This window comes from Pholcus phalangioides, unplaced genomic scaffold, assembly GCF_987345545.1.
Source record: "Pholcus phalangioides strain wild (caught in Gottingen) unplaced genomic scaffold, Ppha-v1.0 ptg000009l_1, whole genome shotgun sequence".
NCBI classification, from domain to species: Eukaryota; Metazoa; Arthropoda; class Arachnida; order Araneae; family Pholcidae; genus Pholcus; species Pholcus phalangioides.
This window is the reverse complement of record NW_028301602.1, coordinates 41,818,520-41,882,159: the sequence shown is the minus strand read 5'-3', so window position 1 is coordinate 41,882,159 and position 63,640 is coordinate 41,818,520. Positions and strand designations below refer to the sequence as shown.

The following is a 63,640-nucleotide window of genomic DNA, read 5'->3' as shown; positions in this document are numbered from 1 at the left end:
AAAAGTCACCAATCGCGGGACATGAAGCGCCACTTCAAATTGCAGTGAATTAAAAAAAAAAGAAGAAAAGAAACGACAAATGTGTGAGATGAATATTCTTGTTCTGAGTTGTAATTATCGTAATGGAATTTTTGAGGCGGAAAGATAATTTTAATCATTAATTTGAAGAATAAAAAGTCAAGTTGGCTTCATTGAAAATACGTGAAAAACTGGGAATATTTGCACACAGCCAAAAAAAAAAAGGGAAAACCGGGACTGTCCCGGGAAATAAGGGACCATAAATATATGGTCACTGTGACCGGAAGGAAGGGATTCTTCGCGTTACTTTTTCAAGGTTGCCACATTTTAGAAAGTATTACGTCAGCAAATTTTTATCCATTTTTGTCCCCCCCCCCCCCCGTTAGCAAAACTCTGACGCCCCCGCCAGCAAAATTTCGTCATCAGCTCTGCCCCTCTGAATCCTAACGCATATTGTGGGATCAGAGACGTACACGGGGAGGGGGGGGGGACACGATCCCCCTATGCCCCCCCCCCCCCCGACGATCAAAAATGTATTTTTTTAATGCAAAAAATATTTTTTTTAATTGAAATTTCGGAAGAAAATACCTTTAAATGTTATTATAATCAATTTCTGTTAATTTTCAATGTTATTTGAAGGTTATGAGCTCAAAATTTATCTTTACTAAGCATTGCGACCAACCCTCTAAGCCATGTAATGATAAATCGCATAAAGGCCCTTGGCCCGCGGACCAAATATGGCCCTGGGTGTTATTTGATACGTCCTGCCCTCCTCATACCTAATTTTGTAAAAATTAACTAAACGGCACATTTGCAGATTGCTTAAATGACCCGTGGTACAATTTCAGAGCATTTGAATGACCCGGACACAGTTCCAAAAACACTTAAGTGATCCGTGACACATTTAGAGATCCCTTGAGTGACATGTGGCATAGTTTTAGAGCACTTAAGTGGCCCCCAGTGTGGTTCTACATCACTTAAGTGACCCTCGACACAGTTCCAGATTACTTATGTGTTCTGCGGCATAATTATGGATCACTTGAGTGATGCGTGACACAATTCCAGAGCACTTGGCGCTGCCCGGACACATTTCCAGATCACTTGGATCCGCGAAACATTTAGGGAAAATTAAAGTGGCTCTGTAGGGGACTTATCAATAGTGGGGAGGAATATTACTTCAAGTGCCCACGAACTAGCGAAAAGTTTTTCTCGTTTTCGTCACACCGAGTAAGATGCCGTTAAAAATATTTCATATTTTCATAAAGGGTGGTTGATGACGTAAGCATTATCCAAACCCCCCCTCCACCCCGTCATCAAAAGTCAGAAAATCGGAAACCCCTTCCCCCATCGATGCTGACGTAATACTTGAATGACCCCTAAAGTGAGGTAACGCACCTGTACCTCGAATAAGTTGGTTGTGACCATTCTAAGTTCCATTGTGGAAATTGTTCGCCTTGACGTGTGCTATCACCCCCCTTTTATTCCAAAGGTGAGTTCTTAGGCACCCCGTGTTTAATCAGCACCTCCTAGAGATTTAAGGCCTCCGCACTGTTTGCCATAAACGTCATTGAGACTACCTAGCAAGTTTGCCACATTTTGAAACACAGCATCATATTTCGTTTCTTCTTATTTTGTCGTAGAATCTTCCCGAATGGCTCACAAATACCGTATGGTGATTGGATGTAGGGCATAGAAATCGCCAATTCTGAGCCCGATCATTTCTTTTCCTCACAACGATGATACTAGCACGAGCAGGGAATTTATTCCCCTGAATATTCTGAGGGGAAAATGGACTACTTACTGACGTCACAGGCAGCGCGCGGAGGCCTTCTATCTCTGGTTTAATGCGTCGAACCTTGCTGAACCATCGTGTCTTGTTTTTTCGTTATTCTATCTCTCTCTCGAAGACGTTATTTATTGATAGCAAATGGCGGAATTTCTGTATTGTATACGTATCTCAGAATTGGTTATTTATTTTTCTCTATCGATTTGTATATTCAAGGATATTATATTTGTAAAGAAATTATTCGTATTTATAATAAATAAATAAATATATATATATTATGCAATATCTGAAATTAAAAAAGCTTGAAATTGGATTAACAGCGTCTCGAACCCTTTTTTTGAGAAATTTAGGTACCTCGAGTCGCATTAATTAGTGTTCATACACGAATTGCGGCAGAGTCACACTTATAGTTCGATGTTAACAGAATACAAACATTACAGCGCCGTCTATGATCTATGTATAATTGTTTTTTAAAATTAAATCTTTGATGATGATTTTCTTGCAGATCATTGCATTCACATACAGTTTATCCGATGCAATTTCTCGAAACGAATCACACCCAAATCGCGTAGAAACAATTTTGTTTTTCAGTTCAACTTTGAATTACGGAAAAAAAAACCAAGTCATGTCATGGGATAGCTCAGATGTCATTCGTCTTCAGTTTTATGAAGCAGACAAATGTCGTAAGTTGAGTATTGATTTGCTCCACCCGTCGAATTTCCAAACACAGTAAATTTTCTTCCACGCTTACTGTAAAGAACGTCCATCGAATTGAGGATACCCTCCGTTCTGGCCAAATCCCCTTCGATATCGATGTACAAGAAGAAAGCTCCACATTTCATCGACGAAAAAACGTTCTGAAAAGGTAAAATAATACATAAGCAGTTACGGTAGCGGTAATGGTAATAAAAACGTATATGGTTGCTTATGAATCTCGTAATATCAGGGCCGCCACTGGGGGGGGGGGGGGAGCAGGCGGATCTCGTGCCCCGGGCGTTGGACCCGAGGGGGCGCAAATTTCATTCTGAAACCTCTCCTTCAACATTACAAGAGGGCATCAAAAGGCGCGCTTGCCCCGGGTGACCAAGCATCTAGTTGCGGCAATGCTTAATATATATTACGAACAGTTCTGTCATCTGTTTTTCAAGTTGGAACTGATAGTGGCAGAAACCTGTGAACCCAGAAGTTTCCAGCAGAGGTTTAGCTGTGTGTCTTCTGACGCCAGAAAGGACAGTTTAACGTCATCAGCAAATTGCTTTAACGGAGGGAGGGGGGGGGGTAAATGAAGAGTGCGATTATTTGATCATTTTTTGATTATTTTTGTCGCACCGCGGTCATTTTCTGCACACGGGGGCTAATTAGACCGGGCCCGACAATTTACCGAACGGCAGGCTTATTTTTTAATACTCATCGAGAGGTTGGTGCGCTAACCCCTCGACGGGAGACTCTTTGGGGTAGCAATCTTTCATCGTGGTCATGTCACCGTTTCTGTTGTACCCCTGTGTCAGGAAAGTTTTCTGACGACGACGAACCGGGTATCGAACTCGCAACACGTCTAAACATCCTTTGGTACTTTAAGCGAGTATCTTATCGACCTGGGTTACCGCGCCCATGCGTGAGTGAGACAAATAGAAATCCCGTCGTGGAACCAACCCCAAATCTAGGACCACGCCGCTGGACATCTTTTTTTACAGAGAGGCCAAGGGCGTAGCGGGGGGGAGGGGCGCGACTTGAGAGTCTGGTCCCCCCCCCCCCTTCCCCGAAATATGAGAAAATTCTTACTGATGCTGATTCTTAACATCAGCCATTCCTTCTGCAATTTACGATAGAACTGACGATAAGCGACACAACAAGTGTTTTATGCGTTCAGTGACAGCGCCGTCCACTTGCGTTATGACCATGCATTGCATTACGAAAATTGTTTAAATGTGTTCCTGATTAAAATTTTGCTCATGAGTTCTGAATCACCCTGCATTTCAAGGAAATAACAAGGTGTATCCTATTGTTTTGATATACAGTAATATCTCGACTTACGTTACCCCGTATATACATTTTGTCCTAAATTTTTGTTATTATTTCGAATCAGACGCATTCGGAGAAAAGTTTCAAGGTCTTTGATGTCGTGTCCTTAGAGAGAAATGTTTTTCCGAATGCAGACATCAAAAAATATGAATAGATTGCAAAAAATAAAGAAAATCTGGAAAATTTGCATCCCTTCTCCTCCTGAGGAGGGAGGGGCGTTAGCATTGAAAAAGTTTACCTCGACTTACATCGTCAGTCTGGAACAAATCACTGATGTAAGTCGGGGCATCACTGTATACAAATAATTATGGAAAAAAATTCGGAATGCTTACTCTTAAAATTGTACGTTTTTTTCTTTCGGTTACCCAAGAGAGAACTTTAGTCATCAGTACAACATTTGATGAAGCTATTTCAGTGATATTTTCTGTTTCCCATAGATCGCAGGCTGTATAGGAATACCGGACATCATTAGCGGCTTCGAGAAGTGAGCTGAAGTCTCCGTGGTTACCAGAGATGGCAGTATCCATTATCTCGTCGAAAATAACTTCCCAACCGGCTTTCAAATCGACCACCGTGAGAAGAATGGAATCCAGAACTTTCACCATTTCTTGACGATGATGATGATGACTGTGCAAAGCGCTACAGAACCCAGCTAGATCGTTCCCGGGTCCACCACCGACGCTAGCTACATCCAAATCTTTCTCAATGGATAGCGAAGCGAATTCTGGACACATCTCGAACAGTTCCAGGCACACGGATCGAACCAATGCCGAGTGACAACCTGCGTATAGATCTAGATAAGCACAGCAAGTCAGAATGTTATCGAAATCGATTCCTTCAAAGGAGAAGTCCGATCTCCATTCACGATTTCTGACAGAGATCTTCAGAGAGGCGACTTCAACAGCCAAATCATATTCCGTTTTACCTTCCGTTTCTCTCATGTTACTTGATACATCGGCAAACAAATCGAAAAGAGCTGATTCTTCTCTAAGTCTCCTCTCGTCGACCATCATGCATCTCAGTGAAGCTTCTGCCATCATCGAAAAACGTCCAGCTTATTGTGTCAATAATCATAATAATAATAATAAAAAACTATATATTTTAATGCAATGGTGATAAGCTGTTATCTCGAGATAAACTCTGTAAAATGGTTTTCGTTTTACTCTCTGTTATTATTATTGCTCAACCTCAATATCACGGGAGTAGAAAAAAAAGTAGCTTTTTTGTTTCGAACTGATAAATATAATATCAGCCTGACATCTATGGAGATCAGAGATAATGAGTTTTCCGCTCATACGCAATCAAACTCTGTTATAACGATACCTCGCCTATAACGTCGGTCAGTAACTGTCCAGGCTTGTTTCCACAGAGTTAATGTTAATGTTACATAATGTTAATAAACCCTGCTTATAATTTTAATGAGCCTTGCTTATAATGTCGATGAAAAGAACCATCTTGGATATAGCGACAAATTTTTATTTGTTTTTGTTTCTGTTCCGATGATGTTTTCCCAAGTAATTTTTAATAAGGAAAGAGCTCCAAGGTACGTTCATCTCACCCAGAAAAACATAAAACCAAAAATTAGAGATGCAGATCAATTATTAAACCCACAAAAAATTAATAAAAATGACAACAGTTGGCTACTCATCACCTCTCGTGCTTCTTGGCGATGTCTGTAAAAAATTCTTAAACACACTTAGCAGTTCCCTTTTCCTCTCTTTTCCAATTTTTCCCTCTTTATTCTTCTCCTCCAGCTTTTTTCTTCCAGAAACTAGTTATTTTTCTCCCTTTCTTGATCGCGTGTATGTTGTATGAATGCAATTCACTCTAATGGTCTAGGGTTGCGGGATTTTAAATTCATTCTTGGCCTCTGTTGGCGTTCAAAATACGAACCCATCCCTTACAGTGGCGATCAGGAGATATCTCGTCAAACTTGATCTGTTTTATTTCCACTCAGCCCGAAATATCTCAGGTTCTTAACACGCTTTTATTTCTTATGTGACAGTTATAATGTGGATCAGGGAAATTTTAAAGACCGCTTAAAGGGTTAATATTTAATTTTTTTTGAGTGGCTCATAATAATACGAAAGTTTTTACAGCTGGCTGATGCGAAGATATATTTAAGAAAGAGAGGAAATTCAAATGCGGGGAATCGAACTCACGCCCTTTCACATTCCGGGTGAACGCCCTAGACCACTGGGCTCTACAAAGACAACGAATATCTCAATCTTTCCTTGGAGCTCGTGTGCACTGAACGGGACCGTACATGGACGGTCGGACCTAACTCGAGACAAAGCTCACAATTGCTGACACTGCAACCAGATGGCGACTTATCCGAGGATGATGTCACTCAACGCTATCCATATACGAAGGTTTTTAACAGCTGGCTGATGCGAAGATATACAGTATTTAAGAAAGAGAGAAAATTCAACTGCCCTTGCGGGGAATCGAACCCAAGTCCCTTCACTTTCCGGGTGAACGCCCCGATGAATTTCCTCTTTCCTATATACATCGTCGCATCAACCAGTTGTTAAAAGCCTTGGTATGGATAGCGGAGAGTGGCATCATCCTCGGATAACTCATAATAATTCCGCCAGATTTTGTGCATACTTAAATGAGTAGAAAATCAGTGGCAATTTTTTCGGAACTTTTTGGAGACGTTACCTTGGGACCCTTCCCTTGTAAGATTAGAGCTGATCACGTTTAAGGAATGTTCGTCTGTCGTTCTATTTAAACTAAAAATTAAAAAAAAAAGATATTTGTCACATGTTTGACGCTCCGACTTACTCATTGACGTGACCACTGTACGAATCACTTTCGTATTTTGCCTTTTTTTGACTATTTCCCTATAAAAATGTCCCTTTTTTCAGCAAAGCTTATTTTAATTACCACTCTTTACTAGAATCGAGGATGAAGGTAACTTACTCAATTTATAAATTTTTCAATGATGAATATCACCATGAATGTTCATCTCACGCATTTGTCATGGTCAACTTTTTCCCGTGAGAAAGAAAAATTTTTTGACAGACTTACTGAAGCTATATATGTATTTCTCGCCACGGATTATTTTATAAGCAATATTTGTCGATTTCACCATCAGTTGGGAGCATGTTTGGTTAGAATCGGTGCGACGTAACGTATTAATTACCCCAATTTCCCGTATTTTTCTCGATCAAATGTGTTTACCATAATCATAATGGAATAAAAACTTCACGCACACTATTTGATTTCATCTGATTTCATTTTCCTTCAAACTTGATTAAATATTCAGAACATTCAGAATGAATAAAAATTATGGAAGAAATAATTCTAGAATTAATTAAAATTTAGAAGTTATCCCAGAATTAGAAAAAAAAAAAAAAAACTTAGAAATTACCCAGAACTGATAAAAATTCAGAAATTGCAAAAGAAATAAATTTCTGGAATTGTTTCTTTAATAAATTCTGAATTTTCATCATTTTTGAAATTCTTTCTCTCTCATATATTTTGAATTTTAATTCCAAATATATGAGAGTTAGAGATTATTATACTTTTAGAAATATATCTAAAAGTATTTTTCCCGAAGTTTCATTATTGTTGGAAGAACTTCTTTCATTTATTCTAAAAATCTCCATCAATTCCGAAAGTGTTTCTTTCATTTATTCTGAAATTTTCATTAATACTAAAAGTATATATAATAATATATAATATATTTCTTTTATTTTCTCCACATTTTTATCAATTCAAAAAGGATTCATTTTTTTTCGGAAAAAATATTTCTTTCATTTTTTAACCTTCATCAATTCAGGAATTATTTCTTACATTTAAGAATTATTCATTTCTGAACTTTGCTGGAATTATCTCTGTAAATTATTTTTATTGTTCTCAATTCATGGATTCTGAATTTTCAATAGTTCTCAGACAATTTCGTTCATTAGGTCCTAATTTTAAAAGGTTTTAGAACTATTTCTTTCACCAATTTAAGGTTTCGTTTAGTCGGAAATTTTCACATTAACTTTTTTTCTGTTATTTTATAAACCTTTGTGTCTATATTGCTGTATATTTTCTAATAACGTATGAAATTTTTCTGTCTCCGAATTCCCTTCTCCCACAGAATATATAAAGTCGGGGCTAAGAGCCACCAAAAACTATTTAGGCACCTCTGGTCCTGCTATTATTTTCGCACCGTGTCCCGCGTCTGGCCAGGGAGGTCCTGCATTCAAGAAATTTTAACAATCACTTTAAGAGAACTTTAAGATAGAGAGGTGAAAACTGTTGCGGAAAATTTTAGTTGCATTGTTGAAATTTTAGCATCTCAAGGAGCCTACACCCTAACCAATCTTTTTCGGCCCGTTCCGTATAATTCTTGAAATTTTGTACTACTGAAAAAAAGAAATCGTGCGAATTTCCAGTTTAATATAACTACTAAAAAAACATCGTTTCCTCTCTCACAAATAATTTCTTATATTTGTGAGAAAATGATCGACGGCGGTCTAGACTACTACGGTATTCTTGGAATAAGTAGGCAGGCGACGTTGGATGACATTCAGAGGGCCTACCGGAGGTCTGCGCTGAAATATCATCCGTTCAGGTAACCTTTTGTTTCGGTGGGATGTTAAGGGCTGTCTCAAGAAGGGCTGGAGTCGGTACCAGTTGACGTCATGTGTGACGTCATTCCTCTGCAGAACCGAGTGCTCTCGATTTGCTACCTTGTTAATTATGGTAGTTTGCACAATAGGTGTACTCAGTGACGTGGAAGTTTGTAGAACGGATCCGAGCATCCACAGAATTGATTCAGAAATTTAAATGTCGCACGTGAAACTCAAAACGGGCACCCACGGCTCCGAAACGCTTCCGACGCCCCTGGCTATACTGCCCACTTTACTGAATTATTTCCAAAATTATCCTTTCGATTATTCTCATTAATATCTGTTTATTAATTGGCTTGCTTCGTTCACAACCATTTAAACATTTTGAGGTAAATTTTGCGTTTGTTTATGAGGTAACTTCCACTGAGAATATTTTTCTCGAATCCATTTCAGTTGAATCATGTGCGTTAATTGTTTTATTAGGCTGATTGAAAGCCAACTCGAGACAGATAATTTCAATTATCTTCTGAACTTTCTAATAATTTTGAATTATTTCTTTGTTTTCATTTGAAGTAGGTTTAGCTTTCAAAAGTCTTAGACTTCGTTATTACCAAAACAACTGCAACGTAAAAACATGAGAAGCAAATAGGAAAAAAAATTCTAGTATAAAAATGTTTGAAATTATTATTTTGCATGTGAAATATCTAAAGATATTATTTTTTTACTTACCAATTATTTTTTGTATTTAGTTCATTTCCCAGCCTATGGATTATAAAAATAGCACGTGCGCGTACTTGTGACACTATATCCATAAACAAGAACTCCATAAACAAGAGATCACTCGTTTAAAAACGATAAAATAGGCAACTAAAATGTAAAATAACCCTCTTCGATACAGTACGTTTTGTAAAACTGATGTCGTCTGCGAGAAAAAAAAGTAGCAGTTCTGTGACGTCACACAGCAGCTCGTAGACCACGCCCACTGAGTCAAGGCGGCAAGCGCAACATCAGAGAGATAAAACAGTCCTTACTATATATATAGCCCTGGGAAATATCTCTCTCAATACAAACGAGTTTTAACTGTACGGAAATGTAAAACGGTGTATCTGCTCTGGTTTATTCAGGTACGATGGCCCGTTGGACAGGGACTATTTCTATAAGGTTTCGGAGGCCTACGACGTGCTGTCCAATTCGAGGACGAAAAGCCTCTACGACCAGTACGGGGAAAAGTCCATGAAAGCCGGAGTGCCCTTGCCACCGAAACCAGACGAAGAGACTGGCCGCTACGAGACTTACACTTTCCACGGTGACCCTTACAAGGTACAGTCCACGCAGAAGCGTATTTTCAGGAAGGGCTTAGCGGGCTGTAGCCCTGAATTGGTAAATTTGAGGAATGATTGTTTGGTCAATTTGTAGAAGAGAAGGGCAATAAAATTCGTATTGCCCACAGACGACCGAAAACCATAAACCCGCCTCTGCGCAGAGAGTGGGATTAGGGAATATGTCGGTTAATGATCAAAAGAACGACCTGGAGAATTTGAATGATCAAAGGAGTGACCTACAGAGCAAGGGACCGGTTAGAGCAAGTGAGCAAAAAAGTGCGCACGCATACGATTGATCAAAAGCGTGTGCAAGCATGTGTGTAACAAAAGCGTGTGAATGACAAAAAGCGCGTGCAAACAAGTGAGGGACCAAAAGCGTGTGCAAGCATGTAAGTGAGCAAAAGAGTGTACAAGTATATGAGTGACTTAGAGTTTGTATAAATGTGAATGACCAAGAGAGTGACCTAAAGAGCAAAGGACTAGGTTAGTAAGTGAGCAAAAGAGTGTGCAAGCATACGAGTGACCAAAAGCATAAGAAAGCATACGAGTTACCAAAAGCATAAGAAAGCATACGAGTGACCAAAAGCATATGCAAGCACATGAGTGATCAAAACAGTACGCAAGCATGTGAGTAACCAAAAGAGTGACCTAGATAGTTTTCAAGAATGTGAATGACCAAGAGACTGAGACCTAAAGAGCAAAGGACCAAGTCAGTGAGTGAGCAAAAGAGGGGCACCAGATCCACCTGCCCCCCCCCCCCGCTAGTTGCGGCCCTGGTTAGAAGCATGGCATCTAGCTGCGAACCTATTTTTATTTAATCTAATCTCCTCTTCTGTGTTATTGGACCAGGTATTCAGGGAATTTTTCGGCGTGGACAATCCTTTCGCAGATTTCAAGTTACCGAACATCGATCCGGAATATAAGTTCTGCCCGATACCTCCAGAGAAGAGGGTGTTGGGCCCGTCTCGGGTGATCCCATTCCCGGTATCCCTTGAAGAGGCTTTCTTCGGGTGCCACAAAGTGATGGACGTCGAACAAACTTTCTACGACGAAGAGTTCCGGAGATATTACAAAGCGACTAAACAGTATCGCCTGGATGTCCCACCTGGTAAGTGATTCGATCAGTCATCTTCTCGAAATGCTATGTATATATACAAGGCTGGACAAATCGCAAAAAAAAATCTCTAGGCGCCAAAAAAATTTCTACCTAAAGAAAAAGGGTGCCAATACAAACTTTTTAGTCGCTATGGCGATCCGGCGCCAGGGATTTGTCCAACCCTGGTATGTACAGGGTGCACAGCAAACAGGGGGCGAACCGTTGACTCTAGAGGCATACTTCCAATTAGAAAAAGTTCGCAACTAACGTGTAGTACTCAGATATCTCATTCATGTTAAAAGGGGTTGTATAGTTATTAAAATTTAAAAAATTAACCGTGTGCGCAAAAACTCAGAAAGTTGTTGCCCTGTAAATAATAATAAATGATAACAAAAAAAATTCAGTATTCAGAGATATTCAAATACGATAAACGGAGGAAATTTGGGAGAAAAACAGCGTCAAATGGGGGGTAAAACGTCTTTTCCGTTTACCTCTAGGATCAACGATTCGCCAGTAAATTGCCATACCCTTCGTTTCTATGCACCCTATATGGCTATAAATTAATTTGCCGATGTATGAACCCCTAGTGGCCACAAAATTCAATGAATTTCAAGGTATGGGTGTTTCGAAGTATTCGCTCGACAATGAAGACAAAAACAAAGCCCTAGCTCCCGCGGTTACGGTCGCAGCAACAAAATTTTTAAAAATTCAAATGGCAACACGCAATTTTATGCACTGCTAAGTAATCGGCGCAGCTAAAAACTATGAATAGCGTTGAAACTGCACCTGTAGCACCATAAAAGCAAGCGCACCAGAATTGATTCAGTAATTTTTTACATGAAGCTCAAGACGAGCACTCACTAGTCTGAAACACTTCCAATACGTCCCTGTCAATAAGAAACACACTCCAATCCAATCCGAAGGTGCATATGCACCCTCGAATGGTTGATAGCGCAGTAAATCCGGCAGGAAAATGTATTTGCTTTTGGTGAAAAGTGCTTAAAAACACACCCTCTACCGCCTTAGCTATTCGACCTCATATTCTGTGATCAAAAATGCTTGTTTAGGTGTCTTATATCACTTCTTAAAGTTTGCCCCATGAATTTAAAATCTACCTATCAGGGGCGTATCCAAAAATTTCGTTCGGGGGGGGGGGGGGGGACCAAAATGATAGGACAATAGATTTGACAATCTTTTTCCCTTTTTTTGGTCATTTTCTCACATTTCGGAGGGGAGGTAACCAGACCCGCAAGTCCCCTTCCCCTGTGCTTACCTATAATATTCCATCTCCCAAAATATCTCATGGTACCCAAGGTTTTCATTCGATGTTTTGGCACACGGTAATAACGTATTTTTTTTCCTTGCCTGCAATGCTTTGTGGGTTCAGGTTGCGAAGACGGCAGGTTATTCATCTTCAGACAAGAATCCGATCAGGGTCGGAATCTCATACCGGGTGACGTTACGTTCGTCGCGAACATGTATCCTCACGAGACGTATCAGCTGAAAGGAAAGAACTTTGTCGTGAAAAAGTCGATCCCGCTCGCACACTCCCTGATGGGATGCGTCGTCGACGTGCAGACAATAGACAACAAGAACCTGCATGTCCCGCTCACGAGTGTAATCAAGCCGGGAGACAGGTAATCTCATAGGCCTCAACATGCACTCGCAGGATTTCATTTTGACTTATGCTGTAACCTAACTGGAAAAAAATTGTGCGAAATTTTTTTTCAGTATTTTTGAATCACGAGGATCCGTGTTCGAAACCCCACCGTCGCCGCAGTGGTGGTCGGCTGAAGTTGGTTTCCTGTGGTTTCCAACTTCGAGGCGCAAATGCGAACCGATCTCCCCCTTGAAAAGTCTCGCCACAGAGAGCAACAGGCCTACAACGATACAATTATTCAATCATTACACTTCACTCATAGTTAGAAAAAACTGGTGGCAGATGGCTGCACTACACACACACATATATAACAAGCATAGACAGAAACAAACTTCACGCCAGATTTCACTACCCGTACATTCCAACATGTACCAATTCGTTAGAGGTTCCGCAGAGGAATATGGACGAACTACGTCTGGTTTAGTAGTATATAATAGCACATTTTTCGTCTCTTTATAAAAACTTCAAAGTACCAAAGCCGGAAGATACCGCATATTTCTCGCGAATATGAAAATTCTATATAGTTTCACTCTGGAACAGTTTTTTTTCGATTAAGTTTCTCACGGCATTGTCAATGTGTTAACAAACGTTGTTCACCAGTGAGATCTGGTGAGTTGTCCGAGAATTTCTCTCACACACAGCTACATCATAAAATTCAACGCATTTCGCCGTCAAAGGATTCGCCGCTGTGGTGGTCGAGTGGTTATAGTGACGGACTCGCGATGCGAGGATCCGGGTTCGAACCCCACAGTGGTGGTCGGCTGAAGTTGGTTTTCTGTGGTTCCCAACTTCAAGGCGCAAATGCGAGTCGATCTCCCCGTTAAAAAGTCTCGCCACAGAGAGCAACAGTCCTACAACGATAAATCATTCAATCATAACACTTTACTCATAGTTAGAAAAACTGGTGGCAGATAGCAGCACTACACAAAACAAGCATTACAGAGAAACAAAAAAACTTCACGTCAGGTTTCACTACACGCACATTCCCACATATACCGGTTCGTTGGGGGTTCCGCGGGGGGGGGGCGGTCGGTGCATGTGTGGTGTAGCAGTAGTAGGTAGGTAGGGCCTCCAAAAAATGGCTCGGGCATCCATGATGTTCTTAAGTCAGCCACCTCGTTGGGCAATTTGCCTGTTGTGGCGTTGTATTTGTAACTATGCTATATGTATCTTCAATTTGCAAGCCCATTTCCAGGATTAAACTTTAAGCCGAATTTTGCAGGTTGGAATTCATAAACTTTTAAAAATCGAGTGAAGCGAGGGATACTAGTAGTTGTATTGGTAATAACTAGAGCCCGAAAGTTTAGGCACTAGAAATAGTCGAAATAGGCAAGCAAAAAGGCACTAAAAATGCCTAAAATAGGCACTAAAAAAAGGCATTTATAATTTTTTAAAGGGAGGAAAAACTACAAACAAAGGTATTAAGTGTCCAAAAACTAGCTGAAAAATTGGTTGCACTTATTCCGTCTAGTGTTTTAATTATAGTTTATTATTATTCATGTTAAATAGATTTCAAGCCCAAAAAAAAAAACGTTAGAAGACCCTCAGAATTAGGCCAATGCCAGGGCCACCATTATAAGACGTGGTGCTGCTCCCTCGAGTTGCGAATAAATTCTCATTTGTTGTATCATTTGGAATCATCATTTCTATAGTTTATAATCATGACTATCTTGTTCCATTTTTCTCACGTATGTGGGACTCCTTCAAGCGTGTTGCCCTGCGTGCCCGTATCTGTCGCACAACCCTGGGGGCAAGTTTGGTCAGTTTAATCGAACACCAAATATGTATGTTTAATAAATAGCCATGGTGGTTTGCAGTGCATTTATGATGCAAGAAATAAAATCAGAACAACATAGGTCCCAGAGACATGTCTGCTCCTACTCTACCTTGTGAGAGCCATGACGTCAATTCATGATCTTGGGACAATCATCGGTCCGCTATACACATACATCACAGTCTAATGCCTGAGCGAGACTTATGTGAAGCCTGTTTAGAAAGCGAAAATTTCTTATTTTCCTCTGCTTTTGTAACGGCTGCGTTTCTCTGAAACAAAATCATTCACGTCCAACACCATCCGGTTAAAGCAAAGTAAATGCATGGTAAATGGGGTTGGGGGAGGGAAGACTTTCTGATGATAATGCTGAGAGTTGGAAAATTTTACAAATTCTTTTGAAGTTCTGAATGCTCAAAATATCCAAGTTTTACAGATTATTTCCTCTGAAATTCACTAATAAACTTAAATTATGTTGAAATGGGCATTTATGGCACGAAAATTTCAAAAAAGAGATTTTTACCAATAAGTTTAAAAATAGGCATTTATGGAATTTTGCCTGAACTTCGGGGATCTAGTAATAAAGTCCAGGGCTTCTAAAAACTACACCTAATTCAAATGAAAAAAATAAAGAGATAAACAAAAATTACTAGAAATTTCAAAAGATAATTGAAATTATGTCTCTCGAATTGGCTTTCAATCAACCCAATAAAAGTTAACAAAAGCGATTAAATTGAAATGGATTCGCGCGCGCGGAGAGAGAAATATTCTCAGTGGAAGTTACCTCATAAGCAAATGTAAAATTTCTTATTTCAAAATGCTTAAATGGTGGAACAAAGCAAGACAAAATAAATATACAAATAATGGTGATAATAATCGGAAAAGGTAATTTTGGAAATAATTCGTTTAAATGAGCAGTACAGCTATATATTGCAAACTATCGTAATTAACAGGGTAGCAAAGTGAGCACTCTGCTCTGTTTGAACAATGATGTCAGCAGGCATCATGAAACAGCCCTTATTGTATAGCCCTAGATGGGACCCCCCCCCCCCCCCCAGTTGTATAAACAGGAGTTAAATATTTATATACCAATTTTTTTTACTAAATTGAGTAATTTTTTTAAGATTTTTCAAATACATTTTCAGGATAGTGTTGCCAAACGAAGGTATGACAAGTGAAGGCAGCAAAAAGAGAGGAGATCTCGTCATCGAATTTGATGTTCAATTCCCAGAACGTATAAGCCAAGTGCAAAGGAAACTCTTAGAAAAAGCTTTACTAAAAAAACAAAATGAATGAAATCTCGCACGAAAACACTGAAAGCAAAATAAAAAACTTTGTAAATGGTCTATTAGAGTTCCCTTTAATAATTTTCACAACTTCCTGTCTTAATTGGTTTTCACTCCAAGAGCAACATTTTGTAAGCAAAGTGCATTGAACCAATTATTCTGATAATATTCCTATATATTTTTGTTATATTTTAATAATAGCAGAAATTAAAAATAGATTTTGAGAAGACAATCTTTTCCTTGCACACAAACTGTTAAAGGAGCACAGGAAGAGCAGGGGCGTAGCCAGAAATTTCGTTCGGGGGGGGGGGGACGAAAGTGACAGAACAATGGATTTGGCCATCTTTTCCCCTTTTTTCCGTCATTTTCTCACATTTCGGGGGGGGGGGGGACCAGACCCCAAAGTCCCCCCCCCTCGCTACGCCCTTGAGGAAGAGCATCACAACCTGACCACAAGATAATGGGATACTTGAAATTTACTCCGTCAGTTTTTCTAATATCGGCAACCTACAGGCAACCATGACAGCTTACTGCCAAGACAGATCATCTAGGGATGATTTGCGCTCTTTTCCTGAAAGGTTGGGCGGTCTTAGAGAACTCTGCACCCTACAGGACATTACCGATTTTCAAACGCTGCTTGAAATTTGGACATTTGATCCGAACACAATGTGCAACAGACGTTTGATAAAAAAAAGTTAGAAAAGGTGTTTATTCCCCCCCCCCCCCGCTTTTTTTTGGAAGAATTCTGTTATTTTTCAACTACAAGCTTCACACACTTCCTCCGATGCTGAAATTTCTTAGAGAATTATGTTTTCTCTCACTCTTCAAAGTAGTAATTTACAGCAGCAATGTGGATTCTACATCTCTCACACACATTTGGTTTTTTTTCTACCAAGCCAAACTTTCAAGTTTAGGTCAAGGAAAAAGTAGCATGCGGCAAAATCTATAGAATTTGGTGGATGAGAGAGTGGTAAACAGAGACTAATTCATGCAGTTTTGGCATTGCAATGGTGTATCTGTGAAAAATGGGGCACAGTCTGGGTGACCAAAGTTTTTTTTGTGTATCAATCTTGGTCGTTTAATCTACAGCTGTTCTTTCAAATTTCTCACAAGTTTGGCATAATGCTCTCCAATTACTGTCAGGCCCTTCTGGAAGTCTATATAGACAATACCTTCAGAATCTTCAAACTTTACGGCCATCACTTCTTCCAGCAGACAAAACAGCCCTTGCCTTGTATGGTGCTGTTTAACCATGCTTCACCCACGGTCAAAAATCAACATCATAAGTTTTGAGGGTTATCAGCCAATATCAAAAAATTTTCTCTTGAAATTTCTTTTGCATTCAATTTTGATCAATCGGTAGCAATAGCTGTACTTACAGGGGTGCAAGCGCCCCTCATCTATTTCGGAGCAGCAAATTTCATTTTTGGAGCAGAAATTTTGAAAATGGAGCAGAAATTTTGAAAATGGAGAACTAAAAACGAACTATATCTGCAATATAAGGAGTAATTTTTCTGTGAAATGCCAAAAGTTTTGCCAAAAATGGTTGAAACAAATAATTCTAAATAAATTTCCTTCACAAATTAAAATCCATTTAAATTTTTTCTGAATTATCTTATCTGTCACTACTAAAACATGCATTACTGAAATGACGAATAAAAATTATGAGACTCTTTTCAAATTAAGCAACATGCATACTAAAAACCTAGGCAACAAGAATTTCTGCTGCTTGAACACCAAAATCTTATTCATCCCGATATATAAAAATAGTGTGTGCAGAATATAATAAGGGTTTCCGTGAAAAAAAATTAGCTTCTCACAAAATTTAAAGGAATTATTAAATTTAAAAGCAAAATGCAAAAAACGAGAAAAATATAAATACCTTATTTACTTAAACAATTTCTCAACCTAATAGAATTTTAATATATATGTTAATATATTACGAATCACGAGTTGCTTTCAGAAGTTCAGCATCTCAATGACAATTTTTTTCAAATATTTCATGCCCTTGAATGAGATTTTGTCTTATTTCATTAAAGCATTGGATGGACAGATTTTTCGATGCTCGAACAGACTTTTATTTATTTGTTAACAATGAACTCTTTTTCACTGTCTGTGTTACCATGTGCTAAAGATGAAAAAAGCCTTCACCAAAACTGGCAAAATTTTGAACTTTGGGCTGCTTTCAAGGTTATAAAGTTTGAATATGTCTGCCCAACATCTATCTATTCTCTGAACTGATTTCACTTCTTGTAATTATTTGCATTGTAGTGCAACCCATTCATCACACATAATTAATAGTTCTGTTGGTGATACAATGTTGAGCAACATCCCAGCAATACGTGAGGGAGTAATGTACCATCCCAGCAATGCACGAGAGGGAGTGCAAACGTTTCATTCTCTCCAACAACATGTTTTGGAAAGGTAGGACATTAATATATAAAAAAAGGTATCTCACAGAAGTTATGTAAAATGAGCACATGCTCCTAGTACAAACTCCTTCCTTTGACTATTGTTAAAAGCATGCCCCTCCCGCACCAATGCAGTGGCGGATCGTGCGGCCATATTGGGCGTCGCCCTAGGAGGGGTGCCAAATGGAATTGAAAGGGTGAAAAAAAGCTTTGTTTACCAAAAAAAAAAAAAAAAAAAAAAAAACGCCGTCAGTAGCGCCAAAAACAGATTCCGCATGGGTAGAATTTGTTTTCCTCAAGCCGCCCGTGTTCACCAAATCCGGATTTTCGCAATGTGAAATTGTCACGATCGGCAACCGCCGACGATAATAACACGACCGCATAGTGGCTAGATGACAAAACTATGAATATTTTAGCTGGAGTTTTAACAGATCCCATTTTTTTCCAATGATCTTCGAAAAATGTCGGTAATTTAAACGAGTAAACCAATCCTCTTTTCGATGTATGCGGTCTTTGAACGCAGGTTGGCAGCCGCGAAATTACCGTAATTTCCAGTATGTAACCCGCAGGAGAAAAAAACGGTCTCCGAAATCGGAAAATTCGGCATATTCATTCAGGGACTTTGATAGCCCGCCGGTTAACCAATAACAGTATAGGACTTTATACTTCTAGTAGAACTACTTTCCAAGGTCACGACATAACGCGATTGTGGTAGATGGTGGGAAGTGGAAAAAAATTAAAGTCTCTCCCTCCGTATTTCTTTCCGTGCCTCGGAAAGAACGCGTCCCGTGAACAAAATTTTCATGCTTCTTTTTCCTAAGTTCCCGGTATTTGACGCACTACAGTGCATTAGCGGTACCTCAGCGAACCAGAAACAAGAATTGGCGCAAATGCGCAAGGATTCGGCGCACCATGTAGCAAGAGAACTGTTTCGGCGCAGCTCTTGCACCCCTGTAACTCATCTTGCACAGAACTATTTCCTTTCTAATTTCCTATGAAGAATATTATGAATCTGTTCTGTTGACATACATAAAACATCAGCTATGCCATACACACCTTAAATCTTCTATCTTCCAGGAGGATACCATAGATTTCTTCACTGATTTCCAAGATGGTGATCCAATCAAAGGTGCCTAAGAGGTTACCATTTTTGGTGGATGTGAGGGCCACATTTACATGAACTTATTCTAATTTAACCTTCTAGCCACAGAATATCATGTTTCACACATTCTAAAAAATTCAGGGGGGGGGGGGGAGATGCAATAATTGTGTTATCGCACAGAGGATAAAAATAGTGATTTTATACAAACAAATATAGGGAACTTTCAACTCTTTTAGGCAAAAATATTTTTTTCATGGTACTTTCATGTCCTTTTATGCAAGGTATGTATTAACACACCAAAAAATAAATCAGAAAGGTCTTTGTGCTCAAACAGGTTGTAACTAATTTCAGTCATAACAGTTGTAATAATGCATGAGATACACAGATATATGTATGATAGTTATTATAAGAAAGCGATCGTACTGGTATCTTGAAGATTTACCTCACTCATCAAACGACCTGCTTACAATGAGATGTATGACTTTAAATACGAGGTACACAAAAAATTTTCAAACTAATTCAATAAAATAATGAGGGTGGATGACATATCTAATTTCAAAATATTGAAATTCTACTGAATATAGAAAATGTGTAGAAATAGAAGATCAATTCATTTCGCAGCAAACCATCTTTGATATGTAAAGCTTGGAGTTAGATCCCAAAAAAGCTCAAAGATGAAAGGAAAACTTAAATTACCAACAATTTAAATAAAACAATGTATGTAAAATCATGTTCACGCACACTATGAAACACACCAACATCAACTTTATTGGTGACGTAATCATATATACACTAACATATAAAGTTTTCAAAACATCAAAGAAAAAAATAATAGAGGGAGACCAATAAGGGTAACAGCGATCCATCCTACTATATACATGACTATCGAGGAGGAGTCGTTATTTTTTATGCAGTAATAAAATATTCATCACCAACTATATAATAATGTCTTGCGTTTTTTACATGGAAACATAAATAAATTAGCTCCTTTCAATATTGCATCACAAAAAAGCTTCAACGTTTTGAAATACTGGCCTACATTTGAATAGTCTTGAAATAAGCAGTTAAATATAGCACACATTACGAACCTGCAGAAATATTTAGCAAGAGCATCTTAACAAAATTTCTATCTCAACCAAAAATATTAAATACACAGTATCATCAATACTCAACAAAATTAGTGTTTATTTTTGCACTGAATTGAATAATTAAAATGTTTTACAATTATTCAATTTTCCATAGCATTTTTTTTCTTCAAAACGATATTTTCAATCAGAGCCTAAAGAGAAAATGTTGATCTTTATATTTCTTAGTAGTTAACATGAAATTATTTGCTTTCATGTATGTTATCGATGCCATGAAGCATCAAGCTAAAATATCGGTATTTCTCACTAAAGATATGTTTAACAGAAAATTACTGGGCTCAATGCTTAATAAAAGTGTTTTTGACTGTTTTGTAAAATCTGGTTTTTAGAGTTACACTTCTCTGCTCTGAGATAAAGAATCAATCATAACAGCTTAATGCAGTCTCTCATACCACATCATAGGATGAATACTACAACTAAATAACTTGAAAATCTGATTTTTACATAAATACAAAAAATGAAGCACATTCAAGCATGTGATGTAACTTGCAACTCCTCTCATTACTAGATAATGCAAAATCTACACATCCTTTAGTGTTCAAACATGTTTGAATAACAAAAACATCTAAAATTGATTTTACTCAGATGTAGTATTCACCAGAAGATATGAGGTTTATTTATTTTCTCGTGAATGTTTACTATATGAACAAAGTACAAAATTTTCATCCTTTTAAATTCAGATTGGAAAAAAATGAATATTTTGCATCACAGAAACAAACTTACTATATTCTTCAAAGAAGAGAACATTTGGACAAGTCCACCTCACAGATTTCGATACTGAACATTAAAAGTTAATGTCATGAATATTGAAGGGTTTAAATCACGCATATCTCGAGACAATAAGCAAGAAAAATGAAATAATTTTCAACACATTTTAAAGGAAAATATATTTTTTCTTCTTTCAATAGTTCAGGTATTTCGGCCCTACAAATTGTCTTCAGAACATTGTGGTCTTAAACTACAAACAAATAAAACCATTGGGGGGGGGGCATTCGTGGTTTCAGACCCTGATGTTCTGAAGGCTATTTGTAAAGCTGCAAAATATAAACTGATGAAAAAGAAAAAAACTGTTTGCCTTTAAAACATGCTTAAATTTCTTCGAATTATAACCAGGCAAAGTTTTTTTTTTGATGAAAATGAAAAAATTCATCATGAAATTTGCAGGCATTTCTAGAACCGAGAACTAAAATTTTAGAATGATAGCCTGATTCTGTGCTCAATGTTAGAAGCAAAATGTTACAAGTCACTTTAAAATTTTACTATGGCAAATTTGTAAATAACATTTTGCCAACATGCGATACTGTGACTTTTTGACTTATTACAACTCATCTGTTTCCTCAAAAACTTTTGAGAAAGACAAAATTTTACCACCTTCCGAAATTTGCAATAAATGAGACTGGGATGCAAATAACTTAATTTTTTGGGCAAAGTGACTGATAACATTTTGCTATCTGAGCACAGAATTGATAACCAATTCAAAACAAGACCACACAAACTAAGACCATAGGAGCTTGTAATTTCTCTCACACAATGTATGCAACTATTTCATTAATCTCTATCCAAGCATATAGCTTTAAAACATGTTAATATGTAGCATCTTTACTAAGGAAAAAAAAGGATGAACATTACAGGTATGATGTTTATGAAAAAAACAAAACAGAAAATGACGCTTGATATATAAACAAAATGCTACCAAGTAATTTTGTGTTGCATACATTATTTTAAGTGTTTTTTTTAAATTTCATCAGCTCGTGTCAAGCTCATATTCTATTAGGTTTTTTAATAACAAATACTGTTTTGCATTTTCAAAAACAAACTGAGTTAAAAAAAGTAGAGAAATGTTGCAATGAACAGAAAAAAAGAAAATTAAAGTTGTAATGGTAGAGCATTCTTTTTCCAAACTGGATTGGCAATGTTTTCCGGAAGAACTCGACTCACGGTGATTCTTTCTCGAGGATTTTCATGTGCTTTGTACAAGATCAACAACTTCTCGATTGCTTGATCCTCAATCTACAAAAATAAAAATAGAATTATAGAAAGAATTCTCAACATGTGAAAATAAAAAAAATTATTAATCATACCATATTTATTTGAATGTAATGTGCACCTTATTCCTCAGCTATAAAAATGACCATTTTTTCATGAAGATATCACTCTTCGCAATTTATATAAAGGTTTTGACAACTAGTTTATGTGAAGATGAATTCAACAAAGAAAATTTAACTGTCTCTGTGGGAAATCAAACCACTGTTTTCTTTCAAGTCGAGTGAGTGTGCTAGATCATACACTACAGAACTAATGTGGACATTTTTCTTTCTTTGGAGCGTACAGAAAAATCCAAAAAAAATATTCTTTGTTTCTGTAGCCTAATCTGTCTAGCACAATCGCCTGGCTTGTGAGGTGACAGTGACTCGATTCCCCTGCAGAAGAAATTGAACTTTCTTTCCTGAATTCATCTTCATATTAAGCTAGTTGTCAAAACCATTGTGACTATTGTTTCCCTAATATTGTTAGATTTTAATGTGCACCTATTTAAATATTTATTTTGGAAGGAAAGAAAATGCTAGTTAGATTCGAGTGGATATGGCAAGTAATCACATTAACATATTACCGTGCACACATCGAAAAACTTTTCAAAAGATGCTGAAAAACTTGGAATTTGTCTAATTCAACTATAATATATCCTACAATCAAGCTTAAGCTTGATGTAGGATATACATATTCAGCATATATACTCCATCTCCAATGCACAACACAAGTAACTGATTTAAATTATCAAACCCAGCATCAACTAAAACCTCTGCATCATAAAATAAAGAAATTAAAGTTAAATTTAAAACATTTTTTTGCAACATTTTTTTCTTCCCTCCAAAAATACATAACAATGTAATGACACACACACATAAAAAGCTGTTAAATTAAAAAGATTGAAACCCCAAGGGGCAAAGAAATTATATAATCAGCTGAATTGAGTTCAGTGACATATGTTAACTAACAAGGAAAGGGTTCTAAGGTGACGTCTTCAAAAAGTTTTGAAAAAATTACCCCACTGATTCTATTTATTTATAAATATGGAGAAAAGTATAAGAAATCTGGCAGAATAATTACATGTCACTCAAAAAAATTATAGATATTAATATTTTGAAAGCCAGTAGAGGCCAAGAATGACTAATATCTTGCAACCCTAGTGTTGAGGTGATGCCATTCGAACGACACATGGTCAAGTACAGCACAGACAAAGGAAGAAAAAAGAAAAAAAAAGAAATAACTAGTTTCTAGAACAGAGGAGCTAGAGGAAAGAAAGTGAAAAGTATTTTTGATTATCCGCCAAGATGCCTGAGAGGCTAAGAGTAGCCAACTGTCGTAATTTTTTACCCTAGAATACTAACTCTACGTTTCAGAAATGTAGATGTATAGGCAGTTAATATGCAGTTTTTATCAGCTTTTATTTTAATTAGTATTCTTGGATTAATAATTTTTTGAAACTTTAATAATTGCATTCTGTCACTAATTTTGTTTGTTTTTATGTACTTCTGGGTGAGATGAATTACTTAAATTTTTGTCAATTTTTTGAGGATGACACTTTGGGACCCTTTCCTTGTAAGATAATTAATTTCAGAGTCACATTAGCCAAAATGCGGTTTTCCATAGGTTTCATGTAAAATCATTCATTTCATTCTAGGTATTGCTCCAAAATCAAAGATAAAATTTTACAAAACGCTAAGAAAAGCACTACAAAAAAATAAAAACTGACTGAAGGCTGAGATGAAAAATTTTACAATTGAATGAAGAAGAGTTTAAACAAAGATGAAACACTGAAGATAGTTTTATATTATGCACATAACCCAGTCAGATCTGTAGGTGCAGAATTTCTAACCAATCAGCACATGCTGGAATACATGTTCTGAGTATGTGTGGACTATAATGTATTTATGTTGCAAGAGTGTTTGTGCTTGTTTCATGATGATGGTGATGCATCTTTCTACAATTTGAAGTCAAGATGGTAAATGTTTGCATTTTTATGTTATGTAGGTATATTATGTTGTAGGTCTGTCTGGTCTCTGCGAAGCAGCTTATTCTAATGGGGGACTGGCTGTTAGTTACGGCTGAAAACTACAGGAAAAAAATCATGGTTATCTGAAAAATTGAGGTATCGTGTGTGTATATAATAGTTATATTTCTAGTAAAAACCACAATACACATTAATGCAGGGGGTTCTCAAACTTTTTCACCCATGGTGCCCCTTAGCCTAATCAATGTCTATCCGTGGCTCCCAGATCCACATCAGTTTAACAAAGAATCTCTTTGAAGAATCTTTGCCATACTGCCACTCTGCAGCACACAGTTTGAGAACCTCTGCATTAATGAACATAAAGGTCAAAGAAAATGAGGATGCAAAGAAAAATTACATTAATCAGATTCAATGGCTTGGCTTTCAATGACACAGATTTATGTAGTGCTTCTCTCTCCGCTTTCTGAATAGCTTCAAAGCTAATAAGTGAAGGTTCTTCAGTAGAATATGAAGATGATGATCCTGGAGACAAAGGTGACGATGGCATATCACTAGTGAAGCTTCTTCATAGAAACATGCAAAAAAAAAGTTATCAATGCACAATTAAAAAAATTCATTAGAGGAAAAACAAATTAACCAGATTCAACAACAGATAAAGTAAAATTAAGACAATTGAACAACCAACGTTATTTGAACCCAAAATTGCAAAAGAACCACGGCTATATGTGTTTCGGAACTATAGGAAGTTCCTTCATCAGTAGCAGAAACAAAACATAAGAAAAATAAAAATATCGAAAAGGGACTCCTACTCGCTGTTGTAGACAAAAGAGTCAAATTCAAAATGAACTGAGTAAAATTGCAACTATCTGAATGCTGGATAATTGAACCAACAATGACCAAAATCACCTGGCAGACAAATTTATGCAAAAAGTGATTATATAATTCATATTGGTATGAGAAAAAAATTCTTTGTTTAATTTAACCTTTCTTTCCAATCTAATTGATTTAAATGAAGTTAATTCATCTTTTCACAATACTTTATAATGCATTGACATAATTTTAAAAATACACTCAGTAAAGCTGAAGTCAATTATTCCAATTCGATTTTTCGAATTATCCCTCCAGTTCTGATCAGTCCAGATATACAATTGTGATTCCACCATTCTTGCAATTCGACTAGAGTTATTTTTCTACCCCCTTTTGAAACCATAAGAACCTAACTTGTTTGTATTGAAGAACCTATAAAAATAGCGTCATTAAATTACCTAGTGCTTATAGGTGGTGACTGAAGTTCTCCTTTGGCCATGGCTTCCCAAAATGATGAGGATTCAATACGCTCATCAGCTTTACCCCTGAAAAATTAGGAAAATTTTTTTTTAGTTTATTTGATTGATTTAAAAAAAAAAATTAGAAAAGCAACAGATTGAATGTATTGTATCAAACTGATTGCTCATATATACATATATTTTACAGAGAAATCTCGATATAACAAATACAAGGCCACAACAGGCAAAATGCCCAACAAGGTGGCTGAAATGTGATAATCTGCAGAACAGGAAAAGAAATATTGGTGTAGAGAGATAGTTACAGTAAGAGGCAGTTGTTTAACATTAGACTACAGACATTTCTAAACAAGACTTTAAAAAAAAAAATCACTGTAGAAGGATTTATCATTATATCAAGTTAGTTGTAGTGAGGTTTCACATATTTCATCTCCCATCTACTGTGGCTGTTTTCAAAAACACATTGAATAACAAAGATTTAATACAAGGCAACCTAAATTTTATTCACAGAACATTATTAACACTAGTAAAAGACAAGCAGTAGATCAGTTAGATACAGCAAAAACCCCTTTAATAAAGGACAGAGCTTGCCTTAACTTGGTTTAGTTTCTCCCCTCTGCCTGTCCCTTGGCACAAATTTTAACAACCTTATAAAGGAACAAGGAAAAACAAGGGAAAATTCTGGAAAAATACAAGAAAAAACTCCCTTTCTTCCAGTATTATCTACAAACTTCCACACACCCCTTGTAAACATTGTCATGGTCACCAATAAAGTCAAAAAACTTGCAGAAATAAGAAATTTTGTTTCTAAAATAATTTTTTCATAGAGCAAATATTATTTTTTACATAATTTACAAGCAAAATTAACATACAATGATCCCTCACTTATAAGATCATTTTCTGAACTCCCAGTCAAGTATATAGGTAAACAATGCTATTAACTTATGGATATTTTATTTCTTGTTCCCTTGTACTGATGCAAAGTGGGAGAACACTGTAATTACCAATATACAGTGATACCACAGCTAACGAATATAATTCATTCCGGAATCATGTTAATTAGTTGAAATATTTGTAAGCTGAAACGTGATTTCCTTTTCTATAAGCTTCTGTGAAAAATTATTTAATTTGTTCTAACTTGATGCTTAACGAATACAACATTTAATTTTACACAAAAATACAGTAAGCCCAATGAAAGATAGATAATAAGAAGGTTGCTTTTATTAAAAAACTTAAATAATTTTTTGTCGTGTGTGTTATCCATGTTTATATGTACCTATTAAATTTCACAAAAATCCCATTGAATTTAGATGTTACATGTGGCACCATTGGTGTACGCAAAGAGGGGGTTTGGGGTTCTAACCCCCACCTAAAGCCAAGATTATAGTGTTATTTTGCAGGAAAAGACATACACCCCACCTTGAGCAGAAAAATAAAATTTGAACCCCCCCCCCACTGAAAAAATTCTGCATATGCCAATGTGTGGCACCAACTGTCATAACAGTGGTGGCAGAAGTTTTTAATATTCTTAAAAATATTTTGATGAAAATAGAGTAGAAAGAAACCACTTTTATCATAAAAAACGAGGGAAATATTAAATTTCTTAAGAAATTCTAAGATTAACAGCAATGAAACTTTTGACTTTAAAAATTGATTTACCAATATTTCACATTAAAATATTTTAAATATTTATGAAATCTTATATGACTAATATAAGAACATTATTAACTTTGACAAATGTCATTGGAATAATTTAGTCAAATTTAGCATCTTTGAGAATTACTTGTTTAATGGCATCAGTGTTTTTAAACAAATTAAAGGTGCCCATTACCCATGGGCACATGTTTCTCCTAAGCCTCTGCAAACATTTTTTCGTATAAGTTTTAAACTAAAATTCTCGCTGAACATCAAATCATGGGTTTTAGATAAATTGATATGCCGCTGTGGTGGTCGAGTGGTCATAGTGACGAACTCGCATCCGCGAGGATCCGGATTCAAACCCCACCGTCGCCGCAGTGGTGGTCGGCTGAAGTTGGTTTCCTGTGGTTCCCAACTTTGAGGAGCAAATGTGAGCTGATCTCCCCATTGAAAAGTCTTGCCACAGAGAGCAACAGGCCTACAACGGTACAATTATTCAATCATTACACTTCACTCATAGTTAGAAAAAACTGGTGGCAGATGGCAGCACTACACATATAACAAGTATTACACAGAAACAAACTTCACACGTCAGGTTTCACTACACCTACACACACATTCCTCTATGTACCAATTCGTTAGAGGTTCCGCAGAGGCGTACGAATGAGGTACATGTATGGTTTAGTAGTAGTAGATATATCGTTATGATCTTATTATCTTTAACTTTGAAAATATTTTGGAATTAAGTGGTGAAATATATCCTTCAGACTTGACTCAAAAGAGCCAATTATGACCACCTTACAGTTGATTTCCTTGACTGTATTTTTCCTTGACTATAATGTCAGAATTTTTGACAAAAGAAAAGAATTTAAAGTCAACTTTATATCCAATTTTCATTCTAATATGAGGATTAGAATTTTTGAAAAATATTTTTTTTGGACTACTTTTAAGAATTAAAAAAGCATGTAACAATGCAAATGATTTTCTTAAAGCTTTTTCTGATTTAACAAATATCATGTGAGTGGCAACAGCATTCTATCTTTTTTTATGGGGTTTAATATTCAACCACATTGTTAACATGTTAGCTGATAGTCTTTTTTCATGCTTTCATGACACTTCCATGTATGAACGATTAATTTCAGGTAGGATTTTTAATTTCTTATTCTTGTAACTTTTAATGGAACATTTCTTTAATGTGGTAGTGCCTTAAAATAAATTTTTAGGAAACTGACGTACTTTGTTTTTCATTTTTTTTTTTGTATTTCTTGATTTTGTTGTGTTCATATTTCTCATGTTTTTGGACTTCCAAAGCTTGTCGTGCTTTGGAAGGATCAACGGATAGTAGAATATGCCCATTTTTGGCTTACCATCATCAGAAACATTTTCTGCATTTGGAACAATGTGTGGGATTCCTCCTTGAGAAAGACCTCCTCATTGTTCCATTAACTCCATTTTCTTGTTCGTTTTTGTTATAATGTTTTCACTTATACATGAAAAATCAAAAATTCAAAGTCAGAGTATGGCACTTAAGGCAGCTGAACTTAACTAGAAATTATACAAGTGAAAAATTGGAACAAAGAGAAAGTCTTTCTCAAGGGGGAATCACCTCCACATTGTCTTTAAAAAAAAAAAAACCAGTTTCTGATGATGGTAAGCCAAAAATGAGCATTATTTTACCATCCGTTCCCCCAACATTTTTTTGCAAAACAAGCTTTGGAAGTCCATAAACATGAGAAAAATGAAAAAAAGCAAGATTGAGAAATACAAAAATGAAATGAAATGTAAAAAAAAAAAAACATCAGTTATACAAACATTTTTTTGCATGTTTTTCTAGTCGATTTCATTTTTGTACTTAGTCAATTCTGCTATTTTCATTTTTCTCATGCTTTTGGATCTCCAAAGCTTTTTTTGCAAAAAAATGTTGGGGAGCAGATGGTAACATAATGCTCATTTTCAGCTTACCATCATCCAAAACATTTTTTGCTTTTTGGGACAATGATTATGGGGGGGGGGGGGGGTTTCCTCTCGAGAAAGACCTCCCGATTGTTCCATTAACTTCTTATTTTTTAGTCTTTGTTCCAATTTTTCACTTGTATGTTATATATCTTATATACCTTTTTAACATCATAAGCTTATGCATATAATACATGCACAAGCTATTTGTAAAATTGAACTACTCTTACCATGGACAAGAGGCAGGTGGACTATTACAACCCAAACTATTAGCATCAGTGGGCGATTCCTTAGCCATAAGTTTTTTCTGCTTTTGTGATACATGGGGCATTTTTACCCAGCTTTGATTCCTGGAATTTAAAAAAAGAAAAATTAATATGGAACTATAATGTGAGATAAGTGACACATAATCTATTTGTAACCATAGAAGAGTGAATTTAAATAATTAAAAAATACAAACTTTGTTTTTGGAGTTGCAGTTACTTTTTTGGCTTCCTCCATAATGTTGCTCATTAAGAAAAGCTCATTAGTTGCCTTTGGTGGCATTGCCCAACCACCAGGTTTAAATTTAAATGTCAGCTGTTTGCTTACATCAGGTGACTTAGAGACATTAACTGAAGGACTATTCACAACCTGTAAATGCATAATTAAAAGAAATTTTGTTTAATTTCTCATAACATTAATTAACCAAACCATTCAATGTTCATGCCAACTCAACCTTTCACACATAATTATGCATACACGAGTAGTTTTGTATGGTCTAATGATATACATAGTTTAACCATAGGCAGAGATAAGACATGGAAGTCTGGGGGGGGGGGGGAGAGACATGTATATATGCATTAGATCAGTAGACTCTACCTTTGACACTTGGGGGATCTCTACCCATGAGTTTAACTTGTTTGAGACTAAATATAACTTTATATTTAGCGCACACAAAAGTGCACTTTGTTCCGTCAAAGAATTTCAACTTATTCAGTATATTTTAGTCAAATTTTATAAATTCAATAAACTTAACATGCAAAATTTTGACGCTCTTCATGATGTATTTCAATTATTCCTTAAGAATTTTTTAAATAAGTGCCCCTTGATACTCACCACAATAAAAAAAACTTCTAAACGTTTGCTATGAAACATATGAAGCCTTTTTTTTAATATTATTGCACACTTATCATGACAACAATAACTCTGCAAAAAGAAAATATACATAAAAACCTGTCTATGCTGGGCACATATGGAATTCCATTAAAATATTTCCCAGTTAAAAAGGTGGCCAAGATATAAATTATGGTTTTGTGGCCATTCTATGTAAATAGTTTACAGCCAGTTCCATTCAAAACCGTTGAGGTTGATAGAGTTTAATGTATGATAGCAGTAACATGAAAAAATTCGGACCTTATCTTAACAATAATTGCAACAATGATTGCAGTAGTGCATGGTCATTATAACGAGCGTCAATTGTATTATATTTCAAAAATATTTCCTTAAAAATGTTATTACTTTTTATACAAATATCTTATTAATTTCTAATATTTATATGGCTATTGAAATTAATTTTTTCTCAATTCTTATTGGTAATTTAGCAAATACTTGTTTATAGGAAAAACTATGTACCTTATTTTAACTTGCATAAGGAACCTCCTAATTTTTTGGGTATAAAATTTGGAAAAAAGTTGAAAAGATATATCGATAATACTATCCGTGTACAAAAAACTTCCCCTGTTTTTGGACCCAATTTTTGGGGGAAAAAAAGGTTCCTTATATATATATATTAAAATACAGTATATTAGTTAGAAATTCGATTTAATTGTTTAAGTGTGCAGTATAATATATTCCTGTATGTTTGAGACTACACCATGAAGCTGGGCAGGAAAAGATTTTGGCAACAGGATGTGTCTGGTGGTAGACTTGTGGTGCTTATTCATTCACACATTACATATACCATAGAAATGCGTATGAGGTACATGTGTCATAGTGCTTATCCCAAGAAATGCGATATTGAAAAATTAATTCCAAACAGAGAAAAGTGGTTTCTTGAAACTGAGAAGAGACTACTAATATGTATAGGTCAGTGCTTCTCAAAGGGGGCGATAGAGGCTAAGAATATAACATAGGATCCACTTGAGTCAGGGGACAATAAGAGAAAAAAATTCTGAAAAAGGGGGCAATGGAACAAAAAATTTGGGGAACTATGGTGTAGATATACTGAATGTGAAAAAAAACAATTATGAGTTTCGATTTGCACCTTTGGGATTTCAATACAAATTGAACTGTACAATTTTTTTGATAAAATTATAAATCACCATTGCATGTACCTTTTCACATTCCTCATGAATATTTATGATATCAAGAAGAATGTCTTTTTCTAAAGATGTATCAAATTTTGTTTCAGCTTCACTTGGTGGACTCTTGCATTCATGGGAATTAAATGACGTTTTATGCTTTATTTTAGTCTTAAATTCCTTGAACTTCATGCCTAATGGCTCAAATACTTTTTGCCTCTGAATATTCTGGTCCTGGCTGATGGGGAAAGATTCTTCTATATACTTAAGCTCTTCTCTTGATGGAGCAGATGAATCAGGAGTGATGAAACGTCTTTGCATGGAAGGAACCTAAAATTTAGAGATAAAAATTACATACTTGAAACTCCAAATATGAAATCCAAAACCTATACATATAATATGAACTTTATGAATAAAACTCATGCTTTAACTTGTAACTTCAACCATTAAACTGTTGCCATCATTTACAGACAACAAGCTCAGTAGGCTATTCAATCGCTTATGATGATTTACGATGCTTTGAAAAAAAATGAAATCTGGGCATACCACTGAAAGGGTTAATTTCAAAAACAATCACAGCATAATTATTTCCTTAAATTTCAACTACAGAAAAATACTATGGCTTGAAAAAAAAGTTAGCTCTCCCTGCAAAATTATCACAGTAAAATAAAAGGCCCATAACTCGAAACTTACCATACTACGATAGGTTCTACTAAGTTCTTCCATGACTTCGTCACTCAGTACATCTAAGTTCCTAGAAATTAATGAAAGAATAAAATTCCTTCTGTACCATCAGGAGAAAGAAGAGACCACAAATGAGTTATATACATAATGCAAGGTTTAAACTTCAACGTACATGTATCTGAGGTTTATAAAAATATTTAAAAACATTTCCAGGACAGTTATATTTAAACAGTCAGACCTACTTATAACAAAATCAAAACATAGTGAAAGCACTCTTTATATATGAAATTGTTTATTAAGTTGGAATAGATATAAGGAATAGAAAATGGAAAAATGTGTTATGTGTGAATATTGTAATATAGTGTAGTTTATGTAGTGATAAAAATAACTATTTTGTTTATAGAAATTAATAGGCTTTTTCATAGAATTTGAATATACAAAAAAATTTAAGAGTTGGTTAAGTCAATAGTAAATCTAATTTTGAATAAAAACTCAACATTCATTTTGTCGTATCTATTAAATCTCACTTGTTTTCCACAACAGCTGATAGATTGATACAAATATATTCCATGCAAGACTTCTTCAACTGCACAGCATTATAAATTGATGCCAACTGAAGCAATTCAGGTGCATTCTTTAGAGTCACTGTTCAGTGATAACAATAGAAAAAGATTACATTTAGCATCCTTAAAATTCATCTCAAACATCAATAAAATATTCAAAAATTCAGTATGAATGCCTAAATTTATATATCAATGAACATCAACAAACAAGAAATATCACAGAATAAATTTATAGCTCCCTCTCTTAGTTAATTCTTCATGCATTTCTAAAAATGAGCTTAAGATTTATCATTTTTCTAGGTGAAAAGTTTAGTGTGACAATGACAGTAACATAAATTGAAATTTAAAATACAATCGTTCAAGCACCTCAGTTTAAAAAAAGTAACTTATACAATCCATAAAATATATTAATGAATATATTAATACATTAAATATATACACATATGAATTTAAATGTTAAATTTAAATTAATAAAAACTCACATAGATTTACAAGAGAGGCTTCACATGTCTCTTTCAAGTGTCCTAACAGAAGTTGGTCAGCAACCACAAGGACATTGCATAAAAACTCTGCATCTTCACTATCTTTGAAATAAGAAATAGAAAACGTCAACCAAAGGAATTTCACAACTGAAATATTTTTATCCAAATCACTGATATTAAGAATTTGTAAAAATGGGAATGTCCTAATTCTTATATAGCAGCCTGACAGTTGAGTGGTTAGGAAGCTAGATTTTGACTGCCTGTAGGTCAGGGTTTGAATCCCGGCTCAGGCATGGATGTCTACTAACACTAACCAATTCCCTGGACAGATCGTAAAGATCTCTTGGGAATATGTGATGATCATATGAAGTGATGGTAGGGTGGGGGGGGGGGGAAGGATATGTCATAACACAATTTATTATTGAAGCACCATCCCATGCGTTGGAAAATTGTCTCATTTACACATCTTACCTTTTTAATAATATGGCATCACACAATTTCCATGAATGTGTTTTACCAAAAATAAAACCAACAAACAGATAATTGCTTTCAATACTTAAAATACGCCACACATGCACGCAGAGAGAGAGAGAGAGAGATAAGCTTTAATAAGATGCCAGAGAATTTTTTACAAGATATTGAAAACTTCAAAGTCCCAATAGCATGGATGAAGGGCTAGTGGTTTTTTTATTATAAACTTTCCCTCTGAAAAACAAAGAGTTTGGATTCATAAAATTCATGTTAATTTAAGTTATGTCTGTAAAAAAACACATACCATATAAATGAGAGACTGCATCAGAATACAAGTAGTCAAGCAAAACACTCAGAACTTTAGCTGATATTGGAAGTGACAGGCATTCTAATTTTGATTTCTAGAATGAAACAGAAAAAAAAAAAAGCTAACTGAAATATTATATTAGTTATATTCACATCAATCCAATGCTATATAAATTAGTTTTTTGAATAACTACTGCAGACATATCTACAATTATTATTCATGCTGTTATATATTATTCATGAATAATAATTGTATATTATTCATGTAAAAATAAAAGTTGTATATTATTCATGCATAAAATTTGTGGAGTTTTCAGGCATGCAAAAATTTTTAGTTACTTTTATCTAAAACAAATGAGGGGAGTCCTATGCTGCATCTGAAAATTATTAGAAAAATCAAAAAAAAGAAATAATTAAATAGATACTCTGTATAATGAATTTTTGAATTTCGTTTTGTGTGTGGAACATATTTTCAACATTTATCCTTTATTTAAAAATGGAATACAACCATTTTAATTATGCAGTTAAACCCTATTAAGATGAAAAAAATTAAAGAAAATATTTCACATAAACAAAATTTTGTATTTATGGCAGAGCTACAATCCAAACAGACCAATGTTTTTTTTTTTTTTTTTTTTGATACAGAAATGTTATTAGCTGAAGTTATTTTTCCGCTTTATTTCTAAAGTTACCTTGATTGCTTCTATCAGTCCAAGTGTAGAATTTGAAGATTTGAGTTACTTATATTAACTCAAGATACAAATCTGGAGTTTAAAATACAAAAGACAGCATTAAGAAGAAACAAAACTAACCTCTAACCAACAAGAGCCTAACATACTGTTGAAATACTCAGATCTAGCTGCTAAAATACAACGGTGAGCTGGAAATTCAACTTTATCCTCGGAAACCAAGATGACATCATGATAGCAGGTTCTGGTAAAGCCAAAATTAAATTTTAGTTCATACATCTGTTTTAATAAACAAATTATGCAAACATTAATGACAAAATTTCAAGATTTCAAAACCACTGAATAGCAATTACAGGTTATATACAGCATAAAATTACACATTTGAAATAACAAAATAAACGAAATTTTGTTTCTTGGTAAGCTATGTATAAAGGTTCACTTTATTTGATCTGATAAGAAACTGGATCATAATGAATATATATGATGTATATAATATTATATTATATATTATTCTAAAGACTATTTGCAACAGGCATGTCTATTACAAAAACTTTGAAAGTTATCATTTCATGGGTTGATCTAATAACAATTAAACACAGGCATTCTGTTCCTCATGAACTCGGACCAAAGGCCACATACACACATTTTCTTTCTCTATTATGTCTCTATGGTCTTTCGGTGGGAAACTAAAGACCCAATGTCTAAGATGATTGATTAATAACTCTACCTTCAGCATATTCTAACTTCTCAGCATCAGTTTATCAGCCTCACCTTAAACAGAGTCCTAGATATACATGGTACTGTTCTCTGAAATACAAGTATATTAATTGTATCTTGGTAGTTACATGGCTGTTTTGCATGGGCTTTTGAAGACAAAAGAACAGAGTCATAATGTAACATAAATGTGTCCAACACGTCCAGGAGACATCGGAGACATCTATTATACTAACAACATAACAGCAAAGGAGTGCAAGAGGCCTATCCAGGGTACATGTTTATGAAGACATAAGGATATGTTTATTGTTTGGAAGTTATGAAGATACTAGCTATAATACCCGGCATTGCCCAGGTTTTCTTCAATGAGGCTTTTTTGTATCATGTGATATCTCCCTCTTTCTTTGCAAACATGGAAACCGTGTCTAAGTTAACCAATATGGTGACTTCCTGCGAGACTCATAACTCAGTGCACATGCTTAAAGTTTTTCCTGTTAGTTGTCAACAGACCACAAATGAGTGCAGAAGTATAAGTGAGCGGTGTCACATTTTTATTTTTGACAAAATGGCAGGAAACTTGAATATCGCTACTGGATTAATCGTGATGGAGCGGCCAATTGCGACACAAAGCCTTGATTGTACTCCTTGGTGGCAGTTGTGAAGTGTGGTATGCACTTGCGATGAACCATGCCAGGGGTGCAAGCAGGATAGACCTTTGGAAGAAGCACAGGGGAAGGACAAAAATTTCCTTCCTGAGAGAAATTTTGAGTTACTACCCTTCAAAAAGCATTTAAATTGACAAATTGGTTAAAATAGCATATAAAATGTACTTTTGATATATTAATTTTTTTCATAATTTTTGGTTAGCTTGGCCCCCTCCTCGTTAGTCTCTGAACCATGCCCCTGGAGTCAAAGATGGACAGCATGACTTTAACATTGCATCTCCTGAAGACCAAAATGTGAGTTAAAATGAAATGAAAGGATCCAATTCTAATGCTTGCCTCACCTGCAAGTTTTCTGATTGTGATTCAATGATCCTGCATTACAGGAGTCCTTACTTGGTCAATAACAATCTCATTTATGGATGTTGAGAGCCCGCTAAAACGTGCTTCACTCTTCATTGATGTGAGGCCATCTCTAAGTGGTAGTACTCACTCCCTTATTGGCATGGTGCACATTTCTACATATCAGACAGTCAGTTGAATCTTGCAGATTGTTTCCGCTTGTAAATCAAGCTTCATACAAAATTTAATGCAGTAGCACTGTTTGTTTTTTTTTTCTGCCATTTTGTCAAAAATGAAAATGCGACAGCGATCATTTACACTTCCTCATTCATTGGCAGTCTGCCAGCAGGTAAAAAATTCAAGCATCCATGCTGGGATCGCCTACATATGCACACCAAATCATGCTGTTTTAAGTATCATTGGTTCAAGTACGAAAAATTATGATCAATACTTTTTGAATAAACCTAGTTTCTTTTGATATATATATAAAAGATAATGTCAACCCTAAAACTGCACAAATAGTCAGTGATATACCCCACTCTATGTGCAAGAGAAAAATTTCCCTCTTTTCCTCTAATCAATCTATCTGTGATGGGAGCAGCTTGAAGGTTAATAACTTCTAGTTGGGGTAAAAATTACAAAAACCTTTCAATTGAAGAAAGTTTGTTTTATCTGATTTTAATGTTTAAAGTTTGATGAAGCCATATAAAAAAAATATACATATAAGAAATCTAACTAGATTAAAAGCTTTCTCCATTATAACTTTCAACAAGGTTGTAAGCAATTTGCATACAGATAATGTACAATTTGAAACTTGACAATACTTACAGCCTTTGTCTGTCAAATCGTAATTTGGGAAGTTGATCTTTACAACTAACATGAATTTTTCCCTTCACAATTTCGACATGTTGTAAACTAAACAATGAAGAAAAAAAAGTAAAATTTTAAAGTTTGTGGAAATTTAAATACTCAGTAGGCATAACGGTAGATCACTATGATTTAGAGTTAATGCAATATGCTTTTTCTAGTCAAGTCTGTAATGCTCATTCATGAGGTTATTGAAGGAAACTTTCTACAAATAAGATGAGACTTGTTGCTACTCAACAACACAGATTTGGAAAACTCAGATCATCAGCTGGGGATTCATACAAATAACAGTTCTTTTACTGCTCTCTTCCAATTCCCCAAAATGCATTATGCATAATATTAAATATTACGCATAACAAAACAAAAACAATGTAAATGAAGAAAACTTTCTTATGAAGGTAACTCAACAGAAAAACCCTGCTGCCACCTGTTAGCGGTCTTGAGAACATAAATGTAAAAAGGGGCCATGTCCTGGACTTTTTTTTTCTCAGCGTCTAGAGGCTAGACTTGATTCATTTTACCATAAAACGATGCATTGGCATCTCTATTACACGAATCCATCAAAACATAAAAATTGAAAAAATGTGACATGACCCCTTTTTACACTTAGCGATTCATTTATATGTGTTAATATAAAATGTTATCATGCGAAATTCTAATGACTGGATCTGTTTGATTGATAAGGATCAAATTTTATCCAAGCAGCAAGAAACCGACTTGAACGACAGACTATAAATACAAATTTGTTTTCTTCCACAACTAATTTTTATCACGTTTGGCCTATAAATGGACATTTGAGTTGCTAATCAGCAGTGTTTTCATTTGAAAAAAAGTTACACAGGACCAACAAAATTCACATCAATGTAACACTCAATATATTTTTTTAAATCTTCACAATACTTATATAATGTTGTTTACACAGAGTATTTTTTGGAAAGATTATTGGATAGGATGATTGGATTTCGAAGCCTGCTAGTAAAATTTAAAAATAATAAAATAACAAGAATTTCATTCTACAAATAAATAACACAGTAGAAACACTGAAAGACACTTTCCCAATTATCAATATACTCACAATTCCTAACTCAATATATCACAGAATGCATTAGATTTTAAGAGACGATGATTATTCAAACTGATTGTGACTCAACCTTTCATCAGATATAAATCACAAAACACATGCTGAAATGAAAATCTTCAAGGTTGTATATAGTTTTCAAGGATCTTTATATCAATTAAAAAAGTTATAAATGGTTATATAATGAACATGAAAAAAATTTCACTTGCATTTTAGTGAGAGCCTGAAGACCAAACCGTCTACTTATTTCTTGGACACAATCAACAGGGTCATGACCTTTGTCTTTACTCTTTTTTCCTTTGTTTTTTTTAGTGACACTTTTCGACAATTTCTCCTATTCATAAAAAAATACGAAAGCTTAGGCGAGATAAAAAAAAAAAACAAATTTCTAGTGCAAGATCAATTTTAACAAATTGCAAAAAAATAAAAATTGGTCAAAGCTTGGGGGAGGGGGGACACAAACATTTCTTCGCAAAAACCTTGAAATGTGGATAATCAGTTATTTTGGAAAATATTTAAGGAAATGACTTTGAAAAGGCAAGACACATTTTAAACATTTGCTTAGATTAATGGCATTAGTACCATTGGTGCCACTAATATTAAAAAAAATTAAACAAATCGCCAAGAATGTAAATTTCTAAAGTGGCAATTAACATATCTAGAAATGGCCATACAAGTTCATATTGGTGTCCAAAATCTAGGAATGAATAAATTTTATACGGTTACGACTACACAGAATATAGGATATAACGTGTTACAGAGAAATCATAAATTGGCTGATGTTACTTTTTCTTTATTCTTTCGGTAATGAGAATGAAACTATATTGGTGATTTACTATTGAATCAGCTTGATGTTACCTGAAATGTTTTAGGCTTCAAGACAACAAATGGAACTATTTCAAGAACAACATCCTAGAATGAGCATGGCATAACATTACTTTTTGTGCCCACACCCAAAAATAAATTAAAAAGGTCCACTAAATGCATAAAAATTAGAACATATATCCTGCTGTAATGTCACCGTCATTTCTGCTTTCTCCCACTCAAGGAGAGTGGGATGAACTCGAATTTATAGTGAAGAAGTGTATGGTGTGGTTTCTTTTACGTTAAAAGCTTTATTCAGAAGCGAAATACTGTACACTGATCAGCCTGTCCTTGTTATAAGTCTATATGAAGCTGGGTGACGTTTTTTTGTTGAAATCTTCGTTTTACCCTATTTTTGAATGATATTGTGTCAATCGATAGAAATGTTTTGGCGGGCCACCAAAATAGCGACGGCGGGCAACGGGTTGAAGGCCCCTAATTTAGAGTCTCGATTTCCTACAGAATATACATTGAGAATACATACATAGAGATAGATACAGAATAAATGAATTGCACCATAAAAACTTTGGTAACGAGGAACTAAATACCTCTGCAGCATTATTTTTGGCTTTTTTTTCCGCAATTTTTTCCACTCCTCTACTCCACTTGACTTCATAGCCCTCATGTAGAAAGTCACAAGTATTTTTATACAAAAATCTCAAGACCTGTTCGAAAGCTTCTGGCACTATGTTATCGAGGGTGTGAGTGACCAGTTCTTTGTCTTCAGTGTGTTGGAATTGTTTAAGAAAATATTCACTTCTGGATGCCAAAATATATTTATGAGCAGGATACTCCTTGTAACCGATCTGCATAAAATATTTCAAACATTAAGATAAATTTACAATAAAAAAAACCACCTCAATAGATAAAAAATAACTGCTTAAAGTGAGGGGGGAAAAAAAGAATTTAAATTTTAATACTTTAGATATCATATTAAAATAAGCAAATTTTATAACCAAGTCTTTCTCTGTTCTCCAGCCTTGACAGACCCCCTGAAATTATAACTCACAATGTCAAAAGAGCCTAAGGTTTAATTTTTCTTCATTCAGACACATTTCTATGAATTCTAAAAATCCAAGAGTATTGGATGTGTTCATAAATCCAGATACAATTGTGATGATTCAAACAGTAACTCTGTAGGAATTTCATTCTGAAATCTGTCATTTTGTATGAAACTAATACAAACAAAGCTTGTTAAATTTGACACCTCTGTAACACTGAATATAGTGATCACATCTGTAACACTGAATATAGTGATGAGAATGAAATTATTGTACATACAGTAGAACCTGCCTAAATTGATACACCTGAGATATACTACTTACTCTATATGGGTCCTTCCAAAAAAAAAAAAAAAAAAATCACATTTTTTGCTATATTTTTATTATTGTTGGCTACTGAAAAGGGAACTCGATATTATACAGAAACATGTCTAGCTGTTGCTTTAATTATATCTTGGGTTTACTTACATTGTTTTGCATGTGTAAATATATTTGAGACCACAAATAAAGTCATTACTTTATTATTTTTTCGCTCTTATTTACTTACTTTATACATGGTGCATGGTGCATAGCAAACAGAGGTGTGGCATTTTACTGACGAACCATTGATTGTAGAAGTATACTTCCAATTAGAAAATTTCCAAATAACATGTAGTACTCAGATATATCATTCACATTTAAATGGGTTGTACAGTTATTAAAATAAAAACTAACTTTTTATACGGACATCTTATGCTCAGAAACCCAATTAGGAAGTTGCGCGGTCTCTCCTGATGCCAACAAAAAAAATTCCATGTTTTTAAGTACAATATTTATTGCGATATTCAAATTTGAAAAACAAAGAAAATTTAAGGGAAAAAACAAGTGTGTTAAATGCAGGTAAAATGGTTTTTCCGCATTTAGAGCAGTTTTTTCCCAGACTTTCGTTTTTTTAGTTCGAATATTTCAGTGAATATTGCACTGAGAAACATGGTTTTTTTTTTGTTGGCATTAGGAGAGGCAGAGCAGCAACTTTGTAACTGGGTTTTGTGGTGCATGGGAATATACAAAAAAATGATGTTTTTATTTTAATAACTACACAACTCCTTGAAACATGAATGACGTATCTGAATACTACACATCATTTGGAAACTTTCTAATTGGAAGCATACCGGTAAGATCAACGGTTCTCCAGTACTTTCACTCCGTTTGCTATGCACCCTGTATTGTAAATTGATATTGGTCTTTTGCATTTATATTTTGCAATTCTTATTGAACATTGCGCTTCTGGCACAACAAGAGAAAACTACGCTCTGATAGATAAAACATGTATCCAAGTTTTTGTATCATAGTGGTAATGCAGAGTAATACAGTTACATATGGGAATAAGGTAATTACAACCTAATAACAGACAATGATGATGTACCTTGATTATAACATCATGAAATGCATCATTAATGGAGGTTTCTTCAAATAGAGTTGAAAATTGCTTCTGCATCTGAGATTCTGACACAACAGGCAGTTCAATGAGCCTTTGGTGAATATAAGACAATATTATGTATGTATATATATATATATATATCATGATTAGTTCCAACCACAATAAAATTCCTCCAATTCATAAGCAAATGTTTCAAAGAAGCATTTTTATTTGAATCAATTATGAAAAATATTTTTATGTTAAAATATAAATGTTTAAAAATAATTATTTATGAGTAAGTTGTTCATAAAATTTACACTAAGAAAACAGTGATTTACCCAATTTTGGGAGATGCCTGTAACACAGCAAAATTTCTTCCTTTCGTATCACTAGTTATTGCGGTAGCTCGATGCACAAACGGAAGTCTTTTAGCTCGAATAAAATAACAGTCATCTCTGTCTATGAAAGCATTCATTGATGTATTTTGCTGCTTTGGTGGTGTTGGAGATGATATTTGTGAAAAAGAATTTTTTTTCTCTCTGAGTGAGGGTTGTATAGTTCCTGATAAAGCTTTGTTATTATGTGTAATGGCAGACAACGTATAGTGATTAAGGTGGATATTTGATATGATAGGTTGAATGGTTGATGTGAATAGACATCTTTTCAAGTAAGGGTTAGTTTGCTTCCAAAAATAGAGCTGTAAATAAAAAAAAAAAAAATGAAAATTAACTGCTTATAAAAGAAAGCAAGCTTAATATGCAAAAGAAGAAAAAAACCAATCAAGTGCTATTATAAAAAACATTCTAGGTTTCCTAAAATTGACTATGAAAAAATTAACATTATACTCAAAGTTTCCCCATTAAATTAATCTGGGTATTTATATTCTTTCTTCTTCCATATTTAAAAGGCTTACAAATGGGGTGTGGTAGCTCAAGTCGATAAGATGCTTGCCTGAAATACCAAAAGATGTTTAGAGAAGTTCGACCAAGTACCGAGTTCGACCTTTTCAGAAAAATTTCCTCACACAGGGATACAACAAAACCGATGACATGATTGCAGCAAAAAATTACTACCGTGGAGAGTCGAGGGGTTAGCGCAACAACCCCTCGATGAGTTTAAAAAACAAGCCTGCCATTCAGAATCGGCAATAAATAGTAGGTCCCGGTCTAATTACGCCTTGTGTGCAGAAAATGACCATGGTGGGACAAAAATGATCAAATGAGCTTAGATTGAAATTAACTTTTAAAATTATTTCATAAAAAAAAAGAAAAATATATATAAATTTGCATCATATGCAATTTGAGTGCATGATATTCACCGTTCTCTGTTAAAACACTCACCTAATAATATTAATTTTAAAATTTGTTTTAAAAACCAAAATTCTTGTTTTTAAAATAAACTCTCACAATAACAATAACTATTCATAGTTTGTGTCCCATTTCCATCTGTAACTACCTACAGCAGCAGTTTTCAACCAGAAAACTTTATATATATAAAAGAACAAAATCATAAAAATTCTGAAAGGATCTATTTCTTTTTTGTAACTCTGCAATTTCAAGATATGACAGGACACCCTGTGTAACGAAACTCAGCCTTTATCTCATTAACAGTTTGTCATAAAGGAATGGTTCCAATTTAAAAAATGCTTAAAATGTGTTCAAAAATAAATCTGTATCAGTTATGAGAGTGAAAATATAATGTGCAACAAAAAAAAAAAAAAAAAAAATCAAAATTTTTATGTTTTCCCCCTCAAACTTCCAATAAGAAAGTTGTTACCCTGCCTCTCCTGAGGCCAACGGAAAAAGTTCCATGTTTCTAAGTGTAATATTCACTAAGACATTAGAATTTAAAAATCAGAGGAAAGTTGGGAAAAAACAGCATAAACTAACAGACAATGCTTCTTTCTCTTATTAATGCTGTTCTCTGGCAACTTTTGTCAAGATTTTTTAACTCAAATGTCACAACGAATATTGAACTTATAAATGTGGAACTTTTTTTTTGTTGGCTGCAAGAGGAGACAAGGGAACAACTTTCTTATTGGGTTTTCTAGGACAGGGTGTCAATATAAAAATTTATATCTTTTATTCTGTGACATACTGTATTTTCACTCTCAAAATTGATACACAATGCTTTTAAACACATTTTCAGCTTTTTTGAAACTGGAACCATTCCTTTACGACAAATAGTTGATGACATAAAAGTCAAGTTAGGACTTACAGAACATGCTGTATATTTCCATACAAAACTTCCAGTGATGTAAAACTTTGAGACAAATTTTTCAAAATGCAGCAGCATTTTGATTAACTGATTTATGATAACTTACTTTGCCTGATTGCATGAGAATAAGGACCCTCAATTCCAGGCCTCCGCCTTCTCTAATACATGCAGCATCACAACTTGAATCAAGATGTCCACCCACAACAGATAACATACAGATTCCCAACTGTCTAAGTAAAGAAATTATCACTCTCTTTTAATCCATCCAATATCATATCTGCCAACATTAAAAGTAAGAGCTGTCAATATAAAATGATCAATAATATATATCAAGCTTTTGTGTAACATAAAATTGCACATGCTACTGATTTTATTGTCACTTTTTCCACTGATTACCAATAAAATTATCAAAACATTACTTTAAATTTAAATACGAGATTGTTCAGTTGATTTGTCTGAATTTTAATGAATTAGCTTGAAAGTAGGGCCCGATTTCTATATGGGCAACAGGGGCTACTTGCCCAGGCCTCTCAAATTTATTATGGTATGTTGGAGGTAAAGGGCAACACATGCCAAAAGGGAAATTTTACCTAAGAGCCTTTTAAAGATTTTTTTTTAGCTGGCTTTCAATGGAGCTCACTTGTTTTATAAACTGAATGTCTGTTATTTATTGAAATAGCATTTCGTTTCCTATACCTATGTGTAGTGTAACTAAAGTAATGCAAATTAATAGTGTTATCCTATATTGACGATAATGCACATAGTCACTTTACCTCTGGCATACAGATATATTTACTGATTTTTTTTGGTCATAAAATTTTTGAAAATTAAAAATCTCTAAATCACATTCATACTCTTTCTAAAATGCCCATCATAAGCAAACATTGATTTCTAAAAATTGAGCAGTTTTTATTTTTCTGCCTCCTTTTCTTGAACTTGAATGCTTCTGTTTAATTGGCTGATGTGTCAAGCCATCAGATAAAAACTTTGGTAGTGCAGTCTAAACGTCTTTATACTCAGCCATAATAATCTATTTCAGCAAAATGTGTTGGGAACAGACAAATCTGGTAACAAGTGCTTCTAAGTAACACTGTAAAATTCATTTTCAAACTTAGCTCACATTGTTCCATTCTATCAGTCATTAATAATAGAGTTTACAAAAGATGTTTACGACAGTTTTATACTGCATGAAAAATTTGCAGAGGAATTGTGAGAATCAAAATTATGAAACTCTTTGAGTAAAGAAAACACCAAGGAGTAAAGACCCAGAAGTACTAAATGCAATATATAACTATTTTGCATGAATAACATTTTCCTCTTTTAACAAAAACCATTTCTTTAGGAAAAAGTACAACAGCATTTTGAAAACAAAAGAAAAATTATACTTAAAAAATGTATTAATGACATGATAAATTACTTTGACGCAATCTTCCTATGCTGGTATTCATGTAAAACATAAACATCCCCACGGTTGGTGGCACAAACAGTGGCGCCATCACTTGCAACCACATGACTGATCCTGCAGTCTGCAGCATAGACACCAGACACTTGATGAGGTATAATAATCGTCCTTTCACCTTTTGGATGACCTGACACAGAAAAAAGTTCTAAATGAAATTGCAATGGTCAAAAGAAACATTTCCGAACTTACACAAACCAATGATGAATGCTCATTTTGAGAGATTAATATGTATTTCCCCCATTGAAAATGAAGTACAATTTTACTACACAACTTGGTGTTTTTCTTCATAAAAGGCTTTGAAAGAAAAAGAGTGACAATGAGCACAGATTTTTCTTTAATACCAAGTTGCTCCAGAGGATTGAAGTGATTCTGATACATTGATGCCACTTCAAGTTGTAGAAATTCAATCAATTTATAAAAAATGCTACATGCTAAAGACTAAAATTAGTTAAAAATATTTGAAAATTCAGGTTATAAAGTTCAATTGTTACTGGAATGCTAAAAGTTTATAAAAACCCAAGTAACAATAATCAAATGGTAGAGAGATTAATTTTTATTCAACAAATTTTCTGGTTAGCCGCTAAGTAAAAATCAGAAAACTGCTATTTGATCCTTGATCATTTTGTCATTTGTTCATATATTTTTTATTGATTGAACTACCTCTTCAAAGTTTATTATACACATATTTGATACGCAACTAATAAAAATTAAATTTTTGTTTCCAGAAAATATACAATTTAGGAATACGTACAGTTATAACTGGCATTTCAAAAAATAATTTCATTCAGGAAATTTTCCTCACCTAATTGACCAGCATTCAGACCAAATGTGTATACAGAATCCTTTGTGTAAAACACAGAATGATATCGAGCAGCACACACACCAACTATTTCTTTGCCTTTTAGAAACTTCAATGAAATGGGTTTTGGCGTCAGCAGTTGCTCAGGAGGAGGATTATGGCCTAGCTGGTGATAAATATTGAGCCCACAAGTCCAGATCTGAAATATTTTATAACAAGTGTTATATCAGTGTATACATAATTAATTAATCTATACTTTTATCATATTATTTTAAAACTATTGCTGTTAGATTATACCAGAATATTAAAACCATCACATATATGATTGATATGAACACTAATGGCTATTTATATAAATTTCTAATTGTCACATTGCATTTGCATGTTTTCTTAAAAAAAATCTACAATCCTCTACCAATATGCACAAATTTTACATGCATATCAACTAAGACACAAGTTAAACAATAAGCTACTTTAAAATTGCAAAAATCGGTAAAAAAATGATTAAATTATTATTTATATATTCCTGACAGGATGTAAGGAAAACCATTTCCTTCTTACCAGAAGGAAAGCAAGATTATATTGACATTAATGTTGTGTTTATCTTTTTTTCAAGGTTGTCTCTATATAAGAGTACGATTATATAAAAACATGATCTGTGTCTTTCCCTAAAAGCAAGGGCTGTGCAAAAGGAGAAGGAAGACATGCAATCTAAGGGTTTTCTGGGGTGGTGCTTCCCCCCCACCTCTCCATATAGGCTAGAGCTGTGTTTTTCAAAGTAGGAATGTTCAATGGAATGTTCCACTAGGGAGGTACAGAGGCTATGGGTTGGCTTGGGAGATGAGAAATTTTTTTTAAAAAACAGGGTGATAAAACAAAGTTTAGGAAACTATGAGCTAAAGTAAGAAGTTAAAGGAGAGAAAAAGATCTATTGTTCCAGTATCTCTTCCTCAATTCCAGGTGGAGAGAAATGAAGCTTTCAGAATGGCTCAACCCCCATGGGTAAAGAGCTAATATCACCAAAGGGACAGAGCCTGGGCCTTGTCTGATCTGACAGTACGTCTCTCTTATAAGAGTACCCAGAACAATATATGTATTAGTTATGGGTTTACTTAAAGATAAGGGGGCAGGCAGTCAGCAGATTTTTAGTTGAAGACCCCCCTCCCTTTGACCCCCTCCTCCGTCAGCAAAAGTCAGTGCGACCCACCCTCTAAAGCATGTATGTTAAATCCATCTTCCGCAACCCAAATGTGGCCTCTACCACCTTAAACCTAATTTTGTAAAAATGAATTAACCGGCACACTTACAGATAGTTTAAGTGACCCATGGCACAATTCCACAACATTTAAGCAATCCGTAGCACATTTTCATATCACTCAAGTAGGCAAATGGGTCATTCACTAATCATTTAAGTGACCCGCGACACATTTGCAGATCACTTGAGTGACCCATGGCACAGTTCCAGACCAATTAAGCGGTCTGTGGAATATTTAGATCACTTAAGTGACAACATATTTTCAGATCACTTGAAGGATTCGTAGAACATTTAGAGATCACTAAAGTGGCTCCATGGAGGATTTATCAATAAGAGGAATATCAGTTCAGGTGCTAACTAGGGAAAGCTTTTTCTCGTTTTTGACACAATCAGTAAAGATACCATTAAGAATATTTTACATATTTTTAAAGGGCGGTTGATGACAAAAGCATCATTTACCCCCGTCATTAAAAGTCAGCAAACCCGAAACTGACGTAATACTTAATCATTGCTGACGTAATACTTAAATGACCCCTAATGACCCCCCTAGCAAGAGGGCTAATAAGGATGGAGGGCTAATAAGTTTGAGAACATCTGTCTAGACACATGATTTCTGATCGTATTAGCATTATTGCTCACAAAAGTTTACTGACCTGTCCTCCATCCATGAGCAATAGGAGATGATCTTGACCAGCTGCTACCTCTAAACATTTTACTGCACCCAAACCCTGCACAGATGACGGTGTTAATCCAATGAATTCAGTTCCTCGCCCCAGACGACCACCATGGGCATGGCCACACGTGTAAAGCCTTCCATCACTCAGCAAGAAAACGGTATGAAATTTGCACATAACAACCTATTAAAAAGAATCATTATCAATATGTAGATTTACTAATATTTTTTGGCGTTGCTGAAAAATTATAACAGCAAAATCTCGAAAAATTAATATAATTTGAGCAAGTGAATATTAGAAATCGAAATTTCCAGATGATCCAATATGGATCAATATAAAGATCTATTATCCCAATTGATTACAATAAAGTATACATTTGAAAGGCATGATGACATTATAGTTTTTCACTGCTTTACAGCTAAACAGTTTATTACAGCTAATTACAGTTTTATAGCAATATTATTTCTAATTAGTTTTGATAACCCAAACAAGTGATTCCCCCGAAAGCAGGAGTGCACAACCTCCGGCCTGTGTGAAATGTGTATGTTAAAAGTGTCAACTAATAGAACACAAATGCTCTGTGAACAATAATCATCTTGCAGTAATCAGTTCACAGACTAAAAAGGTTGTCCACAAAAGTTGGTGATGATGTTGATAAACTGAGTTCTGCATGATCTTCAAATATAAATAAAATACTGCTTTATTTACTTAGTGCGTGCACAACACTGAGTGAATTAGATTATCAAGCTACTATAAAATGTGCTGAAAAAATGTGAAAATTAATATTAACATTAATAATTAAAAAATATTAATAATATTTCATACTAATAACACAAAACTTACTTGTTTTATTGACAGGTTTTTCTTGTGAAAAAATTCAACAAGTTCAGGAAATGGCTTGCCCTGATCATTTCCTAATCCTAAGTTATAGTTAACATTGGAACCCCAAACATATACATGTTGTGGATCTGAGAAATATGAAATTGCAATTTATAAATTTAAAATAAAGTCACTTTTTAACATTTATGATATTTATTTTCAATAATAAACTGCGCAAATCAGACAGCAGTAGCTTTGAGAGATGCAGGGGGGAAAAAGTTCATTGAATGCAATCTCATTATGTTTATACCATTTAAAAAAAGAGGTAAATAAAGGAACAATGGGCGATTGAGTTAAAAAAGCTCTCTCATTGATTTAAAATGACTCTTCAAGCTGACGTTCAACTCTTGAAAGAACATAAAAATGCATGAGGCAACTATGTCTAAGGTACCAAATGGGAAATTATCCCGTTTCACTTGGAGGTAACAGAAATTGTTAATTACATATTGTAACGGATCCATGGGCCCCCCCCCCCCCGAGTGAAAGTCCGAAGTCAGCATCGCATAAATGTTTACTTGTTTTTCATCGGCGGCGGTGGTCGTATGGCAGCGATCGAGGCCGATTGTGATATTGCCGGCATGCGATCGTATGCAAATTATTTTTGTGAATTATTGAATTTTTATCGAGAGATGGAGTGTTGCCGGTGGACGAATGGTCCTAAAGTTAAAGCCGGTTTACAATGTATAAAAGCGTGTCTCTCGATCTCACTAATCGCATTCATTCGTTCATTCAAGTATTCACCTCTTACTTTGGCTACTTGAGTAGCTTGTTCTTGATTTCGGTCATGAAATTTTAATATAATATGATCTAAATAACTACCATTCTTGTTCCCGGCGGGTCTGGTGAAGATGTTTTTATAAAAGCTAAATACCCAATTAAAGAGTCTTGCAGTTCAATCAGTGACTAGTTGCCCTCTGGCAGATGAAACCTTGAATGGTCTGGTTCGTGATGAAACTTCTGGTCTAACGCTATAGAAACGTCCAGTACCTCTATCTTCGACGTTCAACTGGCTGGACTCCGATGAACTGTCATCGATGATTACTGAAAGGTCTACTTGGAAACTGGTTGCTGATGACTTGTTCTGAAACTTGGGACACTGTTCTTCGGTTGGTTCCAATGACATGAACGGATCTACATCGCTATGGTATCTGGTGCACTTGCGTCTCTTGGTCTGCGAGAGGAAAGGTAATGTCCGGCTAAATGGACATGGACTTCTACGGTGAGATCCACGCTTTTTTATAATTAAAATTGATGTTCGAATAATTGACTTTAACGCAAAAAAATTGTTTTAATGAACGAAGTCTAAGTTAGTGTAAAATAACCGTTATTGTAATAAAGCCTTTTGAAGTGATACAAAACAACTTGTTTGTTTGTTTCCTGCTTGTTGTCTGCCTTTAACTGGATAATTCGAACTGGGCATGTAACCCCATTAAGGGATGTTACAATATTAGTCTGGGGTTGTGAACGAATCCGTCTACAACTGGGTATAAAACGGGGCTGGACAAATCCTAGTCGCCATGGCCACTACAATGTTGATATTGGCACCTAAAATTTTATTTGTGTAGCTATCAAATTGCAGGCTGAGATGAGCACAACATTTTTGGAATTTATAGCAATATATCTGCCAGCATGAAAGGGGGGGAGGGGGTTTATGCCAGAGTGGTAAGATGCTTGTCTACCACCATAAAGGTTGCTGTCCCAGGCCCAGGTTCAAACCTGAGGATAAGATATTTTCCCTAACGAGCTTGAGACAACTACTGATAGACAGTGCCTTCGTTTTCAACCCATGTCATTAATGGCAGTAAATGGTCATTAATGGCATATAGCGATATGGCCAGAGTTGGTGTTTGTTGAAGTAGCATAAAAGAGAGCTTATTCCCTGAAAAAGTCAAAAGAAGCATTAATTTGGACCTTTTTCTTTGGGTAAAAACTTTTTTAGTACCTATAAGATTGTTCTAGCATCTAGAATTTATTTGCGATTTGTCCAGCCTTGGTATAAGATACACTTATTGTTTTATTTATAGCTGAGTGAAAGAAAGAAGCCAACATTCATGTACAATTGCATGTAAATAGAAAAATAAAAGAATGAGAAACTCACAACTGGAGTTATATTCAATATATGGCAATCTGTCTTCAGTTATCAGATCCAATGGTGTTAGACCCTCATGGTCAGCCACTTTAAGATTCGCACCATGCTGTTGAGTAAAAACCAATGTTGAATATAAAAAAAATTAGTTGATGTGAAATACACAAAGCATATTCAAAAATAACTTGATGGAAGCGTAAATCCCCAAACATAATATACCAAAAATTCTGATGTACATCACAGAATAATCAGTACTTCTGCAGAACAATCTTGAGAAGAATAATAAGAAAAGGAAAAAATAACTCTTCTGTGGAGAAAATACTATTATTGCAGAACATTTTTAGTTAGCCGAGGAAAGACTTTTTTGCAGAAAAAAAAATTGCAAAACGTTCTGTTTTAGGGGCATGAATAAATACCCAAACAGAAGGAAAGTATTGTATATTCTAAATACTGTAACATGATTTGTTTTATATCTATGATAAATAGCTATCATTAATTCTAGTAGGAGTGTACATAGGCAGAGGCAATTAGGACCATTACCTTGGGCCATGCAAGTAATCTAATTGCATGTGCAGGGTGTCCAAAAAAAAAATCTCTAGTAGGAATTTAAAAAATCCTCATTCCAGTAAAATAAGCACCAGAAACTTTGAAAAACCGCCATATGCAACACTGAAATGTGTAATGTGAGTGGATTAATTAGCGTAGGGAACTGAGTTAAATAGTAGGGTCAAAAAAACACATGCGAGAGTATGTGAAAATGGTGTTTCCACCCTGAACAGTGTTGTTACATTATGGAAGTTTAAATTCTTTACTGTTCGGAAAATAAAGATGTGCAAAGAAAGTTGTGAGAAGTTTGGTGAGCAGCATACAGGGTAGCAGACTCACCAATCAACTGAATAGTACAGCAGTTTTATAATATAACGATCACGCAATATACTGAAAGATATGCAGCAGACAAAGTTTTTGGAATTTGTCTATAATTTGTCGAAAATTCACTAGCATTTTCTTTAGCCCTGTAAAAAATACAATTCAAGTCCTGGATGTTAATCTACTCTGGAAATCTTCTTCCCGTTCGAAGTTATATGATATATAATGTGATATGTGCCTGAATTCTATACTTGGAATAATGAATAGGAAATACACCATGAATCATTTAATTATCTGAAGTGATTGGGACCTGGGGCATATTTTTGTTAAATAAATAATTGATAGAGTAATCAATATGGTAATTGATCTCAACTTGTATTTTCTAAACTATAAAGTATTTATGTACTTAATTGTCCTCAGTCCCAAAGGAACACAGAAAAGTTGATGGCAGCACTATATATAACAAGCATTACACAGAAACAAACTTTACCTTAGGTTCACAACACAAACATTCCAACATGTACCAATTCATTACAAGTTTCGCAAAGGAACATAGACAAGGTGGATTAGTGGTTCAAAAACAGTAGTCCTAAAGGATTATTTCATTTTATCTTTATTTTTAACTGTGAAACAGCCTGAAATTAGTTTCTGCCAGCATTGGCAAGGTTTTGGAAAAATCTCCAAAATCCTGGCTCTCCAAAAATCTGCTTCAAAAACCATACATGCAAAATGAAAATCAAAGTAGATAATATCTATAACCAAGTAAAAAATTGTGAAAACAGTTCCTTTAAAGTTATATAACTGACATTAATTTATCAAGCAGATTTCATCAGCTTCAAATCAACAACTTGACAGGGGCTAACTAAACACCTTCTGCAAAAAGCAAATCACACTTCATTTTAATATTTTCTGACTGCTTTTAAAGATAGACTTTGTTTATCTGCTTGTGGTTTCTTTGAAACATTAATATCATAAAACAATTTTTTTACCTGCAAATAAATTTTTTTAGTAGTCTCTACATAACTGAAGGAGAAACTACTGCTTTTCATGTCATATTTTGAGTAGACATCACACTACTTTGAGTAGGGTTGAAATTTTGGACAAGACACAGGTTTTACTGTTCAAAACCTCAAGAGGCCAAGGCATGGCACAGCATAGAACCCAGTAGATTTTCTCTTAATGAGTATTCTAAAACTTTATTTCTACCAATTAAAAAGTTTTAACTATCACAAACCTGTTGAATGTTGTCGTCTTTAAGTGACCAAATATGACATAAAATAAGGCCTGGGAATCAATTAAAATTTTTAACTGGTTAATCAAAAAAAATTTAATTGATTAACCAAATTTTAATAGAATATTTTCAAATAGTATTCATTCATAGCAAATATAGTGTTGGTAACTATATAATATTGATTTATTCTATTTATTTTGCACATCTATCCGCTGAATGGATGTAAGGAAATATAGAAATAGATTAAGAAATAAAGGCTGTATACTTGAAGCTATTTTAATATCATCCATCTTTACCAGAAACATGAATGTGTAAATTTCTAGAACGTAGAAAACGACTTTTGAATGTTTAGTCTACCCATGTTACTCTACGGAAGTTGTTCTCCTAAAATGTTTTGGAGAGAGATAAAATCCATGAGTCCTGTCCAAAACCCCAATCTTGGTTTCTGCCAACAGATAAGTATAAATATGTGAAGTTTAGGACTATGTATTGAAATTATGTTTTTATTGAGAAATACTTATTTTTAACATTTTCAAAGGCCAACCAAGTATCTCATTACCTGAGATAACGTGGGATAACGGCCCTTGACTAATTAAGACTCTGGTCAAATCAAAGCTATAATTTGTTTTTAATAGCACAGTAAAGTACATAATCAATGTGGCTGTTACATAATTATTCTGTCTCAGTGATTCTGATAATTCACAGTTTGGGTGTTTGATGCTCTACTGTCCAACAGGGTTGGAATTTTGACAAGACAAGTGTCAAAAACTGGTTTAAACTGTCATAAACCTAAATGAATTTGATAACGTTTTGAACACAATAGGTATATAACATGATGAAAAACTTACTTCTTTATTTTGTTTTGTGCATATAACAATGTTTTATTTTTAAACATTAATTTATTGCAATAATTAAAACCAAATATTAATTACAATTTGCAATTTTGAATTTTTCAACATAAGAATCTAGAACATATAAAACATAATTTTATGAATTATCTAAGCTACTCATTACCTGTGTTCGATTTGCTAAGCAGAACAGAGCTGCTTATTCAAAATATGTATGATAGCGCATCAGGGTTAGGTTTTTGACATCAGAAACTAAATCAGTATTAGAACAGTCAAAAACTTATTGTCAATGTTGTCAAATAGTTTTTTTTAACCTGATAGATATGTCAAATAACAAAAAACCTACTTTTATATAGAATAAAGTGTTTTATATTTTGAATTAAATATAATTACTGAGAAAAATATCTATTTTGATATTTTTAAATTTTCTGATCTACCCAAAATTTTAGTTGATATAAAACTCTCATGCAGCATCCGTTAATACACAAATTAAACTCATTTATTTTCCCCTAAAAATTTCTTAGCTCAGGTTGTATAGTCAGAGTTTTAAAGAGTATTTTCAACCAAAGCAGAGATGACAGGACTTGATACCCAACGCATTTGTTTTGCACGTTTAAAAATACACAGATTCAATTGGAAAATCATTGTATAATAAATGCTAGTAAATATACCATATCATAGTGCAAAAAGTAAGAATAACTAAAATTTGACTAAGGATCTAAGGAAATTTGACTAGATTTGACATATACCATATCATAGTGCAAAAAGTAAGAATAACTAAAATTTGACTAAGGATCTAAGGAAATTTGACTAGATTTGACAGGAGTTTCTTAAGCATCATATACAAGCTAGCATTGCCAAATAAAATGACATTTTAGTCCTACAATTTAGTATTTTGATCGCTAGATATATTTCAATGTTATGCACAATAAGAGTATCGTTTTAAGTATCAGTGATTAGATAATTTAATAATTAATACATAATATATGTAATCAACATTACATATAAGATGTAATAAACTTTTTTAAACACTTATCTGTTGTATAAAGAGTACAGCAGATGGTTTATATCAATGCATATACTGTATATAAGCAGTTGAAGAAATTTTGGAAGCACAAGAATCATTTTGAATCAAAGAATGTCAAATCATTCCAGTTTTTCCTTCAGTGTTTATACTATGCTTTGTTCAAATTGTATATTTTATAAGAAAAAAAATGGGGGGATTGTTTTGGGATAGACAAAAAAATTGTCCAAAGTATAGTTGGTGGTAGTAGTAGAGTAGAAAATTAATTTACAATCATTAAATATTTATTCTTTGTATAACAGTCACTTTGAACATTACATGCAATTAGAGTGCTTATTTCCAATGGGAATTTTCATATTGAAAAGCAATATTTAAGGTTTTTGACAGTTTTTGTTGGTCAAAAAATACCAACTCTGCTCTCTAAACATGGAAATCAATTTTTTATGGTATTTTTTTTTTATCAGCAATAAAACTGAAAATATCCTAGCAAAGATATTGCAAAAGCTGAAAGAAAACATTTTTGACAAAGGCATAATATTTACTATGTCTTACATTGAGAAGCACTCTAGCACAAGCTAGTTGTCCATAGAAGAAGCTTCTGTGCAGAGCTGTCCAACCAGATTCCAGGTCTTTAACACTTACATCAGAATGACAACATTCCAAAAGCCAGTTGACTATTTGCCATTTATCAGTGGATGATGCAGCGTGTAAGATGTTTTTGCCAAATTTGTTTGTTACTGTTGCAAAGTTGTAACACAACCAGCTATGCGAAGAGAACCAACGAATTAACAAAATGTGCAATAATAAAATAGTGATTTATATACATACTACTCTCAATTACATATTATATATAAAGCTACTATGTGGTATTATACCGACATCTTCCCTCATAGATACCCATTCCCATAAGAATGATATGGCCTGTGTACCTCTAGGCTTTAAAGATATTCAATTTAAAACTGTACCGAACAGAAAAGCATTACGTAAGTCTTAATGTACATGCATACCATAGCTAGAGTTAAATATTATAAATATCCCTACATTTAAACACAAGTTTTTCCCACACTCCTTACCAGATGAATAAACAATCCAATATTCCAACCTTTAGTTTGTTAAATTTGAAATTGTACACTTCTCACATTGATGTGCAGTTTAAATTCTTATGTTAGTTCATAAAGGTAACCAGATAGGTATACAATGATGTTCACTGGCATCATCAAGGAGGGAAGAGACCCTCCACCCAAACCAAAATTATAGTGTTTTTTTGGAATGAAAAAACAAACCCACACTTCATCCTGAGGGAGGGGAAGTGTTCTCTCTACTTTGAGGAAATCTTGCATATGCTATTGGTCATGTTGCTTGGCATGGAAAAAGGGGCAAGGAAGTTGAGACTTCTGAAATAAGGGAAGAAAAGGTTTAAAACATTATGAATACAAGGAAGAAGGGCTGTCCTTTGTCCTTTTCAACGAGTCACTCACAAATGGATGATTGGACTACAGTGTTGGGTTTCTGACTGCTGTTGTGAAAGAAATATTTAACAGTATAAGTATGGACAGTCAGCAGATCCTCCGGGGCATCTTTCATTGCTTGCCTAATAAAAATTATTACAATATATTATCCCATTAAGAATTTAGGAGAGATTAGGAAATCGCTCAAGGGCAACATGTAACACAAGTGTTGTTCAAGTATATTTACAGGGGGCTACACTGGGTCGACCAATGCACCAAAGCCCCTTGGAAGTATACATAATTGATGTTGTGGGCCTAGGCACCTCTAATTATCTTCTATAGATTATCAGAGACCCCTAGGCAGCCCATACACTAAGATGGCATTGGTTTTTAAGTAAACTGCACATAAAGCAATTTAAACACACATTAGGAAAGATGAGGGGAACATCACATTTATCGTCTAACTTATAAACACCAGATCGCTTCGACATGTCAAGAGGAACATGGCAAAACATGATGGCAAATGTATTGAAATGCACCGAAACACTATTTTCAATTATTCAGGTAAGGTGGGAATTATTTTTATATAACACACACACCGATACTTACTTTCTCAGTTGGTGCAATTTTACATGAACACTAACTTTTAAGTGATCTGTTGAAAACAACAGCCAGGATGACAGAACTTACTTGCAATAAGATCTTATTTCTGCTGCAGTTCCTTTGGTCACACAACTGAGAAGTAATTCAGCATGGCAACACGAGTGACACTTTGGAGTACATTCCTTCTCGGGGAATTGTTGATTTTTGCTAGTTGAATTCATTTTCACAAAAGCACACTGTTCACATTCGGCCAACCAGTTTGGAAAAAATGTCTAGCATAAACGTATAGGATCACATTACATGGTTATATAACAGGCCTCTACAAGAGGTACTGACAATACTGCCCACGTTACAATATGCAACAATTACTTCTTCACCTATTTCTCACGGCTTCAGTTTACATTGGAGGAGAGGCTGCAAAAGTTATTTCGGAGTCAAATAAGTGGAACATTCAGCGTCCCCTTGAAAAGGGAAGCTCGCTTCTAACAGCTACTTAGTGAGCCATAATTGGAAAAGATGCCCCTAGAATAACAAAAAATGGAACATATAAGAGATTAAAGTAAATCATATCATGAACACATTCAGTTATTTCATACCAATAAGGAAAGACGACCTACCTTCTGAGAAACGTAAAAAAAAAAAAAAAAAGACTATTTCGTAATGTTTTTTCTTTAGGGGTGGGGAGAATCTCAGCTCCTAAGAAATATTGCACAGTATAATTAGACACTAGTTCTTGGCTTCAACTTGTTCACAGCACACAAGCTTTCGAGTGACGATAATTTCAAGCTTCTTATTATGCATTTGAAATTTTCAAGTTGAAGTATTTTCAATGAATGCCTTTCATTGAAATGCGTTTCGTTGCCACAGATCACTCAAGTAATCTGAAAATATGTTGAGGGTGATTTGTGATGTAGGGGATGTCTCTTAAGTGTTCCAGAACTGTTTGCCGCAGATCACTCAAATGATTTGTAGATATGCTGTGGGTCCTTCAAGTGATCGTAAACATGCACTAGGTCAGTCAGAAGCAGGGTTGGTTAAAAAACAGTTTTTAAAAAAAAAAATGTTTTTTTTATTTAAATAATATTAAAAACAATGGAATTTCTGAAAAATCATTCAAACTTCTAGTAATTAAGTTAATATGTTTGTTAATGTAATTACCCATATTATATATAATTCTAATTAATATATTTATAGACTAAAGTCTATAAATATTTTGCACATTTCAACAAAAACCAACTTTTGCAATTTGTTTTTTGACTATTTTCTCCTAATACATCCTTTTTCTAAGAACCATTTCTACACACTGTGAATGAACCTGTTTCCTAGGAAAGCAGATGGTGGCATGAAGAGTTACGAAATGACTAAAACAAAAACTGAGCTTGCCAGGTGAATGATCAGAAAAAAAGTTTCCAAAACTTTGATAACAAACGATATAGCTGAATAACATATAGGGTTTTTATTGTGGATACATACTTTCTTTCATAACTGAGCACAACTCAGGTCTATCACCATCTACAGGCGGTTCATTACCTAGTAAATTGTGCCTGAAGTGTAACTGTGTGTGTGTACCTAACAGTCTGAGGGCATATGCAGTGTTGTGTTTGATTTTTCAGTGCTGCCATCTATATTTCTGAAGTGAAGTGTTATGATTGAATTACACTTGTAGGTCTGTTGCTCTCTGTGGCGAGACTTTTTAAAGGGGAGATTGGCTCGCATTTGCACCTTGAAGTTGGGAACCACAGAAAACCAACTTCAGTCAACCACCACTGCGGCAACAGTGGGGTTCGAACCTGGGACCTCGTGACGTGAGTCCGTCACTATGACCACTTGACCACCACAGCGGCTGTGGATACATAATGTTCCTGTGAATAGACTCTTTAGATTGCCCAGTAACACGATGCAAAACAAATTGCATTATTTCATTTTTCTTATTGGTATGTTACTCGTGAATATATGTTATATTGTATGTGCCATCAGGGAATGATAGGAATAAACCTATAAGCAAAAGTATACACCAATGCCCCTCTACAAGGCGAAAACATAAAATTTACATATAACAGTCAAAATAACTGTTTTTGGCCATTCTAGGTATAAATGCTGATATCTCCCGAACAAAACCTTCAATGTCTTCAATTTTTTGTACACAGAGACAAGTGAAGAAATAATGAAAAAAAGTCACCAAACATGGAGTGTTTATGTCAAATACTACCAAGATTATAACGTTTTCAAAATCAAAAACCCTCAAAATGACTGCTCCGGCCGTTTTAGTGTTAAATGGCCTTAAGGGGGCTCATGCCTTAAATGATCACATTTCCAGATATAAATGTGCCATGAGTCCCTTGAGGCATCTTTAAATGTGCCGCAACTTTGTCACCCAGAATTTTGGCGCCCCTTGCATGTAGAGAAAGCAGTTAAAGGGCCCCTTCTGGCACAGCGCCCAGGGCACTAGACCGGCCTGCTTCCCCCCCAGTTGCCGCTTATATAGTTCATTTTGATAAAATTAGGTTTTGGTCATGGGTCGCGAGCATGCACGGCAGTGATGGTAACCTCCTCGTCAAGCAAAATTTCCCTTTTGTGTCTAAATTCCCCCCCACACATTCTTTGTGCTGCCATCCATCGGTGGAAATATGTAGTCCATTTGTTTTGCATTTATATATTTTTTTCAACAAAAATTCTTTTTGTTTGATGACCTCAAAATTTCCCACAAACGCCAGGAAATTTCCCATGTGGACCAATTTTTCTCACGAATATGGGAAATTTCCCACGAGTTACCATCACTGATACACGCTATGAGAGTGACTTACCGTTACTTTGAAAAGGAAAATCTCGTGAATGCTTGGCAAGTTGTATTCACAGAAGTTGCATTCATAGTTCTCTCTCTCTCTTTTCTTAACTGAAAAATACATTCACTAAAGTAAACACACGCATAAGATTCAAGCATGCACAGCTCTTATAGGATGAAAAGAGCCTTATGTTGACACAGCTTAAAAGACTGAATAAATAAGGAAAAAAACGAAATCAATGAATAATGACAGTATTTGTAATGTTATACCTAAATATTTGCTAATTCTGGGGAAATTATTCTCGAATTTTTAACAATCGGAGAAGTTTATACGTTGCCTGTGGTTTCAAGGGTCAGCAACTGATCTCTTTGATGATGAAATAAAAATCACAGTAGTAATACGAGCGTAGTGGAAATGGTTTTCAGCGTAATGTTAGTTTATCTCCAACTAGGTTATACAGAGTTTTATACACACTTACGCTATTTCCTGTTTAGACAATCAAAATACATTTCGTGACCATAATACAACCCGTATTTTATTAGACATACCTGTATCAGTACACTGACCATATTTATCGAGAAGCGCTAGGGAATTGAATTTCCGTATGGGACATTGTAACAAAAAAATTGGCAACGGCATCTCAAAAAAAAAATTCTGATTCAGCATACTTGCTGATTATTACAGAAATCATTAAAAAATTTGTTAAAGACTAGAAAATGAAGGCTATTTGCTTCCTGCAATTATTTTTGTGCCGTTTTTTTTTCACTTTTATTTTTAAACGAAACTAAACGTTAAGAAGAAACCTTTTGCTTCTTAACGAAACTAAACTTATATTTGACATGATGTCGCTCTCCACTTGTTTATGCAAAACCACTGAGCTATAAGTAAACTTTATTGAGCTTTACTTATAGCTCAGTGTGCATAAACATACTGAAAATTGTATGAAAATGCTTTCAGTGCTGCCATCTATATTTCAGAAGTGTAATGGTTGAATATTTATGTCGTTTGTCGCTCTTTGTGACGACCTTTTTTTAACGGGGTGATCAGCGTGCAATGGCGCGCGTCTCGCACCACAGAAAATCAATTTCAATCCGCCGCAGGGCTCGAACCTGGGATCTCACTGTGCGAGTCCGTCATTATGACCACTCGACCACCGCAGTGGCGTGTGTAAAGATGCTGATTTCTTGGAAAGATAGTGGTTTTTTCTGGAAAAACATCTCGGCACTACACTTATGCCGGACGACTGGTATAACCACTAAGCTACAGAGGAGATAGAAAACTATCCCAGGAAATCTTTCCAGAAAATCAGCATTTTCACACAACATCCAGTTTTTTGAAAATTGCCCAGCATGACACGCCGTCATGCTGAATAGAAAAAACAATGCGACTGTTTACCACTGTGGCAGTTGAGTGGTCACAGTGACGCACTCGCATCGCGAGGTCCTGTTCTCGAGCCCTACCGGCGCTACAGCGGTGGTCAGCTGAAGTTTATTTTCTGCGGTTTTCAACTTCAACGTACGGGCACGAATGCGAGCCGATGTCGCCCGTTAAAAAGCCTGAGAGAGTCTCACTACAGAGAGGGCAACAGGGCTACAAACGGTACAAATATTCAACACAAATTTCAAATATTCATTACACTTCACCTCTGAAATATAGATGGCAGCACTGACAAATCAGACGCAACACTGGATACGCACTCAGCTTGCTAGGTACACATTCTTACACTTCCGGCACAACTTACTAGGTTGTAAATTGCCCATGGCAATAGATCTGAATTGTGCTCGGTTTGAAAGAAAGAAAGTATGATTGTGTTCTCCCCTACCAAGCGTAACACGCTTCTCGTCAGCGTTCAACGTTTATGGGTGGGCATGATTGACCGACTGCTTCTGGAGGCATGGCCCCCACATCCTGGAGTAAGGCCCCCTAGTCTGGAATCTTTTGCGGGCCCCTTTATGATGGATTTATAGCGTGAAAAAATAAAATAATAATAAATCGTCCCGGGCCCCAAGGCTGGAGCTTTGCCAGCCCACCCCTTGTGGGGGCCATGCCTGGAGGAGTCAAATGCGTCGTGCGTTTCGACCATCTTCTCTTCATTTTAGCTGTGTTTTGTTTTCCTTCCATTATTTTCTGTCTCCCTATACAGACGACAGAATAGATGACGCACCACGTTTGTAAAACCGAAAACATAAGCCAGCTTTTCCAAGGTGCAGGTGACCTGCACCTTGTGCAGCGTGAAAACGCTGACTGATTAAAAAACGTGAAGTTCAGGTTTTTAACCAATCAGTGATTTCACGCTGCACGCACTGTAGAAAACCTTTTCCTAGGAAAACTCGGCTATAGCGTGATGAAATTACATGTTTCTGCCGACGCGAAATGGTCCTATTCGGTTCACGCGGCGCAAAAAAAAAAAAAGACCATGGGCGGAGATACGGGGGGGGGGGCGTGGGGGGACGGACGGTGGAGTCGACTGATCTAATGTATATATGTACATATGAATTGACATCATCATCATCGTGCTCTCCCAACAATAATGACCTTGCCCCCCCCCCCCCCCCCCCAGACTTCCAAGTCAATCTCCGCTTATGAAAAAAAACCTGCTCCTAGGAAAACCCGGCTTAAAATTTTGTCTGTAGGAGCGGACGGCGCGTCGCGCTGGGCGATTGACGTTGCAGCGGATCAGAGAACCTGCTCCTAGGAAAACGCGGCTTTAGAGTGTCAGACTGTCCATTGAACGGCCGTTCAGCATATATACGCTCCAAGGAAGCAATTTTCTACCTCCTTTGTAGCTTAGCGGTTAGAGCACTCGTCCGGCATACGAAGTCCCCTCCCCCCGGGATAGAGGTAGAGATGAATTTTTTTCTTTCCATAGTAATACCATTCAACTCGTACGTGAAACGTGATTTGCTCGAACAAAAATAAGTGACCATCATGCACGTGTCATCGTTGAAAGTCATGCTTGAATCGTTAGCCCATTCAGCAATCACATTCAAGCTCGTCTGGGGCCTCTCCCTATCGCTTTGATTCCCTATAACAACCCGCCCCCCTCCCTCCGACAAAAAGCTTTACGTGACCTTTACGGTACCTTGTCGAATCAATGGTTAGGTTCAATTTATATTAGAGAAATGCAGGTGTGTGTGTGTGTGGAGGGGGGGTTATGATCGAAGTGTTTAAAATTCTCGATGGGATGGATAGGCTGGACCATGAGTTATTATAATACATCGTCAATCTATTGCTTCGACGGGGGACAACAGTAGTGGTTTAGTAAGGGATAATTATAGGTTGTGGTGCTGCAGGGAGTTTTTCCTCTGAAGGGTTCTTCATAAATGGTATAGCTTACCTCTGGGGGGGGGGTTGTGATTTCTATCACAGTGGGCACGTTTAAAAAGAAGTAACGTGATTATCACGTAATAATAATAACAACGAACGATGCGTACGATAACGTAACGAACGTACGAACGATACGTACGATAACGTAACGAACGTACGAACGATACCACACGATAAACATATGGGATAAATCGAGAAGCTTTCCATATACTTGGATTAAAACAACCATAAATCTTTTTTTTTTGGCAGTGTTATTATATAGTATTACTAATATTGGGTTGCTGTATTTTGGTTGTATTCGACATACATATTTTTATGGGCATCTTCTTTCAGCCACCTAGATGGGCGATTTGCCTGTTGTGGCAAATTTTTGTGTTTGTATTTGTATTCGTATAACTTAGGATTAGGCCCCAGTATAATTTCCTATCACTGCACGAAATGACGTTGGTGTGACAAAAATGAGAGAAACTGGGTAAAGTGATTAATTTTTCCTTAATTCTGAGAGAATGGCTTATTCTTTTCTCTACTGATCCTATACTCTTTAGCTGCTTCGCAATTCGCCTCCTAATTTTCTAGAGCACGATTGCTAAATAGATTTTATATGGCGAATACTGTCTTAAAATTATACATCGATTGGCTCGGCGATGAATTAGTGTTAAA

The 63,640-nt window shown here is 35.2% G+C and overlaps 3 protein-coding genes across 5 annotated transcripts; 1 reads left to right on the top strand and 2 right to left on the bottom strand.

The window, feature by feature from the left end:
* Window positions 1–1,974: 1,974 nt before the first annotated feature.
* On the bottom strand, window positions 1,975–4,872 carry LOC149083091 (uncharacterized). The gene is made up of 2 exons (XM_089236225.1): window positions 4,159–4,872; window positions 1,975–2,661 (listed from the first exon to the last, which is right to left on the bottom strand). The coding sequence occupies exons 1-2, from the start codon at window positions 4,864–4,866 to the stop codon at window positions 2,452–2,454; spliced, it is 918 nt and encodes a 305-aa protein (XP_089092351.1). The 5' UTR covers window positions 4,867–4,872; the 3' UTR covers window positions 1,975–2,451.
* Window positions 4,873–8,283: 3,411 nt separating this feature from the next.
* Window positions 8,284–15,539, top strand: LOC149083090 (dnaJ homolog subfamily B member 13-like). The gene is made up of 5 exons (XM_089236787.1): window positions 8,284–8,396; window positions 9,519–9,714; window positions 10,566–10,824; window positions 12,200–12,449; window positions 15,389–15,539. Exons 1-5 carry the CDS (start codon window positions 8,284–8,286, stop codon window positions 15,537–15,539), a joined length of 969 nt encoding a protein of 322 aa, XP_089092913.1.
* A 4,248-nt stretch (window positions 15,540–19,787) lies between these two features.
* LOC149083089 (inhibitor of Bruton tyrosine kinase) lies at window positions 19,788–60,089 on the bottom strand. Of its 3 annotated transcripts, XM_089236222.1 has the most exons (26): window positions 59,923–60,089; window positions 59,675–59,763; window positions 56,958–57,392; window positions 55,372–55,582; window positions 50,862–50,958; window positions 48,728–48,852; window positions 47,864–48,067; window positions 45,959–46,154; window positions 45,112–45,283; window positions 43,801–43,924; window positions 41,816–42,174; window positions 41,484–41,589; window positions 39,626–39,883; window positions 38,423–38,547; window positions 37,097–37,183; window positions 34,674–34,794; window positions 33,860–33,956; window positions 33,085–33,186; window positions 32,567–32,684; window positions 32,049–32,109; window positions 31,389–31,685; window positions 29,534–29,706; window positions 29,304–29,423; window positions 25,465–25,551; window positions 24,597–24,762; window positions 19,788–22,197 (listed from the first exon to the last, which is right to left on the bottom strand). In XM_089236222.1, exons 3-26 carry the CDS (start codon window positions 57,089–57,091, stop codon window positions 22,054–22,056), a joined length of 3,684 nt encoding a protein of 1,227 aa, XP_089092348.1. In that variant the 5' UTR covers window positions 57,092–57,392; window positions 59,675–59,763; window positions 59,923–60,089; the 3' UTR covers window positions 19,788–22,053. The 3 variants fall into 3 exon arrangements, with proteins under 3 accessions (XP_089092348.1, XP_089092350.1, XP_089092349.1); XM_089236224.1 differs by lacking the exon at window positions 59,675–59,763; XM_089236223.1 differs by lacking the exon at window positions 59,923–60,089 and having other exon boundaries at window positions 59,675–59,897.
* Window positions 60,090–63,640: the final 3,551 nt, after the last annotated feature.

Coding starts and splice junctions, on each gene's coding strand:
- LOC149083091 (XM_089236225.1), bottom strand. CDS start 4,866: ATGATGGCAGAAGCTTCACTGAGATGCATGATGGTCGACGAGAGGAGA. Junction 2,662..4,158: donor AAAAACGTACAATTTTAAGA/GTAAGCATTCCG, acceptor TTACCTTTTCAG/AACGTTTTTTCGTCGATGAA.
- LOC149083090 (XM_089236787.1), top strand. CDS start 8,284: ATGATCGACGGCGGTCTAGACTACTACGGTATTCTTGGAATAAGTAGG. Junction 8,397..9,518: donor CTGAAATATCATCCGTTCAG/GTAACCTTTTGT, acceptor TGGTTTATTCAG/GTACGATGGCCCGTTGGACA. Junction 12,450..15,388: donor GTAATCAAGCCGGGAGACAG/GTAATCTCATAG, acceptor ATACATTTTCAG/GATAGTGTTGCCAAACGAAG.
- LOC149083089 (XM_089236222.1), bottom strand. CDS start 57,091: ATGAATTCAACTAGCAAAAATCAACAATTCCCCGAGAAGGAATGTACT. Junction 39,884..41,483: donor TTCATGATGTTATAATCAAG/GTACATCATCAT, acceptor TATTTTATGCAG/ATCGGTTACAAGGAGTATCC. Junction 33,957..34,673: donor TAGGCTCTTGTTGGTTAGAG/GTTAGTTTTGTT, acceptor GTTTCATTCTAG/AAATCAAAATTAGAATGCCT.